Raw genomic sequence first — 72,089 nt, 5'->3', positions numbered from 1 at the left:
CTCCTAAGTTTTGGAGGGCTCTCTTATCAGCTCCCAAGTTTTGGAGGGGTAAGAGGATGTTTCCTATCATATGCTGCTGACTATGTGATATTGATAAAAAAAAGGGTTGCTTACTCAATTCAGGAATTCGGTGATGCCATCCTACAGTGTGATATCTACTCAGATACATTTGAATACCTCTTCTTAACTCCTACTATGGGAGGGCTAAGAGGGCACAGCTCTCTTGTGTTTCTTTCTCTTGTCTACTCCTAAGTTTGAAGGGCTAAGAGAATGTTATGTTGTTGTTGATCTGGTGCTGACAGATGTTGGCATTTAGCTTCCAGAGTTGATGCCATGATGGAAATGGAAATGGTAATGGTACAAAGCTTTATTTCTCATGGCTCCAAACTGGAACCAAATTGATACCTGGGTGCATAATGCTCTCAAATGATGCTGGTCACCTCTCTGAAGTTTTCTGGTGTAAGATGCAATTAGAATGTGATACTATTTTCTGCTGGCCCAACGAAGATCACTGCTTATGAGACACTCATGTTTCTGCTATTGTGTGGGGAGATACTTTATTGTGCTAATGGTGTTAGGATGTTCCCACATACCCACTCGTGGATTCATTCAATCTCTTGTTGGATGTAATTTTCTTTTCTCTTTCTTTTCTTTTTAGCCATCTCTATGCTACAAGTTCTTTGTTGTATCTAGAGATTTAGCCACATCAATCGATATACTCTTTGTCAAGTTCCATAAAATTTTATCGCCTATAAAATAATCGAAAAACTTTCCTGCGATGCTAACTCTTATGTCTTTTTTGCAGGACTTGTTTTGAGAAAAAGTGAGTGCTACTAGGACAATCATTTTCACTCCAAAATATGCATGAAAACTAATTTTTCCATTGTTTGTCATCATTTCTCTACATCTGAACAGGGCTATGAGTACTACACGAGAAATAAGCACATGGTATAATAATATAATTACCTCAATATTATGGAGTGGGAAAAAATGGGGTAAGACCGTTCATCGAGGTGATGCCACACCCACACACAGTCAATTATATTATGGGCCATGTGGGGATATTTTTAATCTACTCTTCTAGATTTTGGGTTCGGATTTGTAACTGAACTCTTCTTCCTAAGCTAAATCTGCAAGATATATAGCTAAAGAACTACTGTTAATTAGTGTCTGACCGACCGATGACGGCTCAGAGACACTTTGATAATTAAGTAATTCTTGTTCAAAGAGATAAAATACAAGACTCAAAAGTTAGTAATGACATACCTCTTTAGGGTTTACAACTATATACTTTATATAAGAGTGCCTTGGTTTAGGCTTCTAAGTAAGCTCGTGCTACGCACATGCTATAACCGCTACTTGGAGTGATTTCATGCATGACGTATCAAATGCAAAGTGACAGTCACGTGTATTGGATTATTAACCACCAACTCATCTAAAAACTTATTATGTTAGAGAGAGGGAGACAACTTTATTATTTATACCTTTAACATGCCTCCTCACTTGTAATCAGACTCTCTGTAACGACCCGGATTTTTGACCCAATGTTTTTTAATACAAATTTATATTATTAAATTTCTAATTTAATAATTAATTAGATTGAATAATTAAAATATATTATTATGTGTACAATTGATATTATTTATTCTATTGTATAAGATATATATTTATACTTTAGATATTCAGCGAATCAGGGATTCATATTCATCTCTTATCTTTCCTATCTAAACTCTAACTAGAACTCTATTCAAACTAAATTTCCACTTCCCTCTTACACTCTACCAACTCCATCTTTATCCTTCAAATTACACCCCACATTTAAGGGATTTTGTTCATCTATTTCTCTCTCTCTCTCTCTCTCATCCTATACGTACACGCGTCCACATACATTCTCACCTATACATAAACGTGTCCACATACATTCTTATCTTATACATATACGCGTCCACATACATTAGATTAAAGAAAACTCCACCAAATGTGGCACTTACCCCCTATCCCTCTTATCATTATCAGTATTCCTCTCATTCATTCACTCTCCCTCCCTATTCCACCACTTCCACACTTATCCTCTCACATTCTCACTACTTTATTCTCTCTTATTATACATACCCACATAAATTCAAAAAAATTGAACACCATTATATTATTCCACTCCCAATTCTATTGTTGAGTCTAGAGTAGAGATAGAGAGAGAAACGGATTTCTACATAAAATTCATCCGTACATTATATTCAGGTTCCCTATCAATCACTTCATCACCAACCATCCATAAACCACCTTCCAATGATTTCGAGTCAGCCCCGAGTCCCCCGATGCTGCCGCCGTCTTTTTCATTTTACCGAAATCGTTCACAAACTAGTACCCGCTTTTTCGGCCGGATATAAGGTAGATTAATCGCTCTTCTACTTTCTCTTAACTATATTATTGTTCTAAATGGTAGTTTTTATGCTCGAAATCGAAAAGGAACGGAATCGGTTCGTTCGAAATCGAAACTCAGTTTTGCCGCAAGCCACTGTTCTTGAACTTTATGATATTGAATCATTTATATAAATATTACACTTAACCCCTTGGGTTGTTTTGTTATTAATTTCAGCCCAACTAATTTGTTTTGTCTTTTTCTTGTTTTAATGTCCTATAAGAAATTATAAAAAAAATGGTTTCTTGATGACATTACTTTTGTATAAGTCCTATTAGTAATATGATAATTACTATAAATAATGATTAGTCCTAATTGTATGCAAAAATAAAATAATTTGTTTAATTACTTTAGATTGTTACAAGATTATTTTAGAAGATATTTAATGTAATTAACAAGTACATTGTAGAATAAATTTTTGTCTATTAATTATAGAAGACCCAAAATACCTTTACTAAAATTGTTTGAATAGTTTACTATAATTATAGATATATGGTGATGTTACTAAGTAAGACAATATATTAGATCAAATAAATTAATAGATATGTTAATTAATAAAAATTATAATTAATTTATTTGTTCAACGAACCTTAAGGGCATCAGCCCAATCACAAAATATTATGTGTTTACTTACTTGCACAATATTATTTGATATGTACTTTTTATCTCATTGAAATGTAATATGCTATGAATCGAGCTGTTATTGATTGATTGTATCATGTTGTTCGTGCTAGAATGCACTTAGGTTTATGGGATGGTTTCGAATAGTGAACATATAGACGTGGATAAGTAAAGGATAAAATGGTAAAGTTGATTGAGGATGTAGGGTGCCGGTAAAGGACCCTAGTATGGTAAAGTACTTTTAGTTGAGTTGGGGGACGGTAAAGAACCCCGAGTACAGTAAAGTACTCAAAGTGTGTGGAGGACGGTAAAGGACTCCGGATACAGTATTTGGGATACGGTAAAGGATCCTAAATACGGTACAGTACCCAATGTATGTGTGGAGGACGGTAAAGGACTCCAGGTACAGTATTTGGGATACGGTAAAGGATCCTAAATACGGTACAATACCCAATGTGTGTGTGAAGGACGGTAAAGGACTTCGGATACAGTATTTTGGGAAACGGTAAAGGATCCCTGAATACGGTATAGTACCAGTGTGTAGATTAGGGGTATGGTAAAGTACCCAATGTGTAGAGTTGGGAGACGGTAAAGGATTCTGACAATGAGATAGTGCGACCTCTAATACTGAGTTGTCATGGTGAGCTGTTCCTTTATTATGGTTGTAGGCGAATCATGACTGAGTACATAATTTAGTAGTGTTCGCTTAGAACCCTGGTACAGGACAAATAAATGGAGAGTTATTCCATGGGACGGTCAAAATTGGTGGATGTGGGAGGAAAGGATCTCGTGGAGAGAATCCTTAGATTTCATGTAAGATAATGGATAGTAAAGGAATAGGCGATGTGTTATTATTCTGTACCTCCTGTGAATTGATATATTGTTGATCTACTAATTGTAGAGTAAGGGGTTGGTAGAATTGAGATTATTCTACTGGGTGAATTATCATTCACGGATATGTTTGTATCCTAGTAAATCGTTTACTTCGGCGATCAATTTGCCAGAGGGTGCAGGGTTCAATGGTGGAGCTGTTTGACATATGAGGAATACCAAAAGCGGAGACCGAGTATGTTTGAGATCTGAATCAAGACTAGAGTTGCTCTGAAGATGTTTAAATAAAATGTTAGATTTTTTTTTTGTATATTTTTTTTATGTACATTTTGTAACGACAAATAGGGGCCTAGTAGTTTATAAAATTCAGCGTATTTTAAGGTTAATGCTTCCGAAATTTCTTGAAAAATCGGGGCATTATAGAATGGTATCAGAGCATAGGTTCAACTCTCGGCCTTGGGTAGATTGGGTAGATCACTTTCCAAGAGCGTAAACCTGAGTTACTCGTAGTGGTTATTACTTATTTTAAATCTAAACTATAAGTACTATTTAGTTGTCGTTCAACTTAGACTTCGAGAGCGTACTGTGAGAAAACATAGGTCTTAATTGCTTGACTTTTATGTGATACGTTACCTACTTTACTGAGGTTACTTGTATAGTTAAATATTAGTATGATCCTATATACGTAATCAACGACTTGTACTATAAGTTGGAGAGTATGATGTGAAACAACAACAAAAAACGGTTGGACCATTCGTTAAAATGGACCCTATTATGTTAGCCTCATTGGATTAGTTTTGCATAAATCCACCAAGCGAATACAAGTTTCGTTATATTTTAAAAAAATTTAACATCACATTAGGAATAGATTGACGTTCGTATTTTTATTTTAAAGAGGATAGAATGCAATACCCAGTATCTTCTTTATTTTGAAAAACAAAAAAAAAAATTATTGTTTTAGTTTGAAATTTCTAAACACACAATTTCAAGGACGAAATTATTTTAAGGAGTATAGGTTGTAACGATCCGGATTTTTGACCCAATTTTTTTTAATATAAATTTATACTGTTAAATTCCTAATTCAATAATTAATTAGATTGAATAATTAAAATATATTATTATGTGTACAATTGATATTATTTGCACTATTGAATAAGATATGTATTTAAACTTTAGATATACAGGGAATCAGTGATTCATATTCATTTCTTATCTTTCCTATCTAAATCCTAAGTAGAACTCTATTCAAACTAACTCTCCACTTCTCTCTCTCATTCTATACATAAAAGCGTCCAGATACATTCTCATCATGTACATACATGCGTCCACATACATTAGAATTGAAAACCCTCCCCAAATGTGGCACTTGTCCCCTATCTTTTTATCGTTATCAGTATCACTCTCCTTCCTCATTTCACCACTTTTACACTTATCCTCTCACCTTCTTTCTATCTTATTCTCTCTTATTATACATACCCACATAAATTCAAAAATTGAAAACCAGTATATTATTTCACTCTCAATTCTATTGTTGAGTCTAGAAGAGAGAGAGAGAGAGATAGAGTTAGAGTTGTGGCCATAGGTGTGTGCACACTGTGAGTTTCGTGGGCACACCGCTGCTGCGGGCCCTGTTGGAGTGCCGCCGGACGCTGCCTCGAGATTTCAGAACCACCATGGCGATCTACGGACACCGTACAATACTTATCCGGACTTAGAATCGCGTTTGAGGTAGTTTTCCGAAAACTCGAAACCTTAATCTGCATTTTAATGGAGTTAGGACTTAGATTTAAAGTTTATTGAAGATGATAACCTACTGTTAAATTGTTAATTTATTTTTAGTCCTGTTTATATTAAAATTCAGTCCGATTGTGCTAAAATGATTAGTGTTATACCCTGTGAAAATTTATGATCGTTTAACAAGTGTTTGATTGTGAAATTATTATTGATGATGCATTGTTAATTTGTATTTGAGTGGACGTTTACGTGTTTAATAAATTATTGGGGTAAATAAATATTTATGAAATATTCACAAGAATATTTTACTAGTAAAAATTTATTTAGATTGTAAACAAGAAATATTTTAGATTATATATTAGTTAATCTTTAACTCTAATAAATATTAACTAGAATAGCCTCTCATAATTTTGTAGTTATAAAAATCTCATATTAATATTTAATATATTTAGTAAATACTAAATTTAGCAATAAGTATTTTTTAATAAAAAAATAGTTTGTAAAATCTATAAATAATATGAGAGTTAAAGAAAATGTTTAAATAGTAGAAATGTTTTATAAAATTTCTAAATGAGAGAAATAGACTTAATTTTAAGTGTAGTAATTAATTGTTTGACTGAATATTATTTTGTTACTCGCATGATTAATTTTATGACAGGATTAATTTTATCGCATGGTTATGTGTTATTAGTACTTTTAGTTGAAATATTGAACCGTGTGATATTTTGTTGTGGCTGTAGATTGGACAAATATGTTCCCGGGGTGGTTACGAGTAGTGAATCATGTAGACGATGATAAGTAAATGGAAAATGATAAAGTGTTGAAAGTGTGAGTACTGTGTGGATTGTGAATTGAGTCATGGCGATGGCAAGGGTAACCTATGGGACCTGTGTTGAAATGGGTTACCTGAGGGGCCCGGTGCTGTGACACTAACGTATGATAAGTCATGGAAAGTTTCTCTTCGAGGAAGAGAATGGGTCCCATGAGACGGTTATAGTTAGTGAGACGCTAACGTATGATACGTCATGGGAAGTTTTTCTTCGAGAAAGAGAATGGGTCCCATGAGACGGTTATAGTTAGTGAGACGTTAATGTATGATATGCCATGGGAAGTTTCTCTTTGAGGAAGAGAATGGGTCCCATGAGACGGTTATAGTTAGCGTGGGGTAGTGGATGTCCGACCCTAATGTATGATACGTCATGGGATGACTCGATCCTCCTGTTATGGTCTTAAGTGAGAACATGCTCGGTACATAACTTATGTGAGCTCACCTAGGACCCTGGTGCAGGATAAGCAAGAAGAAGGGTGGACCCATGAGACGATTGTAGTTAGTGGATGTGGGAGGAAAGGATCTTGGCGGAGAGAATCCTTAGATTACATGTAAGATGATGGATAGTAAAGAAAAAGACGATGTGTTATTATTTTGTACCTTCAGTGTATTATGAATTATTATATTGTTGATCTGCATATTGTGGTATTGGGTTTTAGGATTTTTACTTAGTGAATTATCACTCAGGATACATTTGTATCCTGGCAAATCGTTTGCTTCGGCGTTCAATTTGTCAGAGTGTGCAGGATTTCCCAGTGGAGCAGTTGATACAGGTGGGACCCCTGAAAACGGAGTCTGGGCCAACATTGCTTGAAATTTTGTGTCAAAACTAGAGTCGCTCTGGAGTTGCTTTTGTTAAATAAATGTACATAGATTTTTGTATTATTTTGAAATTGTAATTTTTATATAAGGATAAATAAGGGCCTAATAGTTTGTAAAATTCAGTGTATTTTAGGGTTAATGTTTTCGAAATCCCTTGAGAAATTGGGGCGTTACACTTATCCCCTATCCCTCTTATCATTATCAGTATTCCTCTCATTCACTCTCCCTCCTTATTCCACCACTTCCACACGTATCCTCTCAGCTTCTCACTACTTTATTCTCTCTTATTATACATACCCACATAAATTCAAAAAAATTGAACACCAGTATATTATTTCACTCCCAATTCTATTGTTGAGTCTAGAGTAGAGAGAGAGAAAGAGAGAAACGAATTTCGACATAAAATCAATCCGTACATTATATTCAGGTTCCCAATCAATCACTACATCACCAAGCATCCATAAACCACCTTCCAATCATTTTGAGTCAGCCCCGAGTCCCCCGCTGCTGCCAACGTCTTTTTCATTTTACCGAAATCGTTCACAAACTAGTACCCGCTTTTTCGGCCGGATTTAAGGTAGATTAATCGCTCTTCTACTTTCTCTTAAGTATATTATTGTTCTAAATGGTAGTTTTTATACTCGAAATCGAAAAGGAACGGAATCGGTTCGTTCGAAACCGAAACTCAGTTTTGCCGCAAGCCACTGTTCTTGAACTTTATGATATTGAATCATTTATATAAAAATTACACTTAACCCCTTGGGTTGTTTTGTTATTAATTTCAGCCCAACTAGTTTGTTTTGTCTTTTTCTTGTTTTAATGTCCTATAAGAAATTATAAAAAAAAGGGTTTCTTGATGACATTACTTTTGTATAAGTCCTATTAGTAATATGATAATTACTATAAATAATGATCAATCCTAATTGTATGCAAAAATAAAACAATTTGTTTAATTACTTTAGATGGTTACAAGATTATTTTAAAAGATATTTAATGTAATTAACAAGTACATTGTAGAATAAATTTTTGTCTATTAATTATAGAAGACCCAAAATACCTTTACTAAAATTGTTTGAATAGTTTACTATAATTATAGATATATGGTGATGTTACTAAGTAAGACAATATATTAGATCAAATAAATTAATAGATATGTTAATTAATAAAAATTATAATTAATTTACTTGTTCAACGAACCTTAAGGGTATCAGCCCAATCACAAAATATTATGTGTTTACTTACTCGCACAATATTATTTGATATGTAATTTTTATCTCATTGAAATGTAATATGCTATGAATATAGCTATTATTGATTGATTGTATTGCTTCGTCCCAACCTAACCGTCGAAATAGGTTGAATTACCCCGAGCGTAAGGCTAGGTCATTGTCAGCATAATATCCGGAAGTCCGGAATCGTTCCCACAGAGATGGTCTTTATAGCTTGCTAGGATTTTTAGATGTAAGGGTTTGCGGCGTTTAGACGACCAACTTTTGGTTTTGCTTTGAAAGGTGATAAACACTTATGAAAACGACTAGAGAAAGAGTTAAACTTAATTTAACAAGCGGCAAGGCATAGAAGTTCATAACGCCCGTAACTTAGGCCAACTAACCATTCTCAACGAAAACACGGTTGAATCGCACGGCATAGGCTATCAACCGGAAGATTTTGCTATGTAACCATTAAAGACGAGAAATTAAGTATGGAGAACAAGCGAGCTCTTTTATTCTTTTGGCAAACACGAAGCGAGACATAGCTCACGGAACCATATGTGCTAACATATGATCACCGGAGGTTAACATCGACAAGTTTTGTTACATAAAAAGCGAACCACGCTCATTTTCCATACCGAACATCAAGTATTTAGTTGAGAAATGTAAGATTAACATAAGTCACATGACGTTAATCACTCCGTAGCCAAGCCTAATCAACTACTCATGCATATTAAGAAGACTAGAAATCATGGAAGGAATGATAAACATTAACCGATAAAAACAGAAATAAACTTGATTTATATGAAGATCCAACTGGTAGCTACAACATTAAAGAACAAGAAAACAAGAAATGATCAATACCTTAAGTGGTTCTTGAAGGAAATAACTTAAGAAAGCTCCAAAAATATTAATGGGGTAAAAACTAAAAGTGTAAAGACCTAGGTAATAAAAGAGGGAGAGAGGTAGTCCTATTTATACACAAAAGGCTTTCTCTCTCCTCAAAAGTCAGGAAAACCCCAAAAAGTAACCCATAAAAAGAAAGTTTTCATAAGTGGAAAGTCTGAAAAAGCAAGAAAAATCTCTTCACGGACAAAAGTTTATCGATAACATTGGGATTGTTATCGATAACATTACTCTAATAGGCACCCACGGCAACAATGTTATCGATAACATTGAACAAAAGTTATCGCTCTCCTTGCTTCTGGACAAATTCTGAACCAAAATGGTGAAACGGTATCGATTACTAGAACAGAGTAATCGATAACTCAGGGTCAAGAGTGCTTGTAGAACAGGCATGGGGCAATGTTATCGATAACTTCACTCTAGTGATCGATAACATTGTGCAGAAATGAAGATCTAGCTTGCTGAACTGGTTGAGCTTCATATAAGACATTGTCGCAAGGTCCAAGGATTTGGCGACACCACTTCTATGGACTCGAGTGGTTGGACACCAATGTACTACCCGAACATCCTTTGGCACGCAGAACCGCCTTAATCGCTCGTTTTACCTGAAAGACTCAGCAAAACACCTTACGTGCAAAATTTGACTTAGCGATCCAATGAGCATAGAAACGTTGCAATTTGAAGGATTTGAGCACCCAAGATCTTACAATCTTGTGTGCGTATCATGTATCATGTTGTTCGTGCTAGACTGCACTTAGGTTTATGGGATGGTTTCGAATAGTAAACATATAGACGTGGATAAATAAAGGATAAAATGGTAAAGTTGATTGAGGATGTAGGGTGCCGGTAAAGGACCCTAGTACGGTAAAGTACTTTTAGTTGAGTTGGGGGACGGTAAAGAACCCCGAGTACAATAAAGTACTCAGAGTGTGTGGAGGACGGTAAAGGACTCCGGATACAGTATTTGGGATACGGTAAAGGATCCTAAATACGGTACAGTACCCAATGTGTGTGTGGAGGACGGTAAAGGACTCCGGGTACAGTATTTGGGATACGGTAAAGGATCTTAAATACGGTACAGTACCCAATGTGTGTGTGGAGGACGGTAAAGGACTCCGGGTACAATATTTGGGATACGGTAAAGGATCCTAAATACGGTACAGTACCCAATGTGTGTGTGGAGAACTGTAAAGTACTCCGGGTATAGTATTTTGGAAAACGGTAAAGGATCCCTGAATACGGTATAGTACCAGAGTGTAGATTAGGGGTATGGTACAGTACCCAGTGTATAGAGTTGAGAGACGATAAAGAATTCTGACAATGAGATAGTGCGACCTCTAATACTGAGTTGTCATGGTGAGCTGTTCCTTTATTATGGTTGTAGGCGAATCCTGGCTGAGTACATAATTTAGTAGTGTTCGCTTAGAACCGTAGTACAGGACAAATAAAGGGAGAGTTATTCTATAGGACGGTCAAAGTTGGTGGATGTGGGAGGAAAGGATCTCGTGGAGAGAATCCTTAGATTTCATGTAAGATAATGGATAGTAAAGGAATAGGCGATGTGTTATTATTCTGTACCTCCTATGAATTGATATATTGTTGATCTGCTAAATGTAGAGTAAATGGTTGGTAGGATTGAGATTATTCTATTGGGTGAATTATCACTCACGGATACGTTTGTATCATGGTAAATCGTTTGCTTTGGCGATCAATTTGCCAGAGGGTGCAGGGTTCAATGGTTGAGTTGTTTGACACATAAGGAATACCAAAAGTGGAGACCGAGTATGCTTGAAATCTAAATCCAGACTAGAGTTGCTCTGAAGATGTTTAAATAAAATGTTAGATTTTTTTTTGTATATTTTTTTTATTTACATTTTGTATAACGACAAATAGGGGCCTAGTAGTTTATAAAATTCAGTGTATTTTAGGGTTAATGCTTCCGAAATTCCTTGGAAAATCGGGGCGTTACACTCTCCTCCATAAGTGATGCAAGGAAGCATGTTGAAAAAGAAGAATGCGCAATAAGAACAATCACGAATAAGCTAGTATGAACTCGAGGTACTCCCTCTATGAATACACAATAATGAGAAAACTTCTCAAATTTTCATTAATTCAATCATAAACAACTCCCTTGCCCTAATGGCTACAATCTTCTTAGATTATATAGTAGTAGCCAGCCTTGAATTAAAAAGGAATAAAAATATTATGAAGCAACCCTAATTTTTGTAAAACAAGAACACATCTAATAGGAAACTGACTCAACGTAAATTAAAAAACTAAATAATTCTATGCTAAGATTCCTAACAAAATACTAAAACTAAAGCTGTAAAATAAGATACTAATAAATTACTATTTTTTTCGAAAATCTAATCTGCATTATTAACCTCCTCGGCTTGAAGAAACCCGCCCTCGAGTTTATATAATTGAATTCGTCGTAATTTGTCCACATCAATCTTATACTTCAAATTGATTTTCTCAAACTTGAATTTTCACAAGTGGTCTTCAAACGCATAAGAATCAATAAAAGTAAATCCAATAAAATTGCCATGGACCATGTCTTCACTTTGTTCCTCGAAGAGGCCAAATATTTGAACACCTAACCATGTGAATATTGGGTTACATTTAGATGAAACTTTAATGGCAGAGGTAGATTTTGATTGCAACGGCGCCAAGATTGTACTAGCATCCAATACGAAATGCAGATGATCATCTTTATGCAAAATGATCACAAACTTCACATCATGGAATAATTCCTCATCAAAAATAGGCGGCTTACTCCAATTTACAACTAGATCTGGAATAATATTTGATGTGAATAGCCACTTAATGGTAGTTTCATCCATCATTGTCCTCCCCCACGATTGATGGTTACCAGGCAAAGGTTTGGTGATAGAAACATCATTTGACATCTCCTGCTCTTTCAGAAACTGATGTTGAACCGGACGATGGCGAGGTGAGTTTCTACCAACAAACAAGGCAGCAATTTGATCGGTCAGAGCTCCAAATGTCTCCTCCATCCGCTGCTCAAGTTGTTGAAACCTCTCCTCCATTCGTGCTTCTCGTGTAGCTTTACTTCGTTCATAGGCAACAACATAACGACCATCACGAACTCCTTGTCGCACCATGATCCGGAATTAAGCGCAGGCTCTGATATCAACTGTTGCAGGGAGGCGTGTTGAAAAAGAAGAACGCGCAACGAGGACAATCATGAATAAGAATGAACTAGAGGTACTCCCTCTATGAACACACAATAATGAGAAAACTTCTCAAATTTTCATTAATTCAATCATAAACAACTCCCTTACCCTAATGGCTACAATCTTCTTATATAATAGTAGCCACCCTAGAATTAAAAAGGAATAAAAATATTAGGAAGCAACCCTAATTTTTGTAAAACAAGAAAACATAAAATAGGAAATTGTCTCAACCTAAATTAGGAGACTAAATAATTGTATGTTAACAATCCTAAATTATAAGATTCCTAACAAAATACTACTAAAACTAAAGCCATAAAATAAAATACTAATAAATTAGCCATAAAATAAAATACTAATAAATTATTTTTTTCTAAAATCTAATATGTATCAATAACATAGCTAAACACGTGTAAATATTTTAACATTAGGTAGATGGTGTGACTTGAACACATGATCTATTGTCTATTTTGATACCATATTTGATTATTAGCCACCAACTCATCTAAAAACTTAGCTGTAAGAGAGAGGGGCACAACTTTATTATTTATATCTTCAACAACGTGAACAACTAGCTGATCAAAAAGAAAAACAACAACGGGAATGAATTGATCCTTGGCTTTTACGCAAATTCTAGCTATTTCAACTCAGGTTGAATATTTTCCGATTCGGTTCAGCCCGACCTAGTTGTTGGATCCTGACACTTGGGCTTACACGCAATAAATCAGGGGAAAATGACGGCCCATGACGTGTTTCAATAATTAATACCTACTAAGGACATTTTCAGCATTAACAAATGTTTTCAGCATATCCTTAGTGGATATTAATTATCAAAACACATCATTGGCCGTCATTTTTCCATAAATCAACATGATAGTCTGGCCCAACACGTACCAATCAGCCCAAATGCTCAGCCACTTGGGCTGCTAACCCGTAGAGCCTTGACAAGCTACTAGTTCAGTCCACAAAGCTGCACAATATCGAAGATTTCAAGGTTGGGACATCACATCTCTATTTTCCTGCCCATTAAAACCATTTTGTATGTCAACCAATCACGCAAATTTGATATGCTATGTGTGAGACCCGCATATGCATTTCATGCATTATCTTTAATTTTTGGTGGTGAATAAAAAAAAGAAGAAAAATAATTCAAATGTTTGAGATTCTTATAGTTGGGGTTGAAGTATAATTGATGGAGACCGGAACTTTTGATGAAAGAAGAGGGGAGAACAATGCAATTTTCGTAATTAGAAATGATAAGCATATCTGCAAGAAAATGTGGCTTTACCAGCACTTAACAAATGCCAGAAAAAGTGGTCAAAAAATGCCGGTAATAATTTTACCGACATTAGTACCACCTTTACCAGTATTTTTAGAAATGCCGTCTAGAAAAGTGTCGGGATTAATGCCCAAAAAACGTCGGTAAAGATGGAACAAATGCCAGTAAAGGTATGATGTTTTTAGCGGCATATTTACAAATGCCGGTAATAGTGCCACATAAGGTAGAAAAAAATACCATGTGTCGTCCATGTAATTGAGTTGTACAAGGATAGGTGGTTCTGGTGCACTTAAACCTGAATAGTTAGTTATTAGTTTGCTAGGTACGAACCTCAGCCGTAACAGTTTCAATACATTGCTAAAGCCCTTTGTAGGAAGCACCCTCTGCACTTGACATAGTTATTACCATTCTATCACAAGCCTCAGGAAAATAACCACACTACTTGCGCAGCGTTGGACTGCCGCCATGAAAGATCTTAAACTACTTTCAGCAGCAGCTAATTGACGATTAATCATAACTTGGTCAAATTCTTTTGTCCTTCCATTCATCTAGCTAAAGCCTATTTTGATTAGTCTAGGCTATTTAGAATAGAGTGCACAAAAAAAAGGTTGATTGTAAGGAATTACAGTAGAAGCAGCAGATTACTTGAGCAAAAATACGAAGCATTAGTAATAATAAGATCACAAGATAGTAGTTTATTTTCTCAGACGAAGAAATAACGAAACGATGTTTTGAACCAGTATGCTAGCAAAGCTAATACTAATCTATGTATCTCATGCATGGGGAAAGCAACAGCATCAGGTATTTTCCTCTGCCTACTTAATTCATATTCACGCAGTTTCTTAACATCGATTTCATCATCGCCATCATCATCATCACTTCATTTGTGCTCTTTGTCGTCATCAGATAGGAGTACTGGACCATGCACTGCTTCCTCTTCCTCTTCCATGCGCTTTAGTCCAAACTCAAATGTACAGACGGCAACAAATATAATCTGTCCCCCTTTAGGAAAAAATGAGCTCAATAACACATACAAATCAACTGCCTACAGAGCAAAACTATTTTCTCGAGGTAAAAAGCACTGGCAACCCCTCGAGGGGGCTCTGCCTTCTCTCTAGAACTGCTAGAGAGAGAAAGTGGATTTCCCTAATTAAATCCTCCATAGGAGCAGATCCACAAACTCACAAATTCACAGATAAATTCACAAATTCACAAAATCTTCATGATTTCTTGACAGTCTATTCCTTCGGAGGATTCGGAGAAATCAAGGAGCTCATCAGAATCAAATGGTGCTGCTATTCCTGCTAATCAGAGTGGGTTTTCACGGGTCTTTTCCGGTGTCGATCGGAGAATCCATATAGAGTCGGTAAATCTCAGAGAGGGTCAATCCAGGGTGCTACCCTTAAATCTGATTTGGAGGTAATTTCAAAGTTCTGATCGGTCAATTTCTGTCATGGGTTGCGTGGTCTTGAGAGCCATGGCGTCCGGTGGTGTGGTTCTGAACAGTTGGGAGCCGATCAACACCTGGGCTCTCGGGTAACGCAGCTACGAGTTTTAACGAAATCTGGTGTAGAATCAACCGGCGATTTGTGCATTCTACAGTGGTAATCTCATGCAGAACAATGGTGGCAGATTTCCCCGTTTTGACGTCGTCATAAAAGGTAAAAGGCTTTGGATTTATCTCTACAACAGGGCTATTGTTCTTGTTTTTAGAGTTGTTTGAAGTTTTAACGCCGGATGAGAATTAAGATGGGTGTCTGCCATGGAGTATTGGGGGTTAGAGCATTTTCAATCCAATACTCTATAGAGTATCAAAATATTTTATTTTATTCATAAAGCGATTTTAGAGAAAATTACTATTTCTATTTACTCCAACCACAGATTTTCTATTTATTCATAAAGTGATTTTAGAGGAGATCCTACATATTTTTTCTCACATCCTCTAAATATAGAGGATCAAAATCTCATCCTCTCAAATAGAAAAGGCTTGAGAGGATGGATTAAAGAAATTCCATACTATCAAATGAAAGAATGGAACATGAGTAGGAGATGCTCTTAGGCCCCGTTCCAGAACGGGTTTTAAGTCCTTATTTTTTAAGAAGGCAATTTCAAGCTCAAAAATTATAGGCTTATTAAAATCTAAAAATATGCAATATGGATCTTGTTTGATAGATCTCATTGAGATCTTTAATACGATGCAAAAAAAATTGAAAAATTATTTTTCATTTACATTATTTTTGAGTTTGAAAATGTGAAATAAGTACTTATTTTTTAAGAAGGTGTTCTGGAACGGGGCCTTAGTATCCTGGTTTGGGGTTATAGAAAACCGTGGGCTCTTTTGTGTTGTGCAGGAAGACCACGTGCTTCCATTCTCCCAAGGGCAATGCTTGCCACTAGTGGTCCAGGTGCCACTTGGAATTAGTTACCTCAATTAGGACATGTTGTTAAAACACATGTTTTTATTCAAGCTGTAGAGATTATGGCATGTTTATGCCAAGTTTAGTTACTGGGCACTTTGCCCAATTTGGGGCTCATATGCTGTGCATCTTGTTGTGGAGCTCCGTTAAATTCCATGTTTAGTTTAGTTACTGAACTCATCAAGCTCTTTGTTGAGCTTCTATAAATCCCTAGTTCCTTTGTTTTATTAGCCCGGTGGTCATGCGTAGTATGGTTGTGACCGGGGCTATCATTGATTAGATTGGGGTTTCGCGCTGATTGAAAGGGGTAGCTTCGCGGCTGCCATTGACTAGATCGATGGTTGGGCTCTGATTGAAAATGGTAGCTTCTGAGGCTGTCATTGATTAGATTGGTAGTCGTGTACTGATTGAAAGGGGTAGCTTCGTTGGTTGTCATTGATTAGATTGGTGGTTATGCACTGATTGAAAGGGGTAGCTTGGTTCACCTGCGGTTTGAGTGGCCATTTTTTGTGGCTCCTCTTTCTGTCTCTCTTTTAGATTTTAGCGAGCCTAGGGGATTAGGTTGAGGGACTGGCAGTCTGGATGGAATGGGCGTGGTGTGCAGCGTAGCCTTGTCGGATGTCGACATCTCCAATTTGAGCCTCTTCTTGGTTCCTAGTCACTCTATAGTAGTTGTTCTTTTAGAAGTAGGTATTATGCTTGTTCTCTGGGTTGGTTGGAGTATTAGTAGCTTGGTTTGTTTATCCCATCTCTGGAGTCTATGGTGATTGTTAGTGGGCTGAGAGCGGGTTGTTTTCTGGCGAGCCTTAGGCTTGGATGAGGGAGTTATAGGCCGGATGGAATGGACGTGGTGTGTAGGGTGGGGCCCCTATCGGATGCAGGCATCTCTGGTTCGAGCCCTCTCTTGGTGCCATGTTCCTCTGTAGTAGCTGTTCTGCTTCTCTTGATGCCGTATTGCTTTGTTGCTGCTAGTCCTCAGTGTTGGTTATCATTTTGTCATCTCTGGCCGTTTCTATTTATTTGATTTCCTAACCTGACGGGATGTGCCAGGTAGTAATAGTTCAATTTCAATTTCATGTTATTACTAATAGTATCACTTCTTATCATAACCCCTTAGATAGTGCAACGGGAATATGATCTCATCACACATGGCACTTTTGTTATGTTATTTACTCTATCCTACTCTCTATGCGGGTTGTGCATGGGTTATCGCACTTTTTTCAATCTTCTTTTTTTTTCCTTTCTTTTCCTCCTGGAGTATGCTTCTTGTAAGCTGTACATTCGGTTAACCTCTTTTAATTTCAAGCTAATTTACCCAAAAAAAAAAACTATTTTCTCAGCAGAGGACACCAATAAATTACTGACTACACAAGTTTCAAATTATTTTCTCCTCAAACTATAGCTAGTTTAGTTGCCGAAGAAAATAACAATTAGAAACTTAAGCACATAGTAAGCTAACTAATTAAGTGATGCTAAAATACTGTTAAAAAACTACAGCATGTCGAGAAACAACACATAAATGAAGAAAAAAAAAATACAAAACCTGATTTTCTAATATGGGAAGCTTTAACACAAGTGAAACCAACATAAAGAAATGTTGTTCCTTGTATAACAGGCTCCAATGAAGTGTGGCAATAAATTGATGGAAAAGATGAGGCTTAGATCTGTATTGTGATAGTAAACAAAGGTTTTTCCACCATGGTTGCAACGTCAAATGGTTCCCATCGATCTTCTCAACATATGAACTTGAGATTAATATCGTCCTAGCCTCTTATAATTCAAAAAATTCCACATACTTATGATTAATATCAACATCCATATTTTGTGCATCAATCTTAACTGATACCAATATTTCAAATTAAGTTCTCAAATGTGTACGCCATACTGAATTACAAAATGAAAAAATCACACAATATAAAAAAGCACAAATTGGAATCATGATCAGATGACCTATGTAAAAAAGGACACATCAACACCCAAAAAATATTAATCCAACTTATCAGTTAGGGGTTGGGAGGTTTTCGAATCTTTTGGCGAGACAGCTTTGGAAATAGGCTGACATGGGAAAATAAATAAATAATCAAAAGCAAAACAAAGACGAACAAAAATAATCAAAACGAAAAATTTCAGTAAGTTTAAACAAACGAAAGAAGCAAAACACAACAAGATTGAAAGCAAGATTACTACTGTAGGGATGGATTTCTTACCTTTGTCAGATGGGTCGGTGAATCCGAGAGAGTTCCTAAGGAAACCACGAAACTCTTCTTACCAAGTAGAATAAGGAGATCTGGAATACTTTATACAGAAACACATGTTTACAGAATCATATGTGATGTAAAAAGCCCTAAATGGAGAAGGGAGCCAAATTATGCGTGTAGGAAAAAAATTACCAAATCTAATCAAACAAAAATCTTGGAAAGAGGAATCAAACCCACCATTAATTTGTTCAATACACTTGAGGACTGCCGGAGAGAGGGAATAGATAGCAGAAGATGCAGAGACATGCAGAACCTATGCAACTGAGAGAGAAGGAGAGAGAGAGGGGGGTCTGTCGTGGTGAGACAGGGAGGGAGAGAGAGAACGGGGAAGGTCAGAGCAGATGTACATGTGAGAGCTGAAAAGATGTACTTGTGAGGCCATCAAGCCAATTGATCTAATTCATCATTAGAGAGCCACCACCGCTGCCTTCCTTTGTCATAGAACCATAACCTCCACCACGGTCAGAATCTACACTAGCGCCTCAATGATGAAGGGGAAGTCGAGAGAGAGAAAATCACGAATAAACTCTTAGATTTGATATCAAGAGAGAAAATCCCCCACTGAAAAGGAAGAGTTATTTAAAACGATCAACAATTAAGGAAGAAGGAAAAAACCCATCACAAGTAACGCCCTCCCCTCCCGTATTCACCGCATACGGGTGATGAAAACCCTAGGGGAAGTGAGGGGTAGGAAGAGAGGCGGCTAGGTCTTTTTTAGAGAGGTGTTGTGGGTTAAAATTTTAAGCAGGTTTCGAAATTGGGCTAGTCAAAAGAACACGGACCCCTCAATTCAACTTGAAGGCAAATAATAAGAAGAATCTCTCTTTTGATTTAGATGTACAGGGAATGAATTTCAGAATCCAGTAATAAAAGATACAGATTAAACAACAACAACAAAACTTTGATATCATGCATACGAAGAAAGGATTTATATTGCTGAGTTCTTGATGTTTCAACAATCTTGTTGAACATAGCTGAAAAACTAAAATAATGCATTATTTTGAAAAGCAGGTTGGTGTTTGCTTGCTGGAAAATCTATTTTCAAACTCTTGAACAACGTACGAACACATGTAGTACTAGACTTGAGAATTGCGCGGTGAATGTGGGCAATTTAAGAGTTCTAACTGCTGACATTCACGTTGACTAGACTCTTGACTAACAATTGGGTTTAAGAGAACCATGTGTGTGTGTATATATATAAGGAGTGGAAAGTAAATTTCAGTATTTTAGGGGTGCCAATATCTTCACTGCAAACCTTAAGGGGTGTGAGTGAAATTTACCCACGCTGAAGGGTGGAGATTTCAGTTTTGGACCGGAGATCCTGCCGAGCGGTCAATCCTGCCATTCATTTCGGAATCAACGGCCTGGATTGAAACATCTTTTTCCTTTACCTTTTCTTTTTTTAAAAATGCATTTGTTACCTTTGCATCTGGACCGTTCAAAACACTTTTGGACAACCGAGATACGCTCGACACCCCTGCCAAGCACCCCTGCTTGGCTGGGTTTCCCAGTCCGATTTTCAGTCATGATCACCCAAAACAGTGGGTCCAAAACTATCATCAACTCTAAAACCCCTTTGGATTTGGAAGCCCTGCATGAAGGCCACGTGACGGCTGTGTTGGGCGACAAAACAAACACGATAGAGTATACCACGTCAATTTGATTAATTAATTTTTCGATCAAATGACTGACTTGTGAATTGATGACCCCATATCGATCAAAATCCTAGCCTTCAATATGAACTAAAGATTTTCTTTTTAGTTTTGCTTTGCCTTCTGCTGCTTTTGTCCAACTTTTATAAAGTGGAGGAGAAATACGGGGGTTTCATAGCGCGTGGGTTCATAAAAAAAAATAAAGATTGATTGGAATTGTTAATTTTGTTTTGTGTATTAAGTTTGTTGTGTTTAAATCAGATATCAATAGAAACACGAACAAAAATAATAATACATTTGATCTGAATTATTTGTTTTGTTTTATCAAAGTAATTTCATGATATTCCATGCTAAGATAAACAAAAGTCAAATCACGAATGTTAAGCCACAAGAAAAGCTCTCATTATTACGGAGAGGGCTGTTTGGTTCTTTGCTTATTATGTTAGCATAATATTAGAACATATTATTATGTTACCAATATTTTCTAGTGTAAGCCCAATCAGCCATCAAGGATTTGGAGGTCGATCAGAATTTAAGGAAGACCAAGACTTAAAAAACAAAAGTCTGGCTTGGCTAAAAGTGGTGGAGGAAAATGGCAGGAGGGTGATGGATGATCAATTTTCTCTAGTCCCAGAGACAACCATCTAGTTGAGTTGGTGACTGACATACGAGCTAGGGGATTAATGAGGCTTAATTCATTAGACTTGGTACATGGGTTGGACTCATGGATTGATGACTCATTAGGCCCAATTGTCATGGCTCATCAAAACCAAGATTGCTCAGACATTGCCCAATTCAAGAAGAGCCAAATTTTAGATGCCAATGACTTATCAGTCGCTATTAATATTTAATGAAGATCAAAGAGATATAATTGCAGAAAATGAGATGGAAGGGATATATTCTCAATGCAACTATATATAGAGCTTCTCAAATTCAGGGAATCAAACCTCCGAGTTGAATTCAATCCTAGTGAGTAACGTAAAACCTTGAGAAGTCAATTGTCTGAAGGAAGCCTTACCTCTGGGTGAATTTATTGAGAATTCCAGCCAATTAGAAGTACAGAGACAGGTTCATGGTGAATCTTAAATGTGAATTTCAAGCAACACTAGTTGCAGGATAACACATAACTCAAATTCAAAATACAGTCTTCCATATTCACAATAATTTAAAGAAAATGGAAATAATACACGGGTAGCATTTTTGCTCAATTAAGTGAAAGTAAAAAACATTTGCTAAATGTACAATCACTCACCAAAGTAGAGAGTGGCTTCACTTATTAATAAAGTATTTGCTTTATGGAGAGTGAGTTTCACTTTTCCATGATGGTTGTACTTGATTGAGAAAATGTTGGGATAATTAAATTTGATTATTAGCAAAATATTGCTAGTTTTGGTTATCCAATAGCCAAAATTTAATAAGTTGCTAAGAGGTTACTAAGTTTGTTTATTACAATATGAGCACTTTTTTAAGCAAACATTTACTAATTTTAGCAACTCTTTTGTTTTGATTATTACATTGTGGATGCTTAGAGCTTTTAACTTGTACGTGATACGATTTTTCTATGCACAAAAATGTTGAGCATTTAAAAAATTAATTTTGACATTAGCAACACCCAATATATATAATATTCTTATCAGTCAAATATCGTCCGCGGATATGAACCATTAAAAACACAATCCAACAATTCAAATCTAAAGTTCGTACTGCTTTCTTATGAACTTAACTTAAACTTAACTAAAATCTGAAAATTGTCCCTATTTGAATTTTTTTTACATTTGTTAGTTTTGCGTCAAACTTTTGTGGGTTATTAATTCGTCTCGACGAGAGGAATCGGAAAAATAATTTTTTTTTTACTTTTATCCAAGTATTTTGAGAAATAACCACTTTTTAAGCCAAAAAGTGATTTTTTTTTTGTGCCAAAAAGTGGTTATTTCTCGAAATACTTGGGTAAAAGTAAAAAAATAAAAATTACTTTTCTGATTCCTCCCGTCGAGACAAATCAATAACCTACAAAAATTTAGCAGAAAACTAACAAATGCAAAAAAAATTCAAATGAGGACAAAATTTTTTGATTGCGGGATCCCTTAGTGGAACTCATAGTTTGAGACTTCTGTTCATCTATCTAATAAAACACAAAAGTGTTTATGAATATTCTTTAGGAATATTCTTTCTCAACGATTCAGATTTCTTATTGACACAAATTTTATCTACCCATACAAACAAATTTAACGGTTTAGATTTCTCCATCCTTCACATACAAATCAATGGTATCTTTGTAAATAACTTACATTGTTTGTCCAAATTTTTTATGGCATGTTTAAGAAATAGCGTGCATTCAACGCCTAAATCCAAAAGAGTTTTATATATTAAAAAATAGTTAAAAGATTAAGTGTTCCGATTTTCAATTTGTTTGAATCGGTGCAAAAATTTTATTTTCCTGATCATTTTATCCTAAAGGGTCGTAATTAATTTTTGATTATAAGGCTCTTATTTTATCTTAATCTTATAACTATATTTGGTTCTATAGTTATCTTAGGGCTCTAACAGAAAGGCTTTAGAATAAAAAAATTAATTACGACCTTTTGTGGTAAAATAATCAGTTAATTAAAATCTTTGTACCAGTTCAAACGGATTGAAAATTGAAACACTTAATCTTTTAACTATTTTTTTTAAGACTTTTATATATTATAAAAAAATAGTTACAAGATTAATTGTTCCAATTTTCAATCCGTTTGAACTGGTACAAAGATCTTATTTTTCTGATCATTTTATATAAAGGGTTGTAATTAATTTTTGATTATAAGGCTTTCATTTTAGTATCAAAATCTTTTAGTCTTACTCAAACCCATTTTTAAATTTCAAACCCTGGTCGGATGAAAAAAAATAAAATTAAACCCAGGTCATCTAGTAAAGAGGCGAGAGGCAACCACACACCCCCACCCCCCAATTAAACTCAAGTTATCACTTCACCCTCCATCCCTGTTGTCACCTCCTAATCGTGGCCCACTCACGTTCACCCACCACAGATTGTTGCTGATTCAAAACCTAGATCTACCTCCACCCCTGTAAGTTGGGGGAGTGTCGTAAGCACGAGTAATTCTCTTTCATGAATCGATTTAGTGTTTAAACCACTAGATAGCAAGTGTCGTAGGCACGGGCAATTCCAACCGGGATGCGTAGTGCTGTAGGCACGGGCAAACACTAGTATATTTACACACACACACACACACACACACACACACATATATATATATCGGGGCGATTCCAAGGACACCTATAAAAACATCTAAAAAAAACATCCCAAATCTCAATCACATAGTTCTCGATCAAACTTTTACTATCCGATCATCAAAATTGGATCGAAAACTATGAGATATTTTTTAGATGTTTATATATATATATATATATATATATATATATATATATATATATATATATATATATATATATATATATATATATATATACACTAGGAGTTGTCCGTGTCTACGACACTACCCACCTTGATTTGGAATTGTCCGTGCCTACGGCACTTGCTAATGGCTCAAACACCAAATCGATTCATTAGTGTGTAGTATGTGATCCTCTTCTCGGTGGCATGAAAGAGAATTACCTGTGCCTACGGCACTCCCCCAACTAAACTTTTAAGCTAGCTACAAAGAACTATCGATTTGCTTATGGAATCCAAGTAAATACCAGGTAAAAAATTTAAACCAAGCAGCAATAGCACATCCAAACTATTGGTGTCTTGTATTAGATCTGCGAATCATCGCACCATACGATTGACTTGTAGTAAGAGTTGACAACCAAAAAAGAAAACTCAACCAAACAACAATTTAATTTTCATTAGTTGAAGCAGAATTTATAGGGTATGATGGTTCGATAAGAAGCTGAGTGCTGTTGTTTGAAGTTCTTGATTTAATCTTCATTACTTGAAGCCGAATTCACTTTGCTAGTCAAATCCAATGGCTACAATAGAAAATGAAAGTCGTAAATACTTCGTTGAAGATTCTGAATATGAGACAAAAAATGATTTGAAAGCATAAGGCCAGGATATGTTAGTTGGGACCTTTTGCCAAACACTTGAAAGGCAATTGAAATTGATGTTCATAAAGGAAAAACTTATGGTAAAGGCATACATAAACAAAACTATTTTGATATCTCAACAAATCAAAGACAGAAATAGAATATATCAATTTGTTGCTTCCATTTTTTAGTCCACCGATGGTTTCATCGTGGCCTTTTGTCAAACATGTGGTGAGTTTCTGTATATCAGTACTTCACATAGGCTCTAATGATCTTAAACATCACCTTCAACACAAGGTTTGTTGGAACAAATGATGACTCATAATAGTAAAAATAACGAAAGTATCCGATTCACAAATCTAGTGTAAACATAAGGAAATACATTGACTGAAATGAGAGGAGAAGAGACAAGCGAAGCAGAAGTCGTATGGTTCTAGTAAGATCACCTCTATCATGATTGCTAGTTCATGCATGTGCTGCTGCATAAGAGGTAATTCTGGCACCAATCACAATCCCTTTTTTCCAATCCTAGTTGTCAGTTAACCCCTCAAAATTACGACCAAACACCCAAAATTAAATAGGCACAAGAAATCTAGATCCCACATCAAAAACCAACAATGAGAAACTTACACTACGTTGTATACGACTTAACTGGAAACAAAATACCAAAATTCCAACACCCCAGCTCCCAGCTTAGTCAGATGACTCAGATCCAAGATTATAATTTGCCAATTGCCATATCTTGCGATGGGGACAGCATCGCGGCTGCGGCACCCGAACGCTATAACTGCAGTTTTGTCCACGACAGTACATTTCTTACAGCCATTTCATCAAACACTTCGTACGCATACCTTAGCTCACTACATTTATAGTAAAAACTAATCAAAGAACTGCCTACATAAACATTGCTCAAATACCCAGTTTTAACTACCAAGCAATGAGCTTGACTTACCCAAAAAAATAAAATAAAAGCAATGAGCTTGAATTCCAACAAATATTATCCTCGGACATGCACACAAACCCAGAAATCATATCGAACCATCGACCCCAAAAAACTACAATTAATCAAGATTCAAGAACAAATTAACTAAATCAAGCAAAATTCATAATTTGTACCACAGTAGCGGTGGTAAATCTCGATGATATCCACTTGATTTGATCAGAGCGGATTCACGGATTCCCGACCGGAGTTGATATCGACTTGATTTGCGAAATCTGTGGATTTCCAAAAAGAAGAAAGAGCGAGATTGCTAATGGTTTTGACAGTTAGAAATTGAAAGGAGGCGCAAAGATTAAAACCACAAAATAAAAAAGAAAAAAAATGGGAAAAGACAAATGAAAGAGAGAGCGAGAACGACTCACCAACATTGTAGTCTTAACTGTGAAATTGATTCCCCCATCAGATCTAAAGCTCGCAACCTCCCCATCCTGGGGGTAGATATGAAAAGGGTTTGGAAGAGAGAGAGAGAGAGAGAGAGAGAGAGAGAGAGAGTAATTTTGAATTTTGAAATGAACGTGGAAGCTATGTGTTTCGACTTTCAGACCTACGATGGCACAAATGTAATATGTTCAAAGAATGTGGATACTTAACTGAGAATAGGAGGATGCACAACAGCCTTTGGATCAAAGCAATCTCAGCTATTCTTTCAATTCGTGTTTGTGTGGTCCCCACACCTTTGTATTTTATTATATATATATATACGGGGCGGTTCCGGGAACACCCAAAAAAATACTTAAAAAAACACCTCATAGTTCCCGATCAAATTTTGATGATCTGAGCCGTTCAATGTGATCAGAACGTGATTTTAAGGGTACCCGTTAGAAATCAGCAAAAAAAAATGACCAGGAAAGGCTTGATCCGAACAGTTTCGAACAGTTTTTTATTGAACGGTTCAAATAAAAACTGCTTAAATCAAATCTTTTCCGGTCATTTTTTTTGCTAATTTCTCGTGGGCACCCTTAAAATCACATTCTGCACACATTGAACGGTTCAGATTATAAAATTTTGATCGGGAACTATGAGATTAAGATTATGGGTGTTTTTTTTAGGTATTTTTTTAGGTGTCCCTTGAACCGTTCCGGTGAGGGATCCCTCGTTTTATTAAAATGCGGGACTCCCCTTCCCGATTGAATTTCGATGATTCGAGCCGCTCAAAGTGATCAGAATGTGATTTTTAAGGGTCCCCGTGTGAAATCAGCAAAAAAAATGACCGAGAAGGGCTTCATCTGAGCAGTTTTCATTGAACGGTTTAAAAAAAAATTGCTCGGATGATGCCCTTCCCGATCATTTTTTTTGCTGATTTCTCGCGGGGACCTTTAAAATTATGTTCTGCACACATTGAACGGTTTGGATTTTAAAATTTTGATCAAGAAATGAAAGTCCCTCATTTTTACAAAATGAGGGATCTCTCACTTGAAAATTCCTCTATATGTATATATATATATACACAAAACTTCAAGTAAAGACGCTTTTACTATATTAAGGGCGTCCCTTTTTCGACCAATTTGCGATGATCCGAGCTGCTCAATATGTTCAGAACGTGATTTTAAGGGTACTCTCGCGAGAAATCAACAAAAAAAAAATGAAAATGGCTTGATCAGAGCAGTTTTTATTTGTATTTTATCGAACGTTTCAAATAAAAACTGCTCAAATCAAACCATTTTCAGTCATTTTTTTTGCTAATTTCTTTCGAGTACTCTTAAAATCACATTCTAAACACATTGAGCTGCTCGAATTATCGAAATTTGATCAGAAAATGGAAGAAAAAGGACGTCCGCATTTATTTGAAATGAGGGCGCCCTTACCTGAAGGGAACTATATATATATACAGTCCGGATCAAGTCCACACCCTTACGGTCCGCACCCGTCCGCACCTCCCCTCTCCCGATTGAATTTCGATGATCCGAGCCGCTCAATGTGTTCAGAACGTGATTTTAAGAGTACCCGCAAGAAATCAGCAAAAAAAATGACCGGAAAGGGAATGATTTGAGTAGTTTTTTTCTGAACCGTTCAGAAAAAAACTGCTCAGATCAAGCCATTCCCAGTCATTTTTTTTGCTGATTTTGCGTGGGTACCCTTAAAATCACGTTCTGATCACATTGAGCGGCTTGGATCATCAAAATTCAATTGAGAAATATGAGAAACGGGGAGGTGCGGACCGGAGCTCCGGTCCACACCTCCTGATCCTAACTGTATGTGTATATACATATATATATACATATATATATACATATATATATATATATATATAGTCAGTCTCCCTGAGGGGGTCTTCATTTTAGTTAAAATGCGGACCTCGTCATTTCTCCTATTTTCCGATTGAATTTCGAAGATCCGAGCCGCTCAATGTGTTCAGAACGTGATTTTAAGGGTACTTGTGAGAAATCAACAAAAAAAAATACCGGGAAGAGCTTCGTCCAAACAGTTTTTATTAGAACCGTTGGGTAAAAAATAAACAAAAACTGCTCGGATCAAGCCCTTCCCGGTTTTTTTTTTTTTGCTGATTTCTCGCGTGTACCCTTAAAATCACATTCTGAACACATTGAGCTGCTTCGATCATCGAAATTCGATCGAAAAATGGGAGGTCAGCATTTTATTAAATAAGGGTGATCCTTACGGGAGACGGACTGTGTGTGTATATATATATATATATATACATATACATACTATTAGCTTGTGAAGCAAGTTTGTACAACTGGTTACAGGGTATAAAGCCCCACCACGATCCAATAATCTTTCCTCGTAAGCCTGACGACACCGACACGCAATGGGAACTAATGTGGACGTTGAATGAATATTGGGTAAAATTGCACTGATCTCCCTGGGTTTGTTTGACGAACACAGAAATCCTCCTCAGGATTTTAAAATAAGAGAAAGCTCTCATTTACTCTTTCCACCAAAGTATTTTAGGTTGACATACTTGACACAAATATGTTACATCCAGAAGGTACTAGTTTTCACAAAATTGTGTCTATTTATCAATATCACGGGATAATTCCCCGAAGTCACATGCTAGTATTCCCACAATGGTACAAGAACACTTAGGCAGTTAAGCTTTAATTGATATGTGTAGTTGCAAACAATTGCATGTATATTTGAGGTTTTCTATAAAACTTTGAACTAGGTGAGATGGGCTCATTGAAATCTAATATCTCCACATATACTCGAGTATACAAGGAATGGAGACATATTATCTGACATTCAAAAAAAAAAAAAAAACACAACGGATGGAGAAAAAAAACTAATTCGTAGTGGGGTCAAATAATCTTTAGAGTATATTGAGAGAATTTTTTCTATACGTTCTCTTTCTCTCTCCCTCTAGATATGTACCATTATATATATAGTGTGGTGTTATTAGATATTTTGCATTAACCTCTCCTATAGTTTCTAACAATTCCAGAAATATCCATTTAGCTTAAAGATAGAATTTCTTTTCATTCTAACAGCATGTTTAACTATTCCCCTCCGTATAATTCCCGTAATTGGTATATATAATAATGTTCCTTAATTCAGCCCATAAAGTTGGTGCTTTACGTCCCAATCACATGCTCGGTTTGGTTTGGTTATCGTAATAATTTTTTGTGCAATATGTATCTAATATTTTTATGGTTGAAAATTGCACATAATTTTGGTGCCAAAAATTATTTTATTCCCATAAATGGTGCAAAAAATGGAAAATTATTTTAATAAATCCATTATTTTTAAGGTTAAAAATTGCACGTAATTTCATAGGGGACTAACTTTAGGGTACACAGGGTGCATTAGGGCTCGATTGGATGAAGCCAAAGCTAGGTGGATGAGTAATAAAGGGGGATGAGGGCTTGATGTGATGTTTATGGCTTGATTTGGCACACAAATTTGCACCCGATGAGTTCATCTGCCTTCCGATTCAATCCGGGCGTAAGGGGCACGGGTGGATAAATTATGGATGGCTTTGTACCTATCCCTAATTTATCCGGTCTAATCCAGCTGGATTTTTTTACGAAATTACCCCTCCTCATCTGCCTTGGTTCTGGTTTCTATTGTTGTCAAATAGAGACATCAAAACAAGAAGATGAAGAAGAAGAACAACAACAACTACTACTACAATAGATCGGAGAGGGAGGGAGGGATTTAACCAAGCCGTGACGTTCACCAATGATTAGAGAGAGGGCATGTATCGTAGCTCTCTCTCTCTCTCTCTCTGTCTCTCTCTCTGTCTCTCTCAAATAGTGACAAGGACAAGGAGGAGAAGAAGAATAAGGAAAATGAATTATGTACATGTGTGACCATGTGCACCCGCACCCATAATCAATTAAAATGCACCCATAATTAAAAAAAATACTTAATAATTAATTTTATTTGATTTTTCAATTTTATATTTAATCTAATTTCATATTGCACACGGGTAAAAGAGTTATTTGATATCTTTTTGTATCATTCATCTTTTCTAATCCCCCATTTTATATCTCATTCAAATCAAATTCTATTTTATCCCAATTTTTAATACATCATCCAAACCAATGTCTCTCCATCCCAATTTAAATGCTCCCTACGGGAGACCGTGTGTAACTTTGACCTCGAAAAATAAAGTACTTTCAGAATTAATTTTTAACTTTGTTTTGTATCATTCAAAAGATTTCGATGAGTTCTTTAAAACGGTGCAAAAAAAATTTCAAAAAAGAATATGAAAAATATAATTTTTTAAAAGTCAAAATGACACGACTTTACGTAAAGAGCATTTACAATAGGACAGAGATAGTATTTTTTAATTCATCCTCCATAAAAGTCACATCAATGTGAGGCCCTTTCATAAATAGTACCTCTTATATCTTATCTCGCTCTATAAATAGTACACTTAAACTTATCCCGCATCCAATCGGGCCATTATACCATTTACGCGAGTTAGAATGAAAACAGTTCTAATTTCAAGCTGAGGGGATATTTCTGAAATTGTTAGAAACTACAGGAGAAGTTAATGCAAAATATCTAATAACAGGACAGCGTACTATACATATAACGGTACATATCTAGAGAGAGAGAGAGATTAGAGAGAGAATGCGTGCGTTTCCGCGTAGAGAGATGAGACCGAAGGGAACTGTACTGTACAGAGAGAGAAAAGACTCTGGGGCCTGGGCAATTTAAAGCTAGCTTTCTTTATCTTGGGTTTTCAAACTCCAGAAATCTGAACAAAACCATATAAAAAGCGCTCCCTTTGACACCTAATCCCAAAATAAAAAAAAAAAAAAAAACCATTCTGTCTTCTTTTTTTCCCCTTTTGACGATTTCACACCTTATTTTCACACCACCCCCGCCCCACCTCCATTCCATCCATATAAATCATTCCTCTTCTCTCTGTACACATCTTTTTTGTTCTTTATGTTGAATTCAAACCACCTTCCTTGCATCCAAAGCGATTCTCTCTCTCTCTCTCTCTCTCTCTCTCTCTCTCTCTCTCTCTATACATCTTTTCTAAATATATTTATATCAAGACGTACTACTCTGCGATGGAAGGTCATCCACATCATCATCATCAGATTAGTGTGAATATAGATACAGGAGATAGATTTCCTCAATGGAGTATTCAGGAGACGAGGGATTTGTTGATGATACGAGCCGAGCTCGATCCCACGTTTATGGAAACCAAGCGAAACAAGCTTCTGTGGGAAGTGATTGCGACGAAAATGAAGGAAAAGGGTTACAATCGAAGCGCAGAGCAGTGCAAGTGCAAGTGGAAAAACCTCGTCACTCGATACAAGGTAGTAATTTATTCAAAACCTTGCATTCAATCCCTTTTCAACACTCTATCAATTAACGATATACTATAATAAACTGTTTGGACTAAGCTTTAAGGAAAAATTGTTTGGATCAAACACTTTTCGATATTCATTTGAGCTGATTTTTTGCCGATACCCTTAAAAACACGTTTTAAACAAGTTAAACGGTTTCGATTATTAGCATAGGGCTCCAAACTATGAAGTTCGCATTTAAGGTCTTTACGTGAAGGGGATTGATATTCGATATAGATTTACAGATTTACACAACTGTAAACACTTACACTTAGGTAGCAGTTATATTTTGAGATGATCATTTTTAGTACGATGTGTTGGAACGATCTGAGGCTTTATATGTACTAATTGCAAGTGATTTTCGATGTCTTTAACCTAAGCAAGAGCGGTACATAGGATAATAAATCAAATAAAATTCAAATGTGGTTAAGATATGCTTACGTATAGATTGTGGATAGACATATTTGCATGTGTTGTTGTTTTAATGGGAAACTATTAATCATCCGATTCTTTAATTGTGGTGTATTGTATTTCAAATTAATTACTTGTTTTTGAGTTGTATATAGGGTTGTGATACTGTGAGCCAGATTATTTTAATTTTGCTTGTGCAGGGACGTATATATCCACAAAAACCAATCATACACCTCGACCAAAAAATGGCAGATGGCATGGGACTGCAAAATTGTGAAATTCATATCCAGCTAAAAAACAATTATTTGTAATCCTTGATTAGTAAAACAGATAAGTACATGCATATATATATATATATATATATAGTATATGCTTTGCATCCATACGTGTGCGTTTAAGCTGAATCGTGTAGTTATAATTAAGACGATTATGGGTTTGGTGTATCTCAATTTTATGTTGTGCATGCATGCCTTAATTAGGGATGTGAAACCATGGAGCCAGAAGGAATGAGGCAGCAATTTCCATTTTACAATGAGCTACAAACTATTTTTGGTGCGAGGATGCAAAGAATGCTGTGGATGGAAGCGGAGGGGGGACTGAGCGCGCCCAAAAAGAAAGGGGTGCAACTTTCGTCGGACGATGAGGACGACAATGAAGAGAGCGACGGAGGAGAGAAGATCACAAGCAGCAAGAAGAGAAGGAAAGTACTCAAGGGTGGTGGTACTGGCAGTAGTACTAGTGGAACAAGTATGATCAGTAGTTTGAAGGAGCTTCTGGAGGAGTTCATGAAGCAACAGATGCAAATGGAGATGGAATGGATGAAAGCTTGTGAGAGGAGAGAGGAGGAGAGGAGGGTGAAGGAGATGGAGTGGAGACAAACAATGGAAGCTTTGGAGAATGAAAGGGTAGCGATGGAGAGGAGGTGGAGAGAGAGGGAAGATGAAAGGAGGACGAGAGAGGAAGCTAGAGCAGAGAAAAGGGATGCTCTTATAACAGCTCTATTAAACAAGCTTAGAAGGGAAGAGATGTAGTCAATTAATTTGGGTGGCCGGGCTAGCTCTTAATTTGTTAGTAGTTTGTTTCGTTGTTTTTGAAGAAGCGGAAAACTATATATGAGAGGTTTGAGGTTTGTCGTGAACTCTCATTTAGCTCATGCTTTGTTTTATGGTTAAGATTTATATAAAATCTCCTATTTTAATTTTTTCTGCACAGTTTGATAGTTCTAGGGAAATTGATGATCTCCAATTCATGTTGAAGCTCAAGGTGTTATATGAAGGAAACCCTGAAGGATTTTGATCAAGTGGGAGTATAGCAACAAGTAATGGACCTATTTTCTCTAGTTCACAGGTTTGACATTCACTAGTAGTAAAAAAAAAATCCAGATTGTTTGGCTGTTAATTTTACGACTCTAAGATTAGTTTAGATGTTCGTAATGAGCTGGCCCTTACCGAATAATGGTTATAAAAACCAATTTACTCACTCTGTCCCAATTTATTTGCTTATGATAGGAATTCCCCTTTTTTTATTGACTAAAAGTTTTTTGGTTTAAAAGTGTTTACATTTTCAAAAATACTCTTTTGCTTGATTTTGTTTTGAACTTGGTACTGTATTTCCTTCACCTCAAAACTAAAGGGGTAAAATTAAACTTTGGCTTTTGGTGATTGCTAATTTTGAAAAAGTACAAATAATTTGAGATGGCTCAAAAAAAATATAAGCAAACAAAATAATACGGATGAAATAGTAGTAATAACTTTATTACTCGCTCTATCTAAATCTGTTAGTCTACTTTCACTATGCACAACCTCTCAAAAAGTTGCTTACATTTTCTAGTTCATATATATATATATATAAAGTCCCTTTCTCCTAAGGACCTCCCTTTTCCGATCAAATTTTGATGATCCGAGCTGCTCAATGTGTTCAGAACGTAATTTTAAGGGTACTCGCTAGAAATTAGTAAAAAAAAAAACCGGGAAGGGCTTCATCCGAGCAGTTTTTGTTATGTTTTTATCAAACGGTTCAAATAAAAACTGCGCAAATCAAGCCCTTCCCGGTCTTTTTTTTTTTTGCCGATTTCCTTTAGGTACCCTTAAAATCACGTTCTGAACACATTGAGTGGCTCGGATTATCGAAATTCGATCGGAAAATGAGAGAAATAGGGAGGTCCTTATTTTAACCCTTATTTGAAAATAACTGTATATATATATGTGTGTGTGTGTGTGTAAATGAAATATGAATCTTTTATCTGATAGATCTCCATTAGGTGTTTTAGACAAAATTTTCAAAATTATACACAATAGTAAAAACTGTAAAGAGCCTGTTTAGTTCTCATCTTTGAAAATTATTTTTGGTGTAATAAGGGGTAATGAGTGGAGAGAGATAGATAGAAAAATTTATTGAGAATCGTGCATGAAAAGAAATATTTTTCTCAAAGATGGACAATTTGTGAGTGGCACATATGTTAAAAGTGGACAAACAAATTGGGACGAATCAAGTACTCCTTCCATCCCACTTTGTTGCACACGTTTCCTTTTTGGGACGTTTCAAAAAATTGTCTATATTTTATAACCTATAATGTTTTTTTATGATTTCGAAAACTTTATTTAAAAAATAAATTGAGATCTATCAAATAATATCCATATTGAATATAAAAAATATTATAGGTTGTGAGATATAAATAATTTTTTGGGACGTTCCAAAAAGGAAATAGGCCACGGAACAAAGCGGGACGAAGGGAGTATTTATATCACTCTCCCTGCGGGCCGACGTAAGAAGGTGCAAGTGGGGGCCCAAGCCAATGCACACCTTCCAATTATTCCACTAGCTATACAATATTTTCAGATTAATTTAAAAAATTCTATATGATCGGTCCTTGCAAGTCTCTTGAGTAAAAAATAAAGTTGATAAAGTTTCTATATATGTGTGAAAAAAACTTCTCAAATTTTAAGTTATCGACTATTTTTCGATCGTAGTTATATAATTAAATGCGATTTGTATATGTACACAATGTGGTCTTTTTCTCAGAACTATTAAGTAGCATTATTTATGTTGCAGACTATTTTTTTGTTATTAATATAAAAATACATGTGATTCAGATATCCGATGAGTACAAATCTCGTGTCTGCCATTGATTCTCCCTCTAACTAGTGACAAGACTACCTCCACAAGCGGGTCAAACATAAGTAGTATCTCAACATCAGGTCAAATTCATAACAAATATTGATTATGTTCCTATGACAACTTGGTAAGTTGTTCAGGAGCGGCTCCACGATTTTTTTTCACAGTGATGACAAAAATACATAATATGTTAATAACGAAAAGCTTAAGGAAAAAAAAAAACTTTAACTTACCGAAGTTGGAGTATAGGTTAAGCAAAAGGAAATTTTTTATAAGAATCCCCTTTTATTTGTTTACCAACTTATATTTTAAGTTTCAAAATATATTGGGGAGCTTAATTATTTTGGTTTTTTGAGCTATAAATATTAAGTTACCCAAATTTAATTTATTGAATTTTAAAATACTTTACAACTTTATTACCACCACACGTTCACAAGCATTTTCAGTCTATACTCACCCACACACATGCAAACACTTAAACACACTCAGATTGTGGATGCAAAATACTTAATTAAACACACTACTATTCTCGGTGGGTATGGACTGCAAATGTTTGTATGTGTGTGATTTTAAAATTTCTTTTTGTTTTTTTACTATGGACGAGTGATCCAGTGTCGACAATGCTAGAGAAAATTTCATTTATATGTAAAAAAAATAAATGGTCTAACTGCCCTTAAGTTGTTGACTACCAATTCATCTCAAACTGTGGTGCAATTTTATTTTTTTTTTAGCAAAAAGATCATCCTAGTTATATTGATACGAAAACAAAGTACAACAAAACAAAATACAACATAATAAAATAAAACAAAAAAAAGCCGCTCAACAATGATGTTGGACCCAGAACTCTTTTTCATAGAGGTGGGTGGACAAAGGATTACCACCGAATCTTGCAAGATATTGATTTGTCTATACAAGGAAACTATTGGAATATTTCCTTGTATTCGCAGCTTACATGCTGAAATCAAAACAATAATTAATGCAAAGAAATAATTTAGACGACATACTCAATCTACATACAAATGAAAAATACACAGGAAAAAAATTCAGAGAAACGATGCAACCTAGACTTGCATGTCATTGTCTAACTATAAAATTAGATTAATCAGACATGAGTATCTACCTGAACACAACAGTATGGTCACATGTAGATTGATAGTTAGTATCTGACTGTCTATTTCTTAAATGACCATTAGAATTCAATGAAACTCTTATCAATGTCTAATCAACCTGAATTTTTACGTGTGCAATAAACATATCTACTACACTTAAATAAGCAGCTTAGATAGTTCAGTTGGGACCTTGGTTGGTACCATTTTGCGTAAATGAAGGTCAAATCAGTAGATATCACACATGCATATATATGAGATCTAGGATCTTGATTTGTCTATACGTACGAGTATATAAATACGAACAAAATGAAGGAATCGAAATAAAAGAAAAGAGTTAATCCTGTCATAATTATAAGCAACAAAAATTTGTTTTCCAACTCAAGAAATAAACAAGAATAAGAAATTGTTTTAGAGAGAAATTTACGTCTAGGGCTGCAAACGAGCCGAGCCGAGCCGAGTTTTAGAGTGTTCGAGCTCGGCTCGGCAAAAATTTAGTTGGCTCGAGCTCGGCTCGAGCTCGTGACGAGCTGCAGGACTCGAGCTCGAGCTCGGCTCGATATGTATTTACGGAGCTCGAGCTCGGCTCGTTTATGAAACAAATATATATAAATATATATATATATATTATATAATCGAGCTCGCGAGCCAATTCGAGCCGAGTTTCGACTAGCTCGAGCTCGGCTCGTTTATGAAACGAGCCCAGGACTCGAGCTCGAGCTCGGCTCGTTTTTGTCTTGAACCGAGCCGAGCCGAGCCGTTATCGAGCCGAGCTCCGAGCCGCTCGCGAGCGACTCGGATCGTTTGCAGCCCTATGTACGTCTATTAACGGTAGAGGTGTATATGGAAATGCAAAGATTTTGAGCTGTTCTTTTATTATTATTATTATTATGTCAGTTGTACTGTAACCCACTGAGCAAAATATCCAGCTGTAGAATAGAATAGTAATACATGCAGTTGGAGTTGCGTGTCCTTATTTTCTCCGGCTAGAATAGTAATACATGATGGGAAAATGACGGCCGATGACGTATTTTGATAACTAATATCCGTCAAAAACAAACAAAAAATATTTATTAATACTAAAAATGTTATTGACAAGTATTAATTATCAAAACACGTATTTGACTGTCATTTTCCCTTTTTTGATCGATGTTGTATACTGGCCTTCGGGAACGGGGTATAGTATATATAGATAGCAGAGGAGTACAAGGCCCATTAAGGACCAAGCGGCCCAATCCTGAGGTGAGGTAGTACTATGTTCAATTCCAACTTCCAAGGCTAGGAAAAACAAAACTCAGCAAGATGCCTTTCGATCGGCAACAATCAATCTTAGGAAAAATGAAGGCCAATGATATGTTTTGATAATTAATATCTGTCAAGGACATTTTTATTATTAACAATTATTCTTAGCATGTTCTTAAAGGGTATTAATTATTAAAACACGTCCTGGGCCGTCATTTTCCCTCAATCTTATTGTCAAATTTCAGGCCACAAATTTAAGCAAGCGCGTTGCATTATAGGAGTAGTAGCGAAAATTATTAGGTAATCCCGGAGTACGGAATACTGTTCGTTCTCCCTCTCACATAATTAAAATGCCAGACTCACATGTTATTTGTGGGTCCACCTCGTCGGTCCCACTTGTTATGTGAGAGGGAGCACGGACACTATTCCATGCTCTGGAACTACCTAATAATGACTCGAGTAGTAGTTGTCAAATTAAACTACGAGATTTAGTTATAAGTCCACTATAAGGAATTTGTAGAGTTTCTAGTCTACCTCAATAATTTGTAGAGTTCCTAGTCCACGTACTTAATAAGCCCACCTCCACCACCCCCACCACCCCTCCTGCCACATCACCATTGAAAAGTTTGCCGGAGTGCCTAAACTACTAAAACCTTATAAAATGCTTATACCATTAAAATCTTATGAAAGTGCCTAAATCACTAAAACCCTATGAAATTGCCTAATATCCTAAACCCAATGAAAATGTCTAAACCACTAAAACCTTATGAATCTAAGTGCACCCTAGAATTATATGAAAGTGCCTAAATTTTTCGGCGAACTTCCCGGCACCGGCCAATTTTCCGGCGTCAGTCAACTTCCTAGCAATGACGTAGGGGGAGGGTATAAGTATTAAATTGAAATTGAGTGGACTAGGCCTACTATAAAATATTAAAAATGGACTGGAGACTTTATTAACTTAGGAGGTGGACTAGAGTCTCTTTAAATTTTTTATAGTAGACCTAAGACTAATTTTTTATTTTAATTTATTGAACTCCAGTTTGTTTCATCCTTGTATACTTTATAATAATAATACTTGTATTCCTGTGAATCAAACAAATTTCTCTTCCGATCCGATGTCCATATGTACATGTATATATGTATATTTATGTATTATTAATTCCCAAGTTTGATTATCGTTGATTTGGTAGAAAATTCTATAAATTAGGTAGGAGGCATTTGGAAACTTGAAACTACCAAACTATGTCTAATCCGTAGCTTACAATTTGACACATATATAGGTTTTTGTTGCCAATAAAACTTTACTTAGGTTCCGTTTGTTTCAATGTAAGATATTTTATAATATAAAATATTTTTTCATAAAACTAACTTTAAAATCTTTTATTTTCCGGTATTTGGTTAGCATATGAAAAATATTTTCAGAAATCGACAAAATAGTGTAAAGAGAGGGAGAGAGGAGAGAGAGATATGAGAATAAGAGAATTGAACGTAGATCAGGACTGACGATCGAGGAAACTGAGAAGTGAAAATTACATTAAAAGGTAGCAGATTCATTTCGAAAAATAACTTACGAAAGATTTAAGGATAAGTCATTTTCATCAAATTAGTAAAAAATATTCATTTTTTATACAATTAAACACCAAAAAATAAACAAACGGAGCCTTAATGTAATATCAACACATGTTATGTACGTAGCTTGATTAGGACTTAACATGACATCTAGTTTTTTTTTTTTTTTTAATCCTAACATGACATCTAGTTTTTAACTATTTCTCCTAACATGTCATCTAGTTTGATTTGCATGATTTTGGCACTGAGGGACATAGTAATCCTACATGTGGGGTCCATTTCCGCCCACGTGGAACTTGATGGTCCTGAAATCATTTCGTATTATCCCCACCAGAACCGTGTTCCATTGGTAGGGGTCTGTAATGGTCCTATCAATTTTACATTCTTGCCTAACCAAATTCGAATATTGGGTGTACGAATTGACTCTAGGCCGTTATTGTTTTGTTCCTTTCAAAGAAATCAACATTTCCTCAAAATTTAATCTTATTGAATTCAGATCCTTTCATGTGACGGTGTTTCATATGGTTCCAAATTAATAAGGTCCACCATAATTTACTTTATTCTAACCATACATTCTAAAAGTCCTGATACATTTGTTACACTTCAAGATCAGAAAATTGAATGGCTTCGATTGTTGAATAGAGCCATATTCGCTTGCTTATTACTAGGGTCATCTCGGCTATTTTGGAGACCAAAATGAACTTTAAGATTGGGTCTCTTATGTATTCTATGAGCAAAAAGATAGACTATTAATCAATTCAAAAACTTAAAAGAACATATAGTACTGAAGGAGATAAAATTCCCAAAAATTAGAGATTATTACGTGAATTAAAAAATATCACTTAAATTCCTTGAATTTTTTTGCACCAAATATAGTTGAAAAATAATTATGCTAGCATAATTAATATTTCCAATTGTAACATCCTCAATTTTGGGTACGTTAATAAACAATTTTATTTCAACTTCAAAATAGAGTCTGGCTCTTTATTACATCACAACCTCCGTAAGAATACTTTTCATTACACACGGGAAGGGAAACTAAGGTTTCTAACTACAGCTCCGCCTGCTCCTCCATCCTTGCCAGCTCTTCGGCTCCGAAAGCCTCCAAGGTGCACAGCTTACCCTGTTCATCTACAAAGTCTGACACATTATACCGATGTCGCCATCAGTATAATATGTCAGGGTCACCAAAGGTAACACCATGAGCTACGAAAGCTCAGCAGAACAAACCCATACCCACTAACCCATATCTTACAAACAAAAGATCATATACAACAGATAGTAATAATAACACATCCACATTCGCTATTCAATCTATCGTTGGTGTCCATGATGATTTTCTGAGTTTCTCCTACGCGACTCATCGTAGACCGTGTCACCATTTTTCATATACCAACCAACATTTCAAAACTCATTTTTTACACACACCCAACCTCGGTTCCGCCGTTCTGGGTTCCCGAGTATCATCACAATGGTTCCGCCGCACCGAGTTCCCATTGGCACACAAACTTGCATTGGCTCCTCTCCGCGGATAACCAAGCCACATTACCAATGAGGCTACCACGTCCGGCCGCATTGGCAATCTTCACAATGGGCTATCGAGTCCGGCCACATTGTGGGTTTCACAATCCACGCAATGGGCTACCAAGTCCGGCCAGATTACGAGTTTTCATACACACAACAGGCTACCAAGTCCGGCCACGTTGCGGTTTTCACAATCCACACGATGGGCTACCAAGTCCGGCCACATTGTGGGTTTCCATACACACAATGGGCTATCAAGTCCGGCCACATTGCGATTTCAAAACACATTTCATTATTATCCACACCCTAGGTGTCATGTTTCTACTTTCTCGATTTTTGTGTCACGTTTTCATGCATAGACTCCGCGGTAAGACTTTTCACATATGAGATCATAAATCATTCATTGTAATCTTGAAACTAAACTAACTAGATCATCCAACTCCATATTACTTATCATGCTCAAATCACAACTTAAAGCATAACGTCATATGTACGGACGCCCTTGGAGTGAGAATCACTTATGCTTTATCATACCACAAGTAATACAAGCAATTCATGTAAGCATACTCATAACCATTTTAAAGATCAAAATACGAATACTTCTAAACAAGCGATAAGTTTCTATCTTTCAAAAATCCATTATTTCCTCTTTTGTCGAAAGTTCAAAACAACACATGTTTATAAAGAGTAAAGACATTCTACTTTCTAACATACGGTTCTATATGTAGAGTTAGGGGGCAAGAGGTTCTACCTTTCTTCTTGGCGGTAGTGGCGACTACGGAAAGTAAGTTGACAATCAGGCGGAGTAACTTCCAACGGTATGCTTCCAGAAGTTTCGAAAGAGAAAGGTTTCTCTCGAAACTAGATCTTGACTAAACTACTTAAACTTTTTTTTGGATCGAAGGGTGGTTGAGGGGCGGTTTAGTGGCGGTCTTGGATGAGTTTCTTGAAGAACACAATAAGAACTCAAGAACACCAAGAACAAAGAAGAACAAAGCAAGAACAATAGAAATTCTAGAGAGAGAAGTTGAAGAATAGAAGGTGTGAGTTGAATGGTGAGAAAGAGGTGCTTTTTATAGCAAAAGTCTTGGCTATTACCCAAGGGATAAAATTTTTCCTAACAATTATTGTCCAATGGGTAAAATTTTCCTATTAAAATAATCCAATTTGGCATATGTTTTCTTATTAAAATAATGGATTAAGTACTTTAGGAAATCTAGGCTTGCATGGCTAGATTTTTGTACCTTGGATTGGATTATGGAAGATTTGGTGGAGGGAATGAGAGTTTGTACAAGATTTGGTGATTAAAATATCATAATAGGACATTGGAAGATAGATTTTTGCATAGATTGATAGGATGCAAGAAGATCATGGAAGATCATGGCAAGCACAACCAAATCTCCTACTTTTTTCCTCTCTCTCTCTCTCCTCCCCTCTCTCTCTCTCGGCCCTCCTTTCTCTCTCTCTCTCTCTCTCTCTCTCTCTCTCTCTCTCTCCCTCATAGTACAAGTACATATATATATATATACAATAATGTACTTAGAGTACTATGGGATTTTAAAACTAAGATTTTTCTAATAAACAATGCAATTAAACACATGTGTACATATATATATATATATATATATATATATATATATATATACAAATTAAAGTATACAAATATATATAATAGTATGTACTATGCAATCTATGAAGATTTTCAAATCCAAATAAAAAATTATAAGATCAAAATTCCCTATTAAACTAATCCAATTTAGCACGTGTCTCCCATTAAAATAATAACCTAGTGTACCTAGGAAATCTTAGGGCAATATATAAAGTACATGCATATATGTATATAAATATGGCTAAGGGTACAAAGTACTAGATTTCCAAATCCAATATCCCATTAAAGAATTTCAATTAAATAAAAGGCTAGGATTCCCTTACTAAAATAATCATAAAGTACTAGTGCTATTATATTACAAAAAGTACTTAGAATCTAGGATTTAGATTTACCCAATATTTTAATGCACAAAATCACATGGGAAATCCAAACCTTGATTATTTAATAAAAACCTTATACCTTGTTGGAAGATTAGTGCTATTATCCAATGGATAACAATTCCCCTAGTAGTTATTATCCAATGGGCAATAGTTTCCCTAGCGGTTAATAACCAAAGGATAAAAGGAGGAAATGATATCAAATAAAAAAATACATATTTGTCCTTTGCACATGTGAATATACACCAATACATTACTATATCTTTGTACTAATCAAATAATCTAATGGAATGCCTATTGTCCAATAGACAAAGATTACCCAAACGTTTATCGCCCAATGGGTAATGGTTAAAGGTCCAAAGGGTTCCACTAGGGTTTGAAAGGTTCAAAAGGTTCAAGGAATGTTCAAAAAGGCTCATCTAGAGTTAGGAGAACATAACTAAGTGAATTGATAGTTAGGTTCCTCTAACTAATTGGTTAAAATCTTGCTATACTTGCCAAGTAGAATCTCTAGCCAAGAAATATAATTTTAAAAGGCTAAAATTCTAATTATGACGGATTTTTAGGAATTAAAAGGGATTTCAAAAGCAATCCAAGTAATTAAAAATAAAAATTCAAATTTTTAACGAAATTTTTACTTACTAAAAATCAGGATTGTTACACCAACGTTCTCCTTTCAATAGACAATTCACCATTCTTGGGACGTGATCGAGCGAAATTTGATTTGATCAACTTCAATTTTGAAACCCCTTTGCCCTTATAGTATAAACACTTCGGTTTAGGGTTGATCTAGAAAAATGAGTCCTTTGTTATGAATATACTCGATCAGAATTAATTAACATAGCCGCTTGGTGGGGAGGCGCCCCTCTCCCCTCCTCCCCCGGGCTCTCTCCTCCCTCTCCCCTTACCCTCTCTCTCTTGGATGCTCTTTCTCCCCTCCTCCTTTCTTCTTCTTGCATACTTCGCGAAGATAAGCAATTCTTTTTTACCCCTTATGATCGCCGGCATATTTTTCCCATCCGTGCTCCATTCTTCATCCGCCCCGTCGCTTTTCCCATCGGATCCATTGCTAGGTGGTTTCGAGTTGGTGCCTAACAGCGGTGTGGAGTGCGGCGTGTTGGTGGTTGATGTTTTGGGCATCGGGATCCCGCCGATCGATAGCTCTTGGGCCGATTGGTTTCATGCTTAATGGCCAGGGCTCCTCTCATTGCCAACGAATGAAGTCTGCTCTCCTCTTGCTTCAGATCTCGATGGTCTATCCTCTGCTTTGGTTTGTTTGGTGGTCTAAAGCGTGTGTACGAAACAGGCTGGGTTTTCTCCAGCCGGCAACGGTGGCGGCAGATGGCGATGGGTTGTGGTTGGTGGCTGTTTGGGCGGCGGTTTAGTTGTTGTGGCTGTTGTGTTTTTCCGGCAAGTACGGCATCGACGACGGTGAAGGCGGTGGGGGTTGTGCACTGTCCTCTAGGGTTAGATTTTTGTGATTTGGGCTATACTTAGGTTTTTGGGCTTTGCCCTTTGGGTGTTTGGGCTGTTTGGGTGGTGTTAGTTTCTTACCAACCTGGGCCTTTTGGGTTTTTGCCCTGGTTTAGATTCAGCCTATTGAGTCTAAATCAGTTTCCTCCGTGTGGTTAAGAGAAGAGGGTCATGGATGGTCAGGCCGGTGTATCCATGACCCAATTAGCTCTGTACTTCGTGTTATGAGTTAATGGATTTTTTATTTTGACAATAAAAAAAAAACATGTTTTTTATATCGATTATAAAACCCTACAAAATATAAGAGCCCCAAATTTTAAGCAAATTATGGATCTTAATGTGCACGTCTTGCTCGCCTTTCCTCGGGGCAGATTTGCATTTTAGGATACAGAAAGGTAAAAAAGAGAGGATATTTTCTCGCTTAAGCTTTGGTTCCCCTCCCAAAACAGGCTTCTACCATTGCGAAGCCATGGTGGCAGGGGCGGAATTCGGGTATCGATAAATGCTTATCTGTACGTTTAATAATTTATTCAAATTTTACACCTGTAATATCTAAACTAAAATTTAATAAATTGATCGATCTATTGATTAGGGTTGCTCGTGGTCCGGATCGGATTGGATCAGATTCTTTGGAATCCAAGGACTGAACCGCTAGTCACGATATTTAAAAAATGAAATTCATGTCCTGACCAAAAGTCCTACAGTCCGATTCCAATCTAATCCGTGGCTCGCAAATCAGTTACGATTTTATCCACGGATTATGTTACATAAGGAAGTAAAAATGAAATTGAAACATATATCCCACACTAGATATCCATTCAACCAAACACCAAAGCATTACAGTTCTAGACATTCATTCAAGTTCAAACCTGATTCAACCAAACACCAAAGAATTATAGTTCCAGTCTTCCAGATATTATTACAGTTTCTATATCCATTTAACCAAACCAAACACCAAACCGCGAGTCACGGTCCAATTTACATATTTATACATATGTACATATTTATTTATATTATCTATATCTATATACTATGGGAGGGTTGTTTTCAAATCCCCCTAAATTTCCTCCTATATTTTGGACCCTAGGATCGGTACACATTTTTTTTTACGGTTGAGATTACATGGCATAAGGGCTAACGATATATTTGGAAAGGATGATACAAATATTTCTACCTTCTATCTAGCTAGCCGAAAATATGGAAAGGATGGTACAATGATTTTGGAAAGTCATCACCTAAACGGTTTAGGCTAAACCTATATGGGTATTCCCAAGGGATTTTGGAAACGGCAATTAGCCAGCTATTTTTCCCACGGGATTTTGGAAACGGCAAAAGCAATCTGGGTATTCTTTCTATATGGGTATTCTTTCTCAAACGGCAAATACGGAAAATGGTAAACCTACACATAATTTTTAGGCTGAGGAGAGTCTTTACTCTCTCCCTCTCACCTCCCCATCCTCGATCACTCTGCTTCCGAAACGACAAAACAAGAATTGAGGTGAGTGGTTCCATTGTTTTATTTGTATATGTATTCCATTGATTTAATTGTATATGTATTCCAAGAGTTAGCGAAAGACCCGTGCCGACTATGTACTATATTCCAAGAGTACAACTAACTGTATATGTATACTCTCTCCCTCTCTACTATATCGTGCTTCCTTTTTTATCAGTTTTATCGTGTACTTCCGTCTTCTGCATTAAAAGAGTTAACTGAAATTCACATGTATTGCTTTTCAAAAAAAATATTTCACATGTATTGGTTCTTTTCCATTCTTTGTACTTGGTTGTAAGATTATTACTATAATCGATTCAGATTTTGCGAATATGTGTTCTTTTTTAATATCTCCTCCAGGCATGCATTTTGTTTGGAAAATTCATCACTATTGGATTTATGCATTGTAATCTTGGTTGGTTATACTTTCATGTCTTTTATTTCAAACTTGCTAATTTGAAGAGATTTCTTTTTCATGGATGACATTACGAATTCTTTCCATGTAAGTCCCTTTTTTAATCTTTTAGATAGGCATCTTCATTATCTCTAACCCATGTGCTCCCTCCGCATAGATTATTAATTCTGCGAAATAGGGCGGTTTGTGATATCTTGAGCCAAACTACGATAAATCCTTTATTTCGATGTTCAAAAAAAAAAAAAAATCCTTCATTTCTCTTTTTTTCTGTATGTTTTTTTTCTTCTTCTAACTTTCTTGCATCTTTTGATACTATTTAAATTTCAGTTGCGTTTAAGTATGGAACGTAGGTATTGTTATCCGTGATGGACCCTCAAATGATATACATGTGGCAAAGGTAAACTCACTGAGCAAATCTATTCCTATTCTTCTTACATATGTGTTCACCTCACCGGGTAACATTATTCCTATTTTACTTATACATTTTTATCTTTCTAGAAGGAAAAAGAAAAACCTGGAGGAAAGTGCAAGGGAAAAGAGAAGGTGACATCCACGGGCAGGGAAAAAGAAAATGCCTTTCAAGTGGTATGATTCTTCCACACTTTATTTATTTTTTTAAAAATCTACATTGTTTGAATAATGATACCATGACCATATACTCTTCTACAAATTTCTGTAATCGTTTACCATTATTTGTTGCCTCCACCATACTTCTAGCTTTGTTAATCAAATAAGTTGAACCAAGGCTAAGTCCTTACAAAACTAAAGCAGCATACGAAGGATTTAGAGATGCACACAATTATGCTATGAAAACGAAAAGGAAAATAAACCTGCACACAACTTCAGCAAAAGTTGTTGACTATAATGTTCCGAAATAAATAGCTATATAGATATAGATATGAACTGAAGTGCCATCTGTTTTGTTGACAAGTTGCATCAGCTAACCAATAACAGATAGCTTAGAAAGTCAACACCTTTGTTGATGATTTTGAATCGGAATTACATTTCTATAGTGGATGATTTTGAATCAAACTGCGGTCTCAATTTAGGAAGAACCACGTAGAAATTAGTATATCATGGTTTGCCGTTGCTTACTTCTTTTTTTGACAGGTTGTATGACATTAAATTATTTTGCTAGATGATTGAAATGGTATATGAAAGGAAGCGTCATCTATTTTTTTGACAAGTTGCATCAGCTAACCAGTAACAAATACCGAGTTGCACTACAACAAAAAACGCTTTTAATAGCATGCGAAAAACGCTATAAAAGGTAATAGATAGCATTCCGGAGAACGCCCTATTAGCCCATGCAATTAAAGGTCTTAACTTTCTATAGCGTTCATTGCCCGCTGTTAAAAACTTTCTATGGCATTCATTGCCCGCTGTAAAAAAACTTTCTATAGCGTTCATTGCCCACTATTGTATTTTGTACCTTTGATAGCGTTTTTTGCTTGTTATCTTATTTCTTTTTACATCATGCAATAAATGCTATTAAAGGTAAACAATAGACTTTTCTGAACGTTATCTTAGCCAATTTTAGCTTCTTTTTTTTTTAAATACTACAAATGCCAATATACTAGTATTTTCATACAGAAAATCTGCATTCCATTCAACACCAAAGTACATCCAAATGCGATACAATTTTAATGTAAGATAAATAATTCAATCGAAGATCCATTACAATAGCTTGAAGAATAATTTTCTAGCACAAACTACATTTTTACACTCATAAAAAAAACACTAACGTAATCTCTCTTTCCAAAAAATGTAATCCTAAACTAGGCAGCCATCTCATTCAAGTACCCCAATTCTTGCCCACGGAGATGTTCTTTATTTGAAGGTTACTTTTTGCCGAGTTTATATCCTTTTGCTCCCAACGGCGAACACATACCTGTAAATATAGAACTATTCAAAGTAACCCAATAGATATAGTAAAAATTATTAACGAGAAAAACAACTTTAAAGCAACATAATGTTTGCAGTTAGAAAAAGAAGAATATAATGGATAATTGTCAGCAAGAACCAAGAACAATCTCAGAAGCAGCCATACCATGACCAATTGGCGAACGACATATACCAATCCATGCGCGATTGTGGAACATAACTATTCATGTGAGAAAACTACGTAAAAAGCCGAAACTTCAACCACACGCATTTAACTACCAGCCGAGCCACTTAGCTATTCAAACACATACATTATTGATCAATGGTGGCAGACAATGAGCATAGTGCTCCTGCAAAAGATAAATGACACCGGTATCACTAATCATCCCCATTAACCAAATGGGTTAAAGTTTTATGCGCGTGTCGACATACACACAATGGGCGAGAGCAGTTCACATTAACCTATTGGGATATAGTCATTCACTATCATCAATGTTCAGAACCACATTACACTAGTATCCTCTAAATTTGAACTACCAATTTATCAAGCAATTTTCTTATCAATTAAGATTTACCAGAAAAATAGAAAGTGGATGAACTTATGACAAAACAAAGAAAAGGGATAATAGCTAGGTAAAATAATAGTAGAGCATTCATAGGAATCTCCACTAAACCACTCATAACTCAAAACTATCGAAAGTATAATTTGTTGTAGTGTTTAATGAACTAGCAAGAACCAACAAAATATATGGTAGAGAAAGACAATGAAAGAACAAGGGAAAGAAAGGTGATTGGGAATCAAAACTTGCAACCAATAGAAGCACCTTGATTGAGAAGACCAGATTCTCCCTACTGTATCAGATGATGTATGTGAAGTATTCTTTGAACATGGTTCTGTTTGCCAAATTAGTAGCTTAACTGTGTGTGACAGCAAAAAGCCATTGTTCAGCAAAAAATAGAATTGATAGTTGCATCCATTGTTCAGTTCCACATGCAAAAAATCAGAGCCAACCATTAGCATTCTCTGACAAGTGACAGCAAACTCATGACACACTTTCTAAACAGTGAACATTAAGATTGGTATCCATGATTTCCGTTCGGTAAAATGTGTACCCACCAAGAATGCCAATTGTAGTCATAATCTTCACATACCATTATCCAGCTATGACAGTTGGATTGTTGAACCCATAACTACCAGAATGAGGCACTCCCCGCCGATTGAAACTAAAACTGCTCCAAACTAGACGGTAGCCTTACACACTTACCAAAGGGAGGAAAAGCAATAGATAACTTCACCCAACAAAGACTAAAAGTTCTCACAGTCAATGACAGGAAATGGTAACATTGATAAGATGAATTGAGTATGATCCTTGACGCTTAAATCTCCCACGTACATTATAAGCAACTGCGAGCTACTAATGCTAAAAAATGACAAAATGCATAATTCGAAGTTATGGGCGAGGGGAAATACCTGGCAAAACTGATAATTTTGAAGCCTCGAAACATCAGCAATCCGCTTAACCGTATGGCTCCCCATGTCGGATGAAAATTCCTGCCAAAGGCATAGGCATTATGTAGACACCCTATTCTGGACTGCTCAGATCAGTTTCCTTACGATCTTTTGATTCCCCAATGATGATTATGGTCAAGAACACTCCGAGGTTAATGGTGTGTTTAAGCTTTGAGTGTCCTGAACCTCATTCAAACCTTTTTCGAGCCCTGCCCAGACCCTTCAAGCCAGAACCAAATGGCCTCAGCGAAACCATACTTGCTTACGTTAGTATCGTGCTGGCGTGCGCCGGTCAACTGCCACGTGTCAGTCATCGACCGTTGACTCAGTTACACCAGCGCACGCAGGTATAATATAGGCGCACGCTAGTCAAAAGTTGGTCAAATATCACTATTCAACCACGTGCTCGGGACTTTTGTGGCCACCCTAACGTAGTCTACAGTCCCCTGATGATTACCATTGTGCAGCCGGCTCCCCCTCTCTCCTACACCACCTTTCAACCCAAGTCCCATGCATTTAATGCATGGGATGCTCTTTTCCTAACCTAACCAGCCCTTAACCCAATTGATCAGCCCTCTCCTCAGTCCACTCCTGGCCTATAAATACCCCCTTTGCATATAAATGCAAGGGGTTCACAAGGTTAAGACTCTTAAAGAGCATTCAAGCCCTCTCTCTCCTTTTTCTTGTCTCCTCACTTCTCCCATCAGTTGGAGCAGGAAGCCAACCCTCCTCCATACACTCACCACACCCCTACACTCATCATCCATCCCTTAAAACTTCAAGTTCAAAGCTCAAACCTTCCATCAAAGGCCAACATAAAAGGTATACCACCTTTTATTCTGTAACATGTTCTGACCCCTGATGGGTGCCAGCAGGGTCAAGGCTAGTAATCAATACCAGTCCTGACCCTAAAGCTGACAGCATTTCAAGGATCGTGTATGGTAATCAGTGGCGCACGCCAGTAACAATAAGCCGTACGCCAGTTATGGTGATATGTGCAGTACTGGCGTGGGGATCATTGATCGTCCATCTTTCTGCTTTCTTTTCCCTTTATCACCTCTCAGCATGATAAGAACTAGTTTACTGCTTTCTGTATTTTAAAAGCTGTGTAGTTATCATCTGATTATTTCTGTTTTAGAAGGCATCTGGGATCCTTCTGGTCGTGTTCCAGAGCCCAGATCATGCAAAGCCAAGCACTGACCAAATAGTATAACTAGTGTACGGGGTCTTTGGACTGGCGTACGACAGTTTTAACGGGTCCAGTGGCTGGCCCTTGCATGGCAGTTAAGCCTTGGCCTTTGTTTATGTTCCTCACACTGTTTATGGGGCGTTCTATTCATTTTATTGCTCTACAAGCCATCTCTGCTGCTTGTAACTGCGTTTATTCTGCTATATTAATAGTGTGGTTTGTCCTGGGTGTGCACTGGTCCTTTCAGAGCCCAGAGGGTTGAGAAAAAGGAGCTGTGAGTTTAGATTTACCGGCGCACGCCAGTATACCGGTGGCACACGCAAGTAGTCCCTATATGCAGTGGCCTGGCCAGTGTATATAGCCTCCCCTTGCGTGCCTCATTCTGGGACAACGTGCTCCAGTTTGTTTAAAATACTCAGAGGTGCTTGTTCTCAATCTATTATCATCTATCTCAAGTAAATCATACACCACATTTTGTCACATAAATGCAACTTGTTACAGTTTTAATCCCGTTTAACTGTTCCCCCACCCTAATTGGCTAAAAAATGATTAATGAGAGAAAAACGCAAATGTTTTACAAAAATGCCTGAGTAGAGACCGATCTCCGGATTGGGCGAGAGGGGTGCCATAAAATCCTTCCCCTCTCGTAACCTAGCTCCCGAACCTCAGATATCGAAGGTGACGACGGATCGGTCTATGCCTTTTCAAAATCAAATAACGTAGCAAGCGTTTCAAGTTCGGTTCCTTTGGTGTTTCACCGCAAAACCCGAGTGGGAACTCTGAATTGTAAGCATTTCGCCGCGCTTCCTGGTAAGGGCGCACTCGATTTTTAAAACAAAATTGAGAATTTTTGGGGCGTGTGCCCACAGTGGCGACTCTACTGGGGACTCATTGCACTAATCAAGACTTGGCGATTAATACGTAAATGAACAATCTTTCAAAAAGTCTGTCAAGACAGTACGCTCTGCGCTGCTGAAGAACGGAGTGGTAACGTAACAGGATCTTCGTGTCTGACCAATCCGAACTTGGGCTTTTACCATTGTTCACTTGCGTAGTTTTCTCCAAATTTTGGTTAGTAAAAGTGAGCCAAACTTTAAAAGGCATTTTGCAAAACAGTGCATTTCTCTCTCCTTCAAATCATCCTTTGGCATTCTTCCATTCGCATTGACGTTGGTCAGCCCCGTTGAGGTATTTTGGGTAACCGGCACAGTTTACTGGAGCCCGGGGTCCTCGAACGCCCAACAACCTGGACGATGATGAGTCATACTACCGTTCGACCGTTGCTTTGCTACACGCGTTGCAGCGGGAGGTATATCGCGGCTCTAGTCAGAGGAACCCTTTAAACCAAAACCGGCCTCTACATGCGTACAAAGCACTAGAACCTTCCAACCTAGGACAGGAACCCGCAGGGTAGGATTATTTGCATCTAACCCCCATATACTGTCTATGTGTTACTACTTTCCCTATCGCATGCCTGTACATACATTCATACCGTTTTGCGTAGGAGCATGCTAGGGCGGCTTTTAGGATGTCTCTTGTCGGGTCTGTCTTGTGCCTGGTCGACGTTGCCTTGGCCCGATGACGAGTCATGCATCCCGATGTTGCATGTTATCAATTTTCAAAATCCTTGGATCAGCGAGACTTTGGGAAATCGATATTTTCTAGGTCCTTGTCTAAAAACCCGATCGAAGTTTCAAACAGAATACTAGGAACAACGAAAAGCATGCCGTGGTACTCACACCGTTCAGGTTAAAAGTGCTAATCACTTACACCACTCAGGCTCCGGCACAGTGCTGCTTACGCCATATTGGTTAAAAGTATCATGTCATCTATGCCAAGTTGTTCCGATTCCAAAAGTTGAAACTTCGAGAGCGGAATAGTCAAAGGCTTAGTCTATTTTGATATCTCTTAGCACAAGTCGATTCAAATAAGGATACATTGTTGAAAAGATTATCCAAGGATTCTCGGCAACGTCCGAATGTCATGAGATGGAATCTCTTTAGCTATAGAGTCTAGGAGGACACCGACGACGTTGGCATGCGCATTTTTCATTTTGTCAATTCTTTTGAAATAAGTTGCTGTAGGCCATCACTGAGCTCTTATACTTTGCTGTCTAGCCATGCCAATACCGAAGCAAGGGTCTGAAATCAAGAGCCAAACCTACTTAGGATCGTCTGCCGGGTCCGTTTGAAGATTTGATTTGGGGTTCGTCTCTCAGTCGATCACAACGGAAGCTCTGGTCTGCACTTTGTCAAGGGAGGATTCGCCACCGACTACTCCACACGAGTCCCTTCCATCCACTCCGTCTCCACTCGCGTCTCCAAAACTTGTTAAGACAGAAGCTCTAGACATGGCAGATATTCCACCCCCGAATCTCGCTACTGTTTTGGCAGATCTCTAGCATAATCTGGCCATCATGCAGCAAAGGGCCGACCGGGCCGATGCCTCCATGGCCAATCTTCACACCCTAATCGAAGAGGGACTTCCTCTTGCAGCAGGAAGGGAAGGCAGTGAAAGGCGAGAGTAGGAAATTGCTGCCGAAGAAGTCCCTCTGGTCGAAAACCCAGCTCCGAACCCAGAAATGGCTGAGTTGATGGCCAAAATGGCAAAACTGGAAGAAGCAATCTCTAAGTCCGAAAAGAAAGGGGTAGGAGGGCTAGACATGGATCGCCTTTGTCCATTCCCGAATGCACGTTTGCCCGAACGATTTAAGATGCCCGACTTTGCAAAGTTCGACGGGACTGGAGATCCAAAAACTCACCTGCTGGCGTATCATGGTGCAATGAAACTACACGGGGTCGAGGAAGACACGATGGCTCAATTGTTTCTGCAAACTCTCGCCGGTCCCGCTTTCCAGTGGTTCTTATCGCTCGACATTGCCAAAAGAAGAACATGGGAAGATATTGGCACTGCCTTCAACGCTCAATATAGCTACAATGCTCAGCTCAAGATGACCACCTGGGAATTGGAATCAACTAAGATGAGTGCAAAGGAGTCTTTTGCGGACTTTATCCAGAGGTGGAGGCCCAAGGCAGCTCTCATGACCGATCGCCCGCAACCTGCAGTTGGACTTTGCTAAGAACCTTGTATTGGTTCAGGGGGCGAACTTCGAAACTTTCTATGATTCCGGCCTAGCCATCGAAGCAGCTCTCCAAACAGGTGTTCTACCCAGAAGTGACACCACCTCCTTTACCTCAGCCTCAAAATCAAAACCCCGTGCGTACACTGGAAATAGCACTGCTCTGTTTGGCGGTAACAATTACACCAACGCAACTTCTGCCAATAACAACGCCTCTGCCCAAAGCTCCAATCACGTCGCCGATATCAACCAAGTTCAAACCACTCAAAGGCCCCGAAACCACAACCAAACCCGTAACTTCGCCAATTTTGAGGCACCACTTTCCTCGATATTGGAGAAGTTAGTCAAAACCGGCCATCTTAGGCCTCTAACCCTAACTCCATTTCCTCAAAATCCACCCCCCAGCCATAACCCCAATGCTTTCTGTGCATACCACCAGATGCCTGGCCATTACACTGACTCTTGCTATCGCCTCCGACACGCGATACAAGATTTGGTGGACAATGGTACCCTTCCAACTCCACCTACTAAGCCCAATGTCATCACCAATTCCTTGCCCAAACGCGACTCTAACCCTCAAGTGAACCAGATAACTCTCAGCTCCACCATATTCAACCCCACCGACCATATTATCTAAGCCAACAACCCTAGACCAGTCGCACCCTTTCCCTCTGAGCCAAGCATAACATGATGGCAGCCGGATGGGCCATGCAAGACAAAGCTAAGGAATGGGAGGAGCTTTGTACAGATTGGATCGAGCAATACAACATGGGGTTTCCTACACACCCTCAGGTCAATCAAATATGGCTAGACCAATGGGAAGGCGATGGGATGCAGCACAGGCTGACCCTCTGGATGGTCTCTCTTTATTCGCGCTCTTCTACCAGCCTGAACTAGACCAAGTCGAGTTAGAGGATGAAGGATGCGTGTGGGATCCGCAGCCTGATGCATGGCAAATGGGTCAAGGCCTCAAGGCTTATTTGGACCAGAATGATATCAGTGAAAAGTATTGGGGATGCTGCCTCTGGTAAATTCAATCGCAGGCACGGTCGATCGCCGTATCCATGAGTTTGACCCTACTCTCAACATCGTCTCTGGGGAACAACCTCGCCCTATCATTTCTACTACTGGGGATGACTGCTCGATCATGGTTTTGGATGCACCTCCCGACGACCTTTGGGATTAAATGAGACCGTCAAGACTCCGCCGCCTGCCAATATTTGGGATGTGGACAACATTGTCGATTTTAACATGGGAAGCGAAGTGTGGACTGTTAACACCGCTCTGATCGATGGAGGATTCTGGGACGTTCCATTTGTCACCAATCCAGGAACACCCTTTGAAGAAGATGCTGCACAAGATCCTGCTTTCTGGGAGGGATTAGTGATGGAGGATTTGGAGTGGGACTCAGCTCTAGGACCAGGCTCGTCCGCAGCAGTTGCATCGATGGACAAAGGAAAGCGCAAGTTGGAGGATGTGCCAGCTGATCTATGGGATTTTGTTGACTCATCTTCCTGGTGGGATGTTGCCAACGTCACGACGAGTGGCCGAGTATTCCAACCATCTAATCTGCAGGCCGGAAGCTCGTCCAACCCACTTGCTCAGAAAACCACCGCTCCCGCCGCTCAGAGGAATGATCCATTTGTCCCAAGTGGGGTTCTCGAAGAAGACGCTATTCTGAAACAGCTCGAACGGATCCCTGCCGCTGTGTCTATCTGGGGTTTGATATCATCGTCAAAGGAGCATCGCGAAAAGCTGTCCTCGGCATTGGCTCGGCTCATAGTACCAACCGACATTACCCCCGAAGCCATGATCGCTCTTGTATTATCGCTTCTCTCCAAACACTTCATCACGTTTACCGAGAAGGACCTGCCCATTGAAGGAACCGCTCATAATCGCCCGCTGCACATCACCGTCAAGTGCCGGGGACATTGGGTGCCGACTGTGCTAATTGAGAATGGTTCTGCCATTAATGTTTGCCCAATGAGGGTTGCCTACCGCTTGGGACTTACAAAGAATGATTTAACACCTTCTAATCTGGCCGTCAAAGCAGACGATAGCACTCGCCGTGTGGTGGAAGGGACTCTGATTCTTAAACTCGACGCTAAGGGCTTTGAAATGGACGTAGAATTCCACGTGGTCGATATCCCCTCTACCTTTAATCTGCTGTTGGGCAGGCCGTGGCTTCATAGGGCCGACATCATGAAGGTACCTTCAACTCTACATCAAAAGGTTATGCTGGGACTCCCTACCAGAACTTTGATAATTTGCGGGGATTCCGGGATCCGCCTGCTCACGAATGATGGAACGCCTATTTTGGGGATCATGCACGGTGAAGAAGACTCAGACTTTGGAGGCTTCTCTTTTGACACGTCGGGCTCAGTCCTTGCCATTGCCATGGATGATGATTTTACCATAAGTTCAACTGTTCTCGAGATGATGAGAAAAATGTCATTCATGCCTGGCCTAGGACTCGGGGTTAATCAGTGAGGGATCGCTGAGTTCCATGTCTTTCCTTTCACCGAAGGCCGCTTTGGCTTAGGTTACACTCCACCGGCCAAAGGCGCCGGAAAGAGGAAAGACACGGGAAAACCCCGAACCCTTTTTTGTAATCCTAACAGCTATTTTGTTTGGGAAAGAGGATGCTCTGCTTACTCGGGACAGATAGAGCCGTTTTGGGATCCAGAGACTTGCATTTGGCTACCAGGTTTCGAAATCTTTGCTGCAGACACCTGGTCGAATGATGCGAAAGAGATAGCCAAAGAAGAGCTCGCTAAGGGGGAGTTCAAAAAACGGCTGGCTCAGATCAAGGAAAAGGCTGATTGGCTGGAGACGTTCGATCAGGGGAATCTGGAGATGCCGTTCTCCTAGGTAGGTTTGGTTGGCAAGGACGAAGAGGCTAAAGTGCTGATGCTTGGGCCTGACTTATCGGATATTCTCGAGGATCCTACCTCTCTCATCGTGGAGGCGAAGGGAAGTATTAGTAACTGCATTTTCACTCCACGCTTGACATGCATTGATGATATATCTGAATCTAACACAGAGTCTGTCAAGTCTCGGTTTAGCTCAGAGTCGGAGTTTGTGCCTCTCGGCCCTCCGCGTCGTAGCTTTTACTTTGAGTTCGAGTCGTCTGTACTTGGCAACCCTGTTGGGCTTTATGAAATGCATGATCCTACTTCTGATTACTTTGCTAGCTTCTATATAAACTGTGTCGACTCTGATGATGAAGGAACAGACTTCGACGGGAACATCTCGGCTGAGTTGCGTTCCCTCATCGAAAAGGAAGACGAAAGGCGTGCTCAGCCTCTAAAAGAAGAAGTAACTTTTATTAAACTTGAAAGACGAAGATGACCCCTGCATGATGCAAATTGGTGCAAATCTGTCCCCGGAAAATCGCACCGGAATAATAGAGCTGCTCAAAGAATTCTCCGAGGTCTTCGCATGGTCTCACAAGGATATGCCCGGCATCGATCCCGAAATAGTACAACATCAAATTCCACTGGAGCCCGGGGCTGTTCCTGTCAAACAGAAGCTCCGCAAAATGAGGCCGAACTGGGTTCAGAAAATAAAAGAGGAGGTTACCAAGTAGATTGACGTAGGATTCTTGAGGGTCGCAGAGTATCCTAAGTGGGTCGCCAACATCGTGTCTGTTCCTAAGAAGGATGGAAGAATCCGAGTTTGCGTCGACTTCAGGGACTTGAACAAGGCAAGCCCCAAAGACAATTTTTCCTTACCACATATCGACGTGCTTGTGGACAACACGACGGGGCATGCATTGCTCTCTTTTGTCGACGGATTCTCAGGATACAACCAGATCTCTGTGGCACCCGAGGACCAAGAGAAAATGACGTTCGTCACAGAGTGGGGCACTTATTGCTTTATGAAGATGCCGTTTGGGTTGAAGAACGCCGACTGCACTTTTCAAAGGGCCCAGACAACATTGTTTCACGACTTTATCCACAAGACCGTTGAGATCTACGTCGATGACATGATTGTGAAGGCGAAAGAGGAAAAGGACTATCTTCTTTCACTCAGGCAGTTTCTTGAAAGGCTTCGCAAATACGACGTACGTTTGAACCCGCAAAAGTGCACATTCGGGGTCACAACAGGCAAGATGTTAGGATTTCTGATCACTGCAAGGGGAATCGAAGTAGATCCTTCCAATATCAAGGCGATTCTCGAGATGGAGCCACCGAAGTTCGAGAAGGGTGTGCGAAGCTTCCTAGGAAAGGTCCAGTTTATCAACAGATTCATCGCTAAGTTGACCTTAACTTGTGAACCGTTGTTCCGCCTGCTCAAAAAAGGTGTCCCGTTCGAATGGACAGATAAATGTCAAGCCTCCTTCGAATCTATTCAAAGGTACTTCCAGAACCCACCAGTATTGATGCCGCCTACACCGGGTCAACCGTTGATTCTTTACCTATCGGTCACTCCAACGGCCATGGGATGTCTACTGGCGCAAGAAGGGAGCAATGGGGTCGAGAAAGCTATTTACTATCTGAGCAAGAAGATGGTAGGATCTGAGGAGCGTTATACCCTTCTGGAAAAGACATGTTGGGCGCTGGTTTGGGCTACCAAAAAGCTTAGACACTACATGCTAGCCTATTCCGTGAGACTGATTTCTCAGATGGATCCTATCAAGTATCTGTTTGAGAAGCCCGCGCTCACCTATAAGCTAGCATGTTGGTTGCTTCTGTTGGCTAAGTTCGATCTCCAACATGTCACGAGGAAGTCTGTGAAGGGCCGTGCTGTGGCAGAATTCTTGGCTGATCACCCGATCGACGACCCGGAGAACTTGGACTTCACCTTCCTTGATGAGGATGTGCTGACTGTAGTCAAGGAAGTTTGGATGCTCTATTTCGATGGAGCTGCTAATCAAAAAGGGTTCGGGATTGGAGTGTTGCTAATCACACCCGCTGGTGCTCAAATTCCGCTTGCCTTCAAGTTAAACTTCGATGTTACTAATAATCAAGCTGAGTACGAGGCCTGCATTGTCAGAATGGAAGCTGCTATTGCTTTAGGGGTCGAGAAACTCGAGGTAATCGGAGATTCAAACCTGGTGGTCTCTCAAGCCAATGGAGATTGGAAGGTTTTGAGGAAAAGCTGAAGCCTTATCACCAAGATTTGGAAGAACTGATTCCTCGCTTCAATAAGGTGACTTTCACCCATGTTCCACGCTTGAAGAATCAGTTCGCTGATGCTTTGGCGACTTTGGCTTCAATGATTGAACTTTCAATGGGTGTTAAGCTGCGACCGATTGTGATTGAGCAGAGGGATTTGCTTGCTTATGAGTATGTCAACGCCATTGATGATGTCGATGATGGCCTGGCCTGGTACCATGACATTTGGAACTTTGTGGAGCGCAGAGAGTTCCCTGCTGAGGCCACGAGGAAAGATCGGATTGCTTTGCAAAGGCTGGCATCTCAGTACATTATCTGCGGGGGGAAACTGTATCGAAGGTCTCATGCACAAGCTCTGCGTCAACGGTGCCGAAGCAACGAGAATAATGGAAGAAATTCACGAGGGAGTCTGCGGACCTCATATGAGTGGTGTCATGCTTGCAAGGAAAATCCTCAGGCAGGGTTATTACTAGTCCACGATGGAATCGCAGTGCATCGATTATGTCCGACTCTGTTACAAATGTCAAATCCATGCAAATCTGCAGCATGTTCCTTCGTTTGAATTGTATGGCATGACCTCACCATGGCCTTTCTCTATTTGGGGCATCGACGTTATCGGCATGATCAGACCGTCCGCTTCAAATGGCCATAAGTTCATACTAGTGGCGATAGACTATTTTACCAAGTGGGTCGAGGCTGAATCCTACGAAACCCTGACAACGGTTCAAGTCGCTCAATTCATTCGAAAGAACATCATCTATCGGTATAGTGTTCCTCAGGTATTTGTATCGGATAATGGAAGTCATTTCAAAGGAAGGGTTTTGGAGCTCTTTGACGAATTCGGCATCGAAATCCATCATTTAATGACCTATCGTCCACAAACAAATGGGGTAGTCCAGGCCGCAAACAAAAATGTCGAGCTGATCATCAAGAAGACCGCCGAGTCTGCAAGGGACTGGCACGAGCAGCTACCTTTAGCCCTTTGGGGATACCGAACATTGATTCACACTTCAACTGGTGCAACTCCCTTTTCCTTGGTCTATGGGATGGAGGCAGTGCTTCTTATCGAGCTTGAGGTCCCGTCGCTGAGAATCATGGCTGAAAGTTGTCTTGAGGAATCTGAACGGTTAAGTGGAAGGTTTGTCGAACTAATGCTGTTTGATGAGAGAAGGCTACGAGCTTTGTATCACGTTCAAGGGTATCAACGTCGAATTGCTCGCGCGTTCAATAAAAATGTGAAATCTAGGGGCTTAGTCGAAGGAGACATGGTTACAAAGGAGATCCGCACCCCAGTGTTTGATCCTCGCGGAAAGTTCAGACCGAAGCGATCTGGGCCTTACATCATCAAGACCATCTTATCCGGGGGTGCCGCTAAGCTCATCGACCTCGACGGCAATGAATTCAACACCCTGGTCAACCTGGATCAACTCAAGCGTTACTATCCCTGAGAGATGCTCGTTGGATCGAAAAACCACAAGGGTGGGCGATTCCAAGCAAAAATTAGAGCAGCTTGCTAGACCGAAAACCTAAGGAGGCGGTTCTAGGCAAAAATAAATGGGCAAAAGTCGAAAGCTCGCTAGACCGGAAAGCTGAGAAGACGGCTCTAGGCAAAAGTTAGAGCGTAAAAGGAGAGGTAAAATACACAAGTGAATATTTGCCTGAACTACGTTCTAACCTGATTCCTTGAAAAGGGATACGTAGGCAATCTCACCTTGAGATTCGGTCATATTCTATCAAAAATTTGATCTAGGGTTGACATTTTTAGGTCCACATCACAAGTTGAGAAGGTCGAGTGCAAGTCAAAGCTGCATTGAAGGAAATTAGAAAAGGGGAAACCCATCGTCTTTCGATTTTCTTACAAATTACTACTTCTGATACATAAGCTGAGCATAAAAGCCTTAAAACAGTTAAAACATGAAAAACAGAACAACATGCTCACAACTTATTCTAAGCATAGCAAAGTGGTCCGGAGTCAGTCGATATTTTCCCTTGCGTTTACATCTGCTCTCAACCACTGTTTGTAGCGATTCCTTAGCCCAGTGGTAAAATCTGGCATTTCTGCCTGAAGGACTCTGAGGCCCCAGCGCCCCTGATAACCGTTGAGTGTTTGAGCATTTAAATTGGGAACGCGGAAGTTCCCAGTACTGATACGGTGATTCTCCTGGAAGACGCCCAGTTGGCGAAGGATGCGGCCGGGAATATAGAAAGTGAAACTTGTCAGTCCTGCAATCACCATCCTATCAAATCCATTAGAATGAATAGCCATATCCGGGAGGTCCAGCCAGGGGCACCTCCAGACGATCTCGTGGGCACCTCCAGACGATCTCGTCAGGCTGCATTTGCTGCATGAATTCATACCAGCCTTCTATGTCCATGTCAGGGTACCGCATCTCCCTTTGGTGAATCCTCTTTGGGAAAAGATTCCAACCTTCTATCGGTGGGAGCAACAACCCAAGCTTGTCCTATAGCCACAACTGCATGAGTAGAAAGACAAGTAAGAAACCAGATACAACCTGAGCGGAAAAACAAGCAAGAGCTAGGGAGCAACCTAAGCCAAGCGTCGAGGTAAAACGAGAAAGTATGAAAAGCCGGAAAAATGTGAGCTGGGTGAGTTTACCTGAAGCAGCAGCGGACTCCCACTAAAGGTGTTTGTTTGACCTGTGTACACCAAGTCCAAGCCTAGGAGCGTCTCTGCTAAAACAAGGGGCACCATGTTCCTTCGCGCCCCCATTTGAGCGGCAATGCTCACTAACGAGGGACACACCCGCCCATCGGCAGGAATGAGCAAGTAAGCGGCTAGCAAGCAGATTACTAAGGCAAACCGGCGCCGAGCCTGCACAGCATTGTCTTCCAATTCGCCATCTGGGCTGTAGCGCTCGATCAAACGCATGATGTTGATGCGGCCACCTTCGAGCAGAGTGTTGGCCAAACCCCTGGAAATGTTGAGCGAGGATGCCAATCGGCCTGGCATGCTAACCTGATAAGGGGGAACGACGAGTGTCGGGGACGCAAATGTCTGGAGATACACCTGAAATTCCTCAACGGCTGGACATATCTCATCATCGCCAAAACGAAAGACATGGACGCAGGATCCCAAAATCGGAGAGCAGCTCTCAAAAGTGCTGGCCGGAGCGGCACGTGACGAAGATACCGGAACGAGGCAAGGCCATGGTATTGGAAGTTTAACCAGTCAATGCTCAAAAAATGTGCTAGCCAAGGCCTGAGCAAGGTTGGGAGTGGCTTTTCCATTTGGAAATACAGTGGGATGCAGAATATTGAAATGGGTATGGTGTATGGATGGAGCAATACGTGCATCTCCTCTTTATTGGCCAATGAATCATCTTGCTTCATGTGTCACATTCAAAGCCAACCACTAAAGGTCCAAACATCCTTACAAGCAAGGACTCTGCCTCCTGAAAGCCCAGAAACCGTGTTCAAAACATGAGAAAATGGAGACAAGGGGCTCCAAGAAAAAGGACAGTTGGTCAGACAAGTGGATCTGCATTAGACCTGACAAGCGCACGCCAGTCATTTACTCGTGTATACGTGTCCCTCGATTTTGGCGCACGCCATCTCAGTAGTGGCGCACGCCAGTCAGGATACCAGGAACAGGTTCTGCAGCAACTACTATCGTCGGGTGAACATTTTCGATCCCGGGGCCTGTCCTGCAGGTTTGATGGTTCATACAAGTCATGAATGATGGACTATGTCAAAGCACCGGATCCCAAACGTCGCGCTTAACGAAGATTTCGGGCATCCGGTGGCTCGTTTCAAGTTCAAATCAAGGTTTCGGGAGGTCGAAATCCGTTCCAGGGGTTTTTGCCAAGTTTTGTCATACCGTGCACGTCATGTGAGCCTAATATGACCACACGGGGGTGTCGGTTTCGGTCCCGGACTAAATCGAGTCATCCTTTGTGTCTTATGTCAGTTTTTGTGACATTTTTAGCATTTTTCGGTGTATCCCCCGCCTCGGAGCATCTTTGCCGATTTTGTCGATTCATGCGAGTCATTGTACATCTATGGGGTCTTATCAAAGTGTCGGTTGCCCTTATTCAGGAGGATTTTGAATTTTGGCTCATTAATGCCCTAAATTTCATTATTTTTCCGTGTTTCTTAAGATACGTATCGTATCTTGGGGCTTTCCTATCCTTTTTCTTTCGAGCTAGGTCAGTCGTGTACATATGCGGGTGTCTTTTTGTCGATTCAGATCATTTATCAAAGCATGTTAGGTATTAGTGGATGGTTTATCCTTTCTTCTGCCAAGTTCTCATCAAAAGGAAGCCAATAAACAGAATGCAGTTATTATATACTAGCAAGTCAATATCTACATAGCAAAAGGTAGGAATGTACTAAAGCAGCCCAATGGCCTGAGCGAAACAAGTAACAACATGTACTAGGCACATCCGCCCGAAAGTCAAAGAGGCACGCAAGCCCCATCTCCGAAAATAAAGTATCAAATATCAAAGTCAAAAGACAGCAAAGTAACTAAAGCTCGGTGGTAGCCCTCAGTCATCAAAAAGGTCCTCATCGTCGTCGTCCTCTCTCTCCCTCGGGTCTACCTTGAACCCAGGATCGTCGACGGTGTCGTCAGAACTACTACTGAAGGGCGAGTGCACCTCCTCCTCTTCCTCTTCTTCCTCCTCTTCTCTCCTCCTTTTCTGCGATGGCCCCTCAGCTAGCCTCTTCTCTGCAGGCCTCTTCCTAAGCTCTCTGCGGAACTGCGGCTCGTCGCTCCCGGAGGCGATCTCAACTCCTCTGGTCTCGGGCCGTGTAGAGCTGGCCTGCCTCTGAGTAGTGGCCGGAGTGGAAGAAGAGCCAGCCATTTTCTTCTGTGGAGGAGGCCACATGCTCTTTCTCCTAGGAGCCGTCCTAGCTTGTCCCCGCATAGTCATAGTCATTAAACATTTAGCATACCTTGTACATATTGTATATACTGAAATGCTGAAAGCAGGAAATATAAGGAGCGGTTCTATCAGGCATGTGACCTATCTAAGTATCGAAAGCAAAATAGACTTGAATTTGGGATATACCTGGGGCTGCACAACAGGAGCCGGATCCGCCGGTGGGTAGTGCAACTGCAGAGAAGCGCTGCCTGCTATCTTGTGGAATTCCTTCTCCATGGCCAGCATCAGGCGAACGGCCTCTCGCACCCATTCCATTGGCGCCTGTATTTCATTTTAGGATCAAGATCAAGTCAGTTTCATAAGCAGCTCAAGCATAGTGTGAGGATGACAAGCATAACAAAAAGCAAATCATACCGGTCACGTGATAGCTGCTGGCTCTGTCCTGGCAGGCTCAAACTGAACTATGGCAGCCTCCCCCTGCGCGTCCCACACTGCTAGGGTCCAAGAAAGCCGAGGTAGCCCAGTCGCTGTGGCATAGTCACTCATCTCTCTCGAGCAGGCTGCCCTGCTCCCCCATCTCCGCCTCTCCTCGCCGGCCTCCAGCGCCTCGCCCTGCACAGCTATGTGCTCCAACACCCCGAGTGGCCTCGCCATGTGCTACCTCCGGTAAACGACATAGTCATGCTCAGGCCTCAAGAAAGCAGCAAGGCCAGCCGGAACAGTGAATAGTCGCAGCTCAGCCAGAGTGTACCTATCTGTATGGGAAGCATGAGGCGGAAATAGCCCAGGAACCTGGTACTCAAGAAAGCCAAGTGACTGTCGCGTCACCCGGTCACCTAAGCACCACCGCCACCCAAAAGCCGACTCCAGTAACACCCGGCTCGCGGTCACTACCTTGCTCCTCGCTAAGTTCTCAGGCTCAGGCTCTGCATTTCTCCATGGATCCCACTCCACCTGCAAAACAATCAAAGGTTTAGAGTCAGATGGGCATCGGTGACAGTATTAAAGCAATTTAAAGGGCAAAGGGGTTTGATTGAAGTGTTGTTTACCTGAACACCCGACAGCTCGTCGAGGTATGACCTGAAGGCTAAGAGGCTCCCCCTCGACTTCTTCTTACCGCTATACAGAGGCCCCCAGATCATGGCGTGTGGGAGCATCCTTAAGTTTGGGCACTTATTCTCCGATGGGTACATCTTCAACACTTCGTAAGCCCACAGCTGCAAGTGTCAGACAATCAAAGCATCAAAATACAGTTCATATGAAAATCAAGGACAAGTGCAAGAAAGGAAATAGGGAATGAACTACCAGCTTCGTTTCTTACCTCCCACACTCTCCAATAACCAGCAATCACCTTCTTCCCTCGCGAGAACTCCCCCATAAAGCCGTAGCAGGTCCCCAAAGCTGCTCCTCCCCAGTTAAAGAGTGAAGCTGTGCGTAGGTCGCGAAGAGCTGGCAAGTAGGACGGGTGCACTGTAGCTCGTTTGTTTGGGTACAGCGTAGCCCCAAACAAGTACAACAAGTAGGCCCTCGCCATCTGTTCCACCTCCTGCTCCGAGTCCGGTACCCTCCCCTGCAAATACTTCTTGAACTGGTCATAATGGACGGTCTCTGCTTTACCTGTCGGCACTTGCCCCAAGAACCACTCCAGTGCCCCCGTATCCTTGTAAATCTCAGAGTCAAATGGGATAGGCTCTCCTCCTACCCTTAAACCAGTAAGAGCTGCAAAGTCTGAAGGAGTCACCGTCATTTCCCCGATCGGAAAGTGGAAGGTATTCAATGAATTCCACCACCTCTCAGCAAGTGCAGTAAGTAGGGCATGGTCACTCTTCACTACCGTCAAAGTAAGGATGAACGGATGGAACCCTGTAGCATCCACCAAAGCCCTGACTCCCTCCGGTAACCCTTTGTACAACTCAAGCAAATTGGCTGGACTGCCATGACCCCGAGTACTGGCTGCTCCTCTCTGCATACAACAACAAACAATAAAAAGGGGTTCATCAACAAATGCAATTCAAATCCAATAAGTCGGTCGAATTCAGAATCTCAAAAGTAACTCTACGACTGAGACAAGCATTATAGGAGTCGATCAAAGCTACAAGGTGCTCGTATTATTATATCCAATTCAACTATCGGTCGAATCAAATCAAAGGCATTTCTCAGCAAAGTTCCGAACTACAAGGCATTATTTACATCAGGGTACCCTTTTCAGCCAATTTCGAAGGTATTTTACTCATCAAACCAGTCGATTCAAACTATTTGGGCACGCCATCCTGGTGCTTATCATGTCATGGCAATCTACCTAGGCGAATTCAAGTTCAAAGGACTATGTCATCAGTCGAGGCAGTCTACGATTGATTCAAGCTTGGCCTTAGCAACTTTCGTCGAAGTTATGGGTGTTATACGCTCCGAATCCGCAATGTCAAGTGTTTTATTAGTCGAATCAAGTTCCAAGGTCGAGGTATATTGTCGAATTTTGTTCACTAAGTTGAGTCACGGTTTAGGGCATTCATCTACATACATTGCAAACTATGCTACGCCAATTCAAGCTACGTACAGTTTCAATGGTACAACATGAATATCAAAGAAAGACCAAAAGTATAACTGCGCCCAAGCCATGGATAGGTGCCTCTCAGGATCCCTCAGTATGAGCTCTGCATCATAGCTATCCCGTAGAGGCGTGTAGCTCTCAACCCCGGATGGAATGAACAGGTGTGGCTCTGGTAAGGCGTACGTATTTGCAACAAACTTGGCACAGGGTGCCTGCCGTAAAGACTCAGCAAGCGTTACTGCGCACTCATATGACCATATCTCCTCCCCCTGAGCCTCCTCGACTGACTTGGTCTCTCGCACAAAGGCCTCTTCCTCGGCCCTGGCTCTCTCGGTCTTCGTTCTCAAACGCTCCTCCTCTTGAGCTCTCTCAATTTTCCTAAGCTGATCCTCTCGTGCTGCTATCACTGCAGCCACCACCCCTGGATTCTCTCGGAGCAATTGGCCTAGTTCCTCTTCCGTTACAAACTCCGCGAAGTCTCCGCGCATAATAGGAACGTGCGCCGAAGACCCCGCTACTGGCCTAAACACAACTTTCTCCATGGGTACCCCCTGGGCAGTCTCCTCCTCAACCATTGGGTCCTTACCCCTTGCCGGGTCTCTCGGTGGTGTCTCCGGTCGATCATCACCGCCACCACTACCACTGCTGCCGATGCCGGCTCCAACTGAGCCCAAACTGGTGATCACCAAACCCTCTGCACCACTCTTTGAATCCAATTGACAAACCCGTGGGCCCTTTGATTCCTCTGTCACAGGCGTACGCCCCATCTCTCCTGGCATACGCCCATCATCACCGCCACCTACCTCCATTGCATGGCTACCGTTGGCGCTGCCACTGCCTGAGACTTCTGCACTAATGGCCGACGATTCTCCTAGAGTCATTTGATCGTCGATTTGAGATGCCAAGGTCTCGATTTCACCCCTCAAATGGTTCTTCTCCTCTCCGACACCGCCATTGCCGCAGCCATCACCGGGTTCAGCCATGAATAGGTTGGGTTGAGTAGATATTGGGAGAAATGGGAGGAATGAGAGTGAGATTGAAGGATTTGAGAGAATTTTGGAGTATTTGGAGTTCAAAAACCGAAGGAATGGTGGTTTTTCGTCGCCTGCAGAAGTTTATACGACATGGGAAGCAATTGGGCCAGATCTGGGCTTGGGTCTTTAGGTGTACACCAGTCATCAGGAGCTGTATGCTAGTAGCATTTGGGCTTTGGGCCCAAATCACTCCCTGAGTTGAAATCCATTTACAACTAGAAGCCCAGGTGGCCCCATAGCACACTGAGGCCCGAGAAAAAAAAATCCCAAGCAGAGACCCGTCCAATTCAAATCAACGACGGTCCACCCGTCCAATTATTTCTTTCCCCAATAGAGTCGATCCATCCGCAAACGGATTATTTCCCCAGGAGATTCCCCTTGCAACGGGCCGATCCATTCTTTTCAAATCAATCAGGTGGCGGTTCACATCGTCCATATCACCCCCAACAGCGGCATCCCATTCATCCAAATTCAACCAAGCAGGTTCTTTAAATTTCGTGTATGTTCTGTTCAGGATAGCCTGGAAAGGTGTCTAGAAAACCTTTGACGTTACTTGCACCAAGACAATAGTGTTTCAAGTGCCGTCAAAGGGGGGCTACTGTAGACACCCTATTCTGGATTGCTCGGATCAGTTTCCTTACGATCTTTTGATTCCCCAATGATGATTATGGTCAAGAACACTCCGAGGTTAATGGTGTGTTTAAGCTTTGAGTGTCCTGAACCTCATTCAAACCTTTTTCGAGCCCTGCCCAGACCCTTCAAGCCAGAATCAAATGGTCTCAGCGAAACCATACTTGCGCACGCCAGTACCGTGCTGGCGTGTGCCGGTCTAATGCCACGTGTCAGTCATCGACCGTTGACTCAATTATCACCAGCGCACGCCAGTCAAAAGTTGGTCAAATATCACTATTCAACCACATGCTCGGGACTTTTGTGGCCACCCTAACGTAGTCTACAGTCCCCTGATGATTACCATTGTGCAGCCGGCTCCCCCTCTCTCCTACACCACCTTTCAACCCAAGTTAAATGCATGGGAGGCTCTTTTTCTAACCTAACCAGCCCTTAACCCACCTGATCAGCCCTCTCCTCAGTTCACTCCTGGCCTATAAATACCCCCTTTGCATTATATGCAAGGGGTTCACAAGGTTAAGACTCTTAAAGAACATTCAAGCCCTCTCTCTCCTTCTTCTTGTCTCATCACTTCTCCCATCAGCTGGAAGAGGAAGCCAACCCTCCTCCATACACTCACCACACCCCTACACTCATCATCCATCCCTTAAAACTTCAAGTTCAAAGCTCAAACCTTCCATCAAAGGCCAACATAAAAGGTATACCACCTTTTATTCTGCAACCTATTCTAACCCCTGAGGGGTGCCAGCAGGGTCAAGGCTGGTAATCAATACCAGTCTTGACCCTAAAGCTGGCAGCATTTCAAGGATCATGTATGGTAATCAATGGCGCACGCCCAGTAACAATAAGCCGTACGCCAGTTATGGTGATATGTGCAGTATTGGCGTGGGGATCATTGATCGTCCATCTTTCTGCTTTCTTTTCCCTTTATCACCTCTCAGCATGATACGAACCAGTTTACTACTTTCTGTATTTTAAAAGCTGTGTAGTTATCATCTGATTATTTCTGTTTTAGAAGGCCTCTGAGATCCTTCTGGTCGTGTTCCAGAGCCCAGATCATGCAAAGCCAAGCACTGACCAAATAGTGTAACTAGTGTACTGGGTCTTTGGACTGGCGTACAACAATTTTAACGGGTCCAGTGGCTGGCCCTTGCATGGCAGTTGAGCCTTGGCCTCTGTTTATGTTCCCCACACTGTTTATGGGGCGTTCTGTTCATTTTATTGCTTTACAAGCCATCTCTGCTGCCTATAACTGCATTTATTCTGCTATATTAACTGCGTGGTTTGTCCTGGGTGTGCACTGGTCCTTCCAGAGCCCAGAGGGTTGAGAAAAAGGAGCTGTGAGTTTAGATTTACCGGCGCACGCCAGTATACCAATGGCGCACACAAGTAGTCCCTATATGTAGTGGACTGGCCAGTGTATATAGCCTCCCCTTGTGTGCCTCATTCTGGGATAGCGTGCTCTAGTTTGTTTAAAATATTCACAGGTGCTTGTTCTCAATCTATTATCATCTGTCTCAAGTAAATCATACACCACATTTTGTCACATAAATGCAACTTGTTACAGTTTTAATCCCCTTTAACTGTTCCCTCGCCCTAATTGGCTAAAAAATGATTAATGAGAGAAAAAAGCAAATGTTTTATAAAAACGCCCGAGTAGAGACCGATCTCCGAATTGGGCGAGAGGGGTGCCATAAAACCCTTTCCCTCTCGTAACCTGGCTCCCGAACCTCAGATATCGAAGGTGACGACGGACCGGTCTATGCCTTTTCAAAATCAAATAACGTAGCAAGTATTTCGAGTTCGGTTCCTTGGGTGTTTCACCGCAAAACCCGAGTGGTGACTCTAAATTGTAAGCGTTTCGCCACGCTTCCCGGTAAGGGCGCACCCATTTTTTAAAACAAAATTGAGAATTTTTGGGGCGTGTGCCCACACATTAGAGATTTTCAAGCTCGGCCGAAGAAAAAAGAGAATTCAAGGTTTTCATAGTCACTTGGAAATGATTTTTTGCCCAAACCTGATCACGGAAAACAGTGAGACCTTCCTTCAGACTAAGCTGGAACCAATCTCGACATGTCACTCTGCAAAAAAGAAAAGAAAAGAAGTATTACAGTACGAAAAAAGCAAGACAAAGAGAGGGTTACACGAAAGAGTGATAAGTTTTCATTAATGAAGATAAATAGTAGCACTATGAGCACCTGTTGCTAGTCCAATTGTGAAAGTACTGCATATGCAAAAGAAGAACAACCTAAGTATAGATAGAAAACCAAAAACCAAATATCCACGCTCATGTTCTTTTATGCAATAGAAAACAAACCTCATGGCCAATAACTCCTAAAATCGCAGCATAATCTGCATCTGTAGCAGTTTCTGGAGATGCCAAGACAAGCTTGGAATTGAATATCTGACAATGATCAAGCCAGACAACCGTCACTTAAATGAACTCAACAGTAAATATGAAACAAAGAGCTAACTTTTCAGGAAGCATACATTCAAGCTCTTGTTTTCCATGGCTCCCCTTGTAGTCAATGCATGAAACAGAATCCGTAACTTAAAAATCGAAAAGCTCATCAAATATTCAGGGAAATCACGTATATGAGAAGCATAGAGTATGTCGAGACATACATGTTAAAATCTGGGTTAGCTACGATATTAAACAGATCCAAGTCATACTCAAGGCCAAAAACCTATATGTGGAGAGAGAGAGAGAGAGAGAGAGAGAGAGAGAGAGAGAGAGAGAGAGAGAGAGAGAGAGAGCACGCTTTAGCATAAGCATGATGGAGATAGACTGAAGAATGCGTCCATAGGATTGCTTAAAGGAGAAATAAAAGTATAGAACTCACATCCTCATCCCATTTCATAGCTGCCTTGAGAGAATACATGGCGTGTTCAGTTTTTGGTATATCATGTGCTAGGGTCCAGATTCTAAGAGAAACCTTACGATTCTACCTTTGTTTCTCGGTCAACAAAGTCGGGAATTGGTTGATGCAGGATCTAAAAGATCTTAAACATCTGGAAACTATAGGATCTACTTCTACAAGATCAACCAGTATGTAGGAATCAAATTGCTAGGGGAGAACACTTTGCAGAGTGGGAAAGCTCTTTCTTTTGCCCCTCACTCCGATATGAAGTCTTGTTTTGCTGCTCCGTTTACAACACAAATGATATGATATACTATATTAGTATAAAAAGAATATTAATATATATAAAGCACTAGACTCAGCTTGACCTACTTGACTTAGCGGTTAGAGTATCACTGTCCTTGTCAGTTCAGTAGCTAAAGCCACTCTTCGCTTTACTTGAGTAGCTTCGCCCCTGGAGATCTATCTAGTTTTATTTCCATTCTTCTTGACTCAGCATTTTGAATTTTCAACAAGGGAAGGGCGACTAGAATTTTCATGGAATGCTATTGAATAGTTAATGAAACACTATAGTATTTAAGGCGCGAGTGTTTTCTCCAATTCTTCTCACTGAACGCTGTTATTGCTTCCCTATTATAGCATTTCTAAAAAAACACTATTAACTAATGCTATGGGAAGACATATTTGTAAAGGTAATAGTTCATAGAGTGAGGCATTTGCAATAGATAAAATATATGGGGCTAATGACCATCTTAACCAAATGCCAATAAAACCCAACTCCAATTGATCTTTTGATATATAGGGCCAAAGGTGAGGTGGAGATCGAGGACATACAACTAGTATCAAGCATAAGAGTAATGAGTCATCAATTATCACCAAACTCCACCATATGTACACAAAGAAACAATTTTTTTTCTTTCTATTTTCCTACACTCCTATACTTTTATTTAGCATTGTATCCAACGTCAAAATTAACCTCTTATTACAATAAGCGGGGTGTCATTTATCTATAGTCCATAATTATAATTTTCAAAGACCAAAGTATGCTGGTTCACATAAGGTTATCACTGACATAAGTAGGCAAAATATAAATGTACCGCGATTTTCTCTTTGTCCACATGGTTCAGTCACACCCAATAAAATGCAAGTGTCGTCGCCGCTGGTGTGTGTATAAATATTGTTTTTAAAGAGGATTTTTGCCAACCAACCATATGAGTATCCATCAACTTGTAGGGAAAAAGAAAACCTTCACGAGACAGATCACAAAATGAGTATCCATCAATATCACATCATACAGACCAAAATATTGCCTAGTAATCTCAAGCCATCAAAAGAGTAGTCAATAGGATTGAAGATAAAGATCTGTTTGCCTTTGTAAATTAGGCTCGCACAAGCAAATAGATCACATCACACTCATCCAAATATAAACAAATTTATCACCAAACTGAAGCCCTAATTCTCGTGCAGGTACAGGGAGCGAGTAGTATGTTTCAAAACCCAGAACAACAAGGATCATTAAACCATTTTAGTACATAATCTGTGCAAATTCCAAAATGATATCACATGCTAATGCACGCAGATTAAACCCTAGCCTTGTATTTGGCCGACAAGAAGAATATCAAATCAACCCTAATTAGGGCTTCTTGAAATATGCGTTCATTCTTGTCCGGGGAGTGAGGGAGCATAAAAACGAGGACAATAATAAGGCTTGAAGAGTAATAGTTAGCTATTTGGAAAAATCGAGAAAAATGAGCATACCAGAAGTTTGAGAAGTCTGGAGTAGACAGAAACGATTGAGAAGTCTGTCACAGAGAAACGATTGAGAAGGAAACGATTGAGAAGTCTGTTGCATCGGGGAGTGATTAAGAGGAAGGATTGAAAACAATAAACAAACCTGAAACGAATAAAAATCTGAAAACTTGGCGAACTGGTTCCGCGACTCTGATTGAGAAATCTGGCACTCCTTCGGATAGCAACAGATCCAACCAAACCAAATTCGCCCAACTATGATTGAGAAATCAAGCGATCCTTCGACCTGTATCGATTGAAAATTTCAACGGGGTATGATAGATATGAGGTGCTAAGGATTGG

At 39.5% G+C, this 72,089-nt stretch overlaps 2 protein-coding genes and 1 long non-coding RNA gene across 4 annotated transcripts; 2 read left to right on the top strand and 1 right to left on the bottom strand.

Moving 5' to 3' along the window:
* Positions 1 to 15,271: 15,271 nt before the first annotated feature.
* LOC131322568 (uncharacterized) lies at positions 15,272 to 17,516 on the top strand. Its single transcript, XR_009198893.1, has 2 exons — positions 15,272 to 15,613; positions 16,126 to 17,516. It is a non-coding gene; the product is annotated as an uncharacterized LOC131322568 (long non-coding RNA).
* A 12,737-nt stretch (positions 17,517 to 30,253) lies between these two features.
* On the top strand, positions 30,254 to 32,587 carry LOC131322325 (trihelix transcription factor GT-3b-like). The gene is made up of 2 exons (XM_058353617.1): positions 30,254 to 30,937; positions 31,858 to 32,587. The coding sequence occupies exons 1-2, from the start codon at positions 30,686 to 30,688 to the stop codon at positions 32,407 to 32,409; spliced, it is 804 nt and encodes a 267-aa protein (XP_058209600.1). The 5' UTR covers positions 30,254 to 30,685; the 3' UTR covers positions 32,410 to 32,587.
* Positions 32,588 to 48,604: 16,017 nt separating this feature from the next.
* On the bottom strand, positions 48,605 to 71,804 carry LOC131323501 (puromycin-sensitive aminopeptidase-like). Of its 2 annotated transcripts, XM_058355330.1 has the most exons (7): positions 71,757 to 71,804; positions 69,981 to 71,244; positions 69,763 to 69,824; positions 69,628 to 69,655; positions 69,455 to 69,541; positions 69,155 to 69,218; positions 48,605 to 48,735 (listed from the first exon to the last, which is right to left on the bottom strand). In XM_058355330.1, exons 2-6 carry the CDS (start codon positions 70,017 to 70,019, stop codon positions 69,189 to 69,191), a joined length of 246 nt encoding a protein of 81 aa, XP_058211313.1. In that variant the 5' UTR covers positions 70,020 to 71,244; positions 71,757 to 71,804; the 3' UTR covers positions 48,605 to 48,735; positions 69,155 to 69,188. The 2 variants fall into 2 exon arrangements, with proteins under 2 accessions (XP_058211313.1, XP_058211312.1); XM_058355329.1 differs by lacking the exons at positions 48,605 to 48,735; positions 69,155 to 69,218 and adding an exon at positions 69,249 to 69,361.
* Positions 71,805 to 72,089: the final 285 nt, after the last annotated feature.

Source organism: Rhododendron vialii, chromosome 4a, assembly GCF_030253575.1.
Source record: "Rhododendron vialii isolate Sample 1 chromosome 4a, ASM3025357v1".
Classification (NCBI taxonomy): domain Eukaryota; kingdom Viridiplantae; phylum Streptophyta; class Magnoliopsida; order Ericales; family Ericaceae; genus Rhododendron; species Rhododendron vialii.
This window is presented reverse-complemented; position numbering and strand designations above follow the sequence as displayed.

Excerpts from the sequence above, each read along its gene's own strand:
- LOC131322325 (XM_058353617.1), top strand. The coding sequence starts at position 30,686 with ATGGAAGGTCATCCACATCATCATCATCAGATTAGTGTGAATATAGAT. Across the intron at positions 30,938-31,857 it reads ACCTCGTCACTCGATACAAG|GGATGTGAAACCATGGAGCC; the intron begins GTAGTAATTTAT and ends TGCCTTAATTAG.
- LOC131323501 (XM_058355329.1), bottom strand. The coding sequence starts at position 70,019 with ATGTATTCTCTCAAGGCAGCTATGAAATGGGATGAGGAT. Across the intron at positions 69,656-69,762 it reads GCTAACCCAGATTTTAACAT|GGGAGCCATGGAAAACAAGA; the intron begins GTATGTCTCGAC and ends ATTGACTACAAG. Across the intron at positions 69,362-69,454 it reads TAGGAGTTATTGGCCATGAG|TACTTTCACAATTGGACTAG; the intron begins GTTTGTTTTCTA and ends TTGCATATGCAG.